This window comes from Palaemon carinicauda, chromosome 38, assembly GCF_036898095.1.
Source record: "Palaemon carinicauda isolate YSFRI2023 chromosome 38, ASM3689809v2, whole genome shotgun sequence".
In the NCBI taxonomy this organism is placed as follows: domain Eukaryota; kingdom Metazoa; phylum Arthropoda; class Malacostraca; order Decapoda; family Palaemonidae; genus Palaemon; species Palaemon carinicauda.
Genome location: NC_090762.1, coordinates 33,997,459 through 34,062,458, shown reverse-complemented (window position 1 = coordinate 34,062,458; position 65,000 = coordinate 33,997,459). Strand labels below are relative to the sequence as shown.

The following is a 65,000-nucleotide window of genomic DNA, read 5'->3' as shown; positions in this document are numbered from 1 at the left end:
ATATATATATATATATATATATATATATATTGTACGTACAATTATCGCAAAAGATGATAGAAGATTGGTATAGAGAAGGCAAATTAATGTAGGATTGAAAATGAATATTCCTTATTTGTAGGCATTGGGTTATTCGTGAATTTTTGAAATCTTGTACAAGATTACAATGTAATATACGTTTGCCTAGTTTATATTAATAATAATCCGTTTTTATAGGTGACAGGAGGAATGCTTTCGGGAAGGGTGTTTCAGATATTTTCTCTTGTAAGTTTAATTTAAAAAGAAAAAAATATTTTCTTCTAATATAAGCATTTTTTTCCTCTTTGGTAGCTTATCTTGAAATATATTACGCCATTTATTACTATTGAGAATGTTGTAATGCAGTGCCCAATGGAGTTTGGCACTTTTAGAAGCCTATTTTTTCACGCATGCGCACTACTCCAAGTCCAACGTTACGTCAGTTACATCGTTATTTGATTAGTGTTCGTTAGTGCCAAAATTGTCACTCGTTGCGTGGCAATTTTTAGTTATTTCCCATCCTATTCACATTCATGGCAATTACAAGAACAATTCCATATTTAAGTTGAAGTGTTGTAGATATGTATTATAAATTTTATTGCAATCGTTTAGGTATATTACGAAAGGGTGACCACGGAGCCGTCTTCATTCGTCTCAGGTATGAGATATTTGATACTGCATTTTGATATTTTTATATTTTAGTATTAACTATGATAACTAAGGAGTATCAAAGGGTCTAGCCTTGGGTGTAACCCCAATGCATTTCGGCGGTAAATTTTTACTATGACTTACCAGGGCCTAGGGGCCAGAAAATATGTTTTACCAGTAGATTTTGATGTGTTTTGCACGAATTTCACCTTCATTTTCGGCGGAAATCACCCGTTTTTATCCCACACCCCAAATGGTGTGTGACAAAAACTGTGTATTTTCGACAAATATGAAGGTGAAATTCCTGCAAAACACATCAAAATCAACTAGAAAAACATATTTTCTTGCCATTGATAACTAAAGAAACCAACCTAACCTGACCTATCCTAACCTAACCTAACCTAACCTGTCACTGCCCCTAACCTAGGCGGTCACTGCCCCTAACCTAGGCGGTCACTGCCCCTAACCTAGGCGGTCACTGCCCCTAACCTAAGCGGTCACTGTGCCTAACCTAGCTCGTCACAGGAAAAAATTATGTATTTACCTTATGAGTCTGAATCAGAGTCCGATACTGGGTTATCTGCTTCAGGTTGTTCAGCAATGGGTCGTGCACGGTCACCATGTGGTCTGTAAAGCTGACCAACTTGCAGCCAAAAATGATGGTAACACTGATCGTGATTGTAACGTGAAATAAATAAATATCTGGCCAAATATTGTTCCAGATATTCAGATCGATTCCCCGGTCGTTTGGACCACTCCTTGACGTCTCTCCAAAGTCTTTCAATGTTTTGCGTGTGCACACTTGGGTCTGTCCCTTGGACAAACTCCTCACTATGGTTTATCACTTTGTGGGTATATCCCTCATTTCCTACATTTCGATACGCTGCCCAACCATCACTAATTACAATAGAGCCTGGCAAGATATACTTTTTAATTAATGGGATAAGGGTCTCAGCACTTCTGTCTTGCCCTTCGTGATGTAACGGAATGATAAATTTTTTTTTGGACACACGCTCAATTCCTCCAAACAACCACACTTGATTTAATTGTCTACCACGATTATATTTTCTACGTACAATTAGTGTTTCGTCAATTTCCACGACGATGTCTTGACCACCCACCGGGGATTGTTCTGAAAACCACTTTTCGGTTACTTCCGAACAAAAGCTTCGCCAATCCACACTTGTTCTGCTCGACCAATGTAAACAGTCTATGATGATAGAGTGATCCCAATGTTTGCTTAAAAAATGATTCACAAAAAGAGCCACTTCCCAAGGTTTCACATGTGCATTATCTAAGAATGTACCCTTGAACAAAGAAACGGTGTATGTACACTGAACACTAGCTTTTTTCTTGGGAGCTTTCCTACGACGTCGACAGAAAAACAGGTGCGTATTACTGTTATAACTGCAAAGAATATCACAATGGGGGCACTTCACTGCCACAGGTAAAGCACCGTGTCCTTGTAAAAAAATTATGAATTCGCTGTTTTTCGAATAAAAGGTATTGATACACTTAAAATAGTCAAGACTACAGCCCGCACAACTGACTTCGACGGTTGCCATCGCAAACTAAAATTTGAACTGTAACGAATGTGCAGAAGATTAATGCGCGCCATACCGGAAATGTGTGTCTCGCACCCAAAATGCCTCCAAAAAGGGGAAAAAAACTAAAAAAAATTAATATAACGTTTTTCTAGGTGCTTCAATGTAAACTAGTACAGAGAAATACGCTAACCCATTTTGGTACAACAAAATATTAAGTAAAATGTTTAAAATACATGCATACAAACATGAAAAACGAGAAGAGAAAAATAAAATGCCTGAGAGGATGCACGAAAAAAATGCTTTTCAACCGCTAACGCTTGTGTCTCGGACCAAAAATGCCTTAGAAAGGGGGGGGGGGAAACCACAATAACGTTTTTCTAAGTGATTTAACGTAAACTAAATAACAAAATAATAAAATATTAATTACAATATGTAAAAGACATGCATACAAATGAAACAAATAAAAAAAATTGGCTGAGGAAAATATTAGTATATATTGGACTACTTACTTATGGGTATGCGAGGGTGCAAAGAGGCTCAGATGACAATATTTGCTGTGGAGTCAACATGTCGAATGACTTGTCCATTTTTTAACAAATATTAAAAATAAGATATTGAATAACTCGTTAATTATGCATTTCCGCCGAAAAGTGCATAGAAGAAAAAGTGACTGAAATGTGTAGCTGATGTTGTTTGTAATGGCAAATATCGCCTATGGCCTGGTAAGTGCTTGTAAAAATTTACCTGCATGGTATTTTACCTTATTTATTGTGTAATTTATCAGCCGCTTTTATGTATCATTACATATTGAATAGGTTTCTATGGTGTGTTGAATATATTAAGTCTGTCTTAGTAGGCTAGACCTATGGCAAGCCGATGGTAGGTCTGCCTAACCTAACGTAGTATAAGTAGGAAGTTTGATAGATTATTTGGAATGGGAATCTATTGAATAACTACGGGAATATTTGTAAGATATTTTCAATTAAAGTAATTTGTATTCTCAATTACAGTAGTACCGAAACCCGATCAGGCTATAGCACTATTGCATTATCATAATATAGGCCTACATGTTACAAGTTTAACATACTTTGTCAATGGTATGCCAATTTAAATTCTCGCACAATACACAATTGGATAGATATATCCATTTATTACGGTATTACTGTACTTTATTTCAGGTTAATATAACATAGGGAAAAACTACTTTTTTCTATAGAAATAGTTGAGTGTTATTTTCGAAGGGAGCGTAATTTTTCCTATAAGAAAAAGTAGTTGGTATCTTAGGTTACATTGCCATGTAATACACTACTATGAAACCCCGATATCTTCAAAAATAACACTCGTGTCTGTCGTAATTGAATAGTTTAAGAAATATATATATATATATATATATATATATATATATATATATATATATATATATATATATATATATATATATATATATATATATATATATATATATATACATATATATATATATATCTATATCTGCCGATAATGGGGGATCCCCAGTGGGAACTCAGGGTTTTGGGTGGGGGAAAACACACTGAGGAAACTGTATATAATGGTAAAACAAGCCCTGTAGACTTGTAAAACTTTACCTTAATTTCTAGCCAGTTACCTAAACCACATATTTTTCTTGTTATCTTATGTCCATCTACTAACCATGAATATTTGTGTAAACCACCCAGTAGTGAGATTTTATATCCCCTCTATGATGTAACAATTATAGGGGATCCCTTTGGGAAATGCATAATCAACACAAGGTAACCAACTGGAAAAATATATGTTTTTTGTAAGTGGCATGAGATCAAATCATCATAATTGGTTAATATATGGTACGCTAATTTGTAGCGAAACTCGAATTTTCTATAAGAAATGAACGATGGCTGGCAAGTTTGGTATTTTTCTCACTGCGTATGCTTGGTTTCTGTGCATTTACAATGACGTATCTGTCAGGTTGTATTTTAAACCAATTAACAGCTTACAAGTACTATACTTCATAAGTTCCCAGATGTTGTTCTACAACAGCTGTTTTTTTCCCACTTGCCTTCAGTTTCAACTTAACCTCCAAGAGGGAACTTAAGGGAAGCACATCAATATATATTGAGCTTTAGTGTAATTTTGTTTATGTCGGCAATTGATTATTATGGAAATGCTTTCCGTTCATTGTAAAGCCATTGTTACTCATGTGAAATTAATAAATAACAGCGAAATGATGCATCAAAGGTCAGATTCTGACTTAATTTTTGGGAAGACCAGTACATTTTCTACTGCAAAGCTTCTGTAAAGATTGCAAAAAAAAAAAAAGAGAAAAAAAAAAAAAAAGCGATGGTGTCAATCATAAGGTAAGGATTTATTTGTGATTTGCTCTTAGTTTGTGATCTGGGAAGCAGGGTCCGACTAGTGGTTGTGACCTTGGTAGGGGGGTCCAGGGGCTTGATCCCCAACTAAAGATTGTGACCTGGGAAGGGGGGTCTAGGGGTCTTGCTCCCCAGTTAGGGGTTGTGACCTGGGAACCACTAGGTTAGGTTAGGTGGGTTTGAAAGGTTCTGTATCCTTTTGCAAATCACAAAAGTGTTAAATAATCAATTGTTCCGTAACCGAAATACAAACCACGCTATTTACAAAGGGTACAGTATTACTTTTAGCGCAGCTGAAATGACGAGCCAATAGTTTTTAACGAGGGTTAATTACCCCCGCGCTAGTTAGCGGGGGGTGGGGAAGGGTAGCTTGCTACCCCTCCCCCCTCCACACACCGGTGACTTGCTTCACTTCACTTTTGGCTCGGCGGTGATCAGACGTGTCTGTTCATCGCCTTCGTGACAGCCTTTAATTTTCTGCTTTTTCTTTTCAGCTTGTGTGATTGGTTGGAAGTTGACCTTCAGTTATTTTCTTTTATTTAATATGCGTACATGCCCTGGAGTTGCTGGCCGTCCTTGTGGGACTTTCATGTCGGACGTGATTACGGATCCTCACACCCTCTGCCCTCAATGTCGGAGCCGACGGTGCGACCAGGATAACATGTGCCGTGAGTGCAGGGAGTGGTCTGCCTCCCAGTGGGAGAGGTTTGGCCGTCGGCGTAAGAAGAAGTCCAAGAGAGACCGTTCTCCTCCGGGGTTAGCCTTGAAGGAGGAAGGTTCTCGGGACTCTTCTTCCGCCGCCCAAACCTCCTCCGAAGCTCCCCCTCGTCCGCCTCCTAAGGAGATTCGTCCGAGTGGGAGCGCATGCCCTTGTTCTGTTTCCCTACCTTCGGTGGGGGGAGAGGGCGTCGCCTCCCATAGCGAGGCGGTTCCCCCTCCTCCTCCGGGGGAGGTTATTGATAATAATGCCTTATCCAGTGATGATCTTTTACAGATTTGGTCGTCCCTGGGGCTTAAGGGCTTGCCCTCCAGGGTCGCTCTTATTGACCTTGTCTCGTTGGGGGCCGCTGTTAAACAGTCGCCGGTGGTAGCGGAGGTAGACCCTCTGTCTATTGTCGACGTCGTGGTGACAGAGGCCTCCGACGTGGCTGGGCCTTCCGACGCAGGTGCTGTTGCTGGTGATGGTGCTCTAGGCTCTCCTCCTCCTTCCGTGCATCCTTCGAAGGGGGAAGTGAGGCCTTCGGTCTCGACTGCTGCCCAGCTTCCTTCTGAGGGAAGTGTTTTGACGGAGACTCCCCTTCGGAGGACCGATGGTCCCGACGATCTCCCCCGAGGCCGCCTCCGCCGTAAGGCTCACCGCCCTCTACGCCACAAGGGCCTCCCTTCCCCTTACAGGGGGACTAAGAGGTGCCTTTTTGGGTCTTCGTCCTCCGGGGGGGACTCTCCTCGTCAGCCTCAACCGACTGCTCCGCCCTCCTTGAACCTCTCTGCAGACCGCTCACCATCTCCTGCCGGATCTTCGCCCTCTGGAGAACTCGTCACCCGACGGGCAACGGTCCCTTCGGGGCTAAGGGATTCTTCCCTTACGCGAGCAGGGCTAGCGCACAAGCGCTCTCCTGCTCACCAGCGATCTCCTGCTCGCCAGCGATCTCCTGCTCGTCGACGATCTCCTGCTCGCCGACGCTCACCTGCTCGTCGGCTCTCTCCTGATGTTCGCCCCCCTCGCCAGCGCTCTCCTGCTCGTCAGCTCTCTTCCGAGCGTCAGCGCTCATTTGAGGACCATCGCCCTGCGGTCTCTGACCACCCTTTAGTTCCAGCTGAACTCCCTGCTCACCATCCACCTGGTCCTGTGGCTACGCAACATCGTGCTGCGCGTGTGTCAGAAACACATGTTCGCCAACGCGCCAGCGATCTTCCCGTTCCTGCTCGTGAACGCGCCGCACCACCTGTCCTCTCACAAGACACGCGTCGACCTTCTGCTCGCCAGCGATCACCAGCTCGCCAGCGATCACCTACACATGCTGCTCGCCATCGCACGACCCTGCATGATCGCCCGCTTACGCATGCTGCTCCTCATCGCACTACCCTGAACGATCGCCCTCCTGCGGATGCTGATCACCATCGCACCCTTTCACGCGATCATTCACCTGCGCATGCTGCTTGCCATCGCACAACCCTGCACGATCGCCCGCTTACGCATGCTGCTCCTCATCGCACAACCCTGAACGATCGCCCTCCTGCGGATGCTGATCACCATCGCACCCTTTCACGCGATCATTCACCTGCGCATGCTGCTCGCCATCGCACAACCCTGCACGATCGCCCACTTACGCATGCTGCTCCTCATCGCACAACCCTGAACGATCGCCCTCTTGCAGATGCTGATCACCATCGCACCCTATCTCGCGATTATTCACCTACACATGCTGCTCGCCATCGCTTACCATCACGCAGTCATTATCGCCAGCGATCTTCTTCACCTACGCGGCAGCACGATCCCTCGCCGTCGCGCCGTCACGCCATTGCTTGCGTTCGTCGCCTCGGACACATGTTCATTTACCTGCCCACCCTCACGCCCACTCGCCTGCGCGCCCGCGGGATCACCCGCACGACCATTCGCCTTTGCGCGACCGTTCGCCCTCGCGCGACCATAGTTCGCGGCGAATTCCACAGCCGGTGGTAGCAGCAGGGACGCGTGCTCCTAGACGGCACTCGGGATCACCTCCATCCAAGCACAGGTTGGTATTGCAGGACGAAGACAGGTCAGTACAGCATTCTTCCCCACCTTCTTTTCAGGCAGGTACCGTCATGTCCACTCCAAAGGATCGCCTGATCCCTTTCACCTTAGCGAGGATTACGGACTCTGTGTCCTTGGAGCAGCAGACTTGGTTTGGTCCGCTGGCACGGGCGTTAGTGAGGGTTATGAAACCAGCACTCGCCGGCCAGGGTAACAAACCAGCGGCTGTCTCTCCTACGCTGAAGAGAGAGGAGTGGACTTCGTGGTGACTTCCCCCAGGGCGAAGTTGGTTCCCAAGAGGTCGGTCTCGAGGGTCCCCTCTCCTGCACGAGTACTCTCTCCTTCTCCCGTGGACGAGGCCTTTCCGTCCTCAGGTGAGTCCAGTGGGGCGGTAGTCTTCCCCTCGGCACCAGGAGAGGAGACTTCGCTTCAGGCAGGAGAATCGTCTCGTGAGGAAGGGGCCCCTCGAACCTCGTTGTTGGGATCCTGTATCCCTCCCAGGAGGGAACCCAAGGATTCCAAGACCATCCCTAAATCCTCTGCAAGGATTCGTCAGGAACCCACGACTACCCAGGGGAATGTCCACGTATCACCCCAGGAAGAGATTCCTGGGTCAGGAGACTTAGTTGCCAGCCCGCAGGGAGGAGAACAGCAAGAGTCCGAACATGCCTTCTGGCAGGTCCTAAGCCTGATAAGGCAACTTAACAGTCTTACGGATCCAGTCATCCCCCCCGTGAAGGCAAAGACAGGATTCTGGATGAAGTGTTTGACGTTCGGAAGGCCCCTAAGACCAGTGCAGCTCTGCCCTGGTCTCGGGGGCTGAAGAGTGCCAGAGCTAGGGCCAATGCTCAGCTCGCACTTCTTGCCTCCTCCAGTCGTTCCACTGCCGGGAACAAACTCATCCCTCCTCCTCGCCTTCAGCAGAGGAGGTATTTCGAGATCCTGGGTGAGCACAACCTCGCTCTTCCTCTCCATCACTCTGTGGAGGAGCTGGCGAAGGGAGTTCCCTTGGAGAAACTCTCTGCCCGGCAGGTGTCGTTCTCGGCGGCAGAGATCCTTAACCACGAGAAGGTCGCTAAGTGTGCCGTGCAGGCCACTTCGTGGCTGGACTTCTGGTTAGGATCTCTGGGCATCCTATTGCGATCGGAGGACTTGTCCAGGGAGACCAATAGGAAGGCCCTAGAGACCTTCTTGCTCTCGGGCACCCGCTCCATCGAGTTTTTGGCGCACCAGGTTACCACCCTGTGGGCCAACTCGGTGTTGAAGCGTCGCGATGCTGTGTCCGAGAGATTCCATCCGAAGGTCCCCGCCGTAGATGTGTGTAGGCTCAGACATGCCTCCCTCCTGGGGGAGAGCCTGTTTGAGCCTCAAGACTTGGAGCGAACGGCTGAGAGGTGGAGGAAATCCAGCACGGACTCCCTCCTCCACAGGGCCCTTACAACTCGGCCCTATAAGCCTCCAGCCCCGCCACAACAGCAGCAACAGCCTCGTAAGGCTCCCAAACAGGCACCGGCAGCTAAGAAAGTGGTGTCTAAGCCCCAGCCCTTTCCAGCCAAGGTCAAAAGGGGCGGTAAGTCCTCCAGGGGTGGCGGCCGCGGCCGCAAGCCCTAGGGGTGGCAGTCCCCCTGCGTGTCCACCTGTGGGGGGATGCCTTCAGCGTTGCGTCCGCAGGTGGCAACATCACGGGGCCGACGCTTGGACGGTCTCAGTGATCGGCCAAGGTTATCGCGTCCCGTTCACGTCATCTCAACCTCCCCTGACAGCGAATCCAGTGTCGTTGAGCTCCTATGCCATGGGATCGGCAAAGGGGCTGGCCCTTCAGGCCGAAGTCGAGACCATGTTCGAGAAGGGTGCTCTCCAGGAGGTCGTGGACGGCTCTCCAGGCTTCTTCAGTCGACTCTTTCTTTTAAAGAAGGCTACGGGAGGCTGGAGACCCGTCATCGATCTCTCGGCTCTGAACAGGTTTGTCAAACAAACCCGGTTCAGCATGGAGACAGCAGACACGGTCAGACTTGCGGTGAGACCACAAGACTTCATGTATACACTGGATCTAAAGGATGCGTACTTCCAGATCCCAATCCATCCGTCTTCCAGGAAGTACCTGAGATTCTGCCTAGACAACAAGATCTACCAGTTCAAGGTGCTGTGTTTCGGTCTCTCCACAGCTCCTCAGGTGTTCACCAGAGTGTTCACCCTGATTTCGACTTGGGCGCACAGGAACGGCATTCGTCTCCTTCGTTACCTAGACGATTGGCTGATCCTAGCAGACTCGGAGTCGACCCTTCTTCGGCACCGAGACAGGCTTCTAGATCTTTGCCAGGATCTGGGGATCGTGGTAAACCTCGAGAAGTCCTCTCTGCAGCCGTCCCAACGACTGGTTTATCTAGGCATGCTAATACTGTAGACACCAATCTCCACAAAGCCTTTCCATCAGACGACCGGATAGCAAGGCTGAGGAGGGTGGCGGAACCTTTCCTCAGGCGAAAAGAACTCCCCGCCCAACCGTGGTTGCGTCTCTTAGGCCACCTATCCTCCCTGGCCCGTCTGGTTCCAAACAGCCGCCTCAGGATGAGATCCCTTCAATGGCGGCTCAAGTCCCGGTGGAATCAAGGATCCGATTCCCCGGACATTCTGATCCCAATGGGGTCTCTGGAACAGACGGACTCGCGGTGGTGGCTGGCCGACGAGAACCTGCGAAAGGGAGTGAGTCTTCTCGTCCTCCCCCCGGAATTGACTCTGTTTTCGGACGCGTCAAAAGAAGGGTGGGGGGCGCACGTTCTGAACCAGAGGGCCTCAGGCCTTTGGTCAGAATCAGAAAAGTGCCTACACATCAACCTGCTAGAATTGAAGGCCGTCTTTCTGGCCCTTCAACAGTTCCAACGGTTCCTGGCGGGTCACTCCGTGGTGGTGATGAGCGACAACACCACGGTAGTGGCTTATATCAACAAGCAGGGAGGCACTTTTTCGCAACAGCTATCCCATCTTACAGTAGAGACTCTGAGGTGGACCGAAACCCACTCGATAACACTATCAGCTCGCTTCATTCCTGGCAAGAGGAATGTGCTCACCGACAGTCTGAGCAGGGCTTCGCAGATAGTGAGTACCGAGTGGTCTTTGGATCCTCAGATAGCCAACAAAGTCCTGACTTTGTGGGGTTCCCCGACGGTGGACTTGTTCGCGACAGCCTTGAACTTCAAGCTGCCCCTGTACTGCTCACCAGTCCCGGACCCCAAGGCACTCTGGCAAGGTGCTTTCCAGCAACGGTGGGACAACATCGACGTGTACGCCTTCCCACCATTCTGTCTGATGAGAAGGGTGCTCAACAGGACCAGACTATCGGTCAACTGTTCCATGACTCTAGTAGCTCCGCTATGGCATCACGCGGAATGGTTTCCGGACCTTCTGCAACTCCTGACGGAACTCCCAAGGGAGGTTCCTCCACGACACGAGCTTCTCAGACAACCCCACTCCGGTGTCCCTCACAGGGCCGTAGCTTCGCTTCGGCTTCACGCCTGGACACTATCCAGCGTCTCCTCGCAGAGAGAGGCTTTTCGCAACAGGTTGCGGAGAGAATAATCTCGGCACCTGCGAAGGTCCTCTGAGGGAGTCTACCAAGCGAAGTGGAGAGTCTTTTGTGGTTGGTGTCGTGGAAGGGGTATCTCTCCACTCGATGCCACTATTCCAGCAATAGCGGACTTCCTTGTGTATCTGCGAGAAGAAATGCGCCTTTCTGTCTCGGCAGTGAAAGGCTATCGCTCAGCCTTAAGCTTGGCCTTCAGATTGAAGGGCGTGGATATTTCTTCATCGCTAGAACTCTCTTTACTCATACGTAGCTATGAGCTTACCTGCCCCCAGTCGGAAGTGAGACCCCCTCCTTGGAACGTGGTTCGAGTCCTCAGGTCTCTCAAGAGACCTCCCTTCGAGCCATTACGCCAGGCCTCCGATCGCCACCTGTCTTGGAAGACGGCTTTCCTACTCGCCTTGGCCTCGGCCAAGCGAGTTAGTGAACTTCATGGTCTCTCGTACGACATCGCCTATTCAAAGGGATGGGGGGAGGTAACGTTCAGGTTCGTCCCTGAGTTTGTGGCCAAGACTCAGAATCCTGGAGTGCCGGATCCTCGGTTTGACTCTTTCAGGATCGCGAGTCTCCGTTCTGTAACAAACGACCCAGACCAGCTGCTACTAAGCCCAGTGAGGTGTCTGAGGTACTACTTGAAGAGAACGGCTGCAGTCCGTCCTCATGTGCGAGCTTTGTTTGTGAGCACAGGCAGGACAAAGAGGAGGGTCACCAGGAACACCATCTCTGCTTGGATTCGAAGGGTTATCCACCATGCCCTGAATCCTGACCCTCCTCCGTCATGTCGCCCTCGGGCCCACGATGTCAGGGGTATTGCTACATCCCTGGCCTTCAAGAGAAACTTCTCTGTGACGCAGGTACTTCAAGCTGGGGTCTGGAAGCGACAAACGACCTTCACAGCCCACTACCTGCATGACGTGACCCACAGGAGCCTCGATACGTTCTCTATCGGCCCTGTGGTGACTGCACAACAGCTGGTCTAACCTCAGGCTCCTTTTTGGACAAGTAGCAGTAGGTTGAGGGCGTTGTTACCCGGTCTTAGTCTGTGTGAATGAAAGAGTATGTCTGACCCTTACTTCTTTCTTCATTCTCCCCTCTCTTGGGGAAGCAGCATCCTGGTCCTCGCATAGCTGACCTCGACCTCTGCAGGTAACCCATGCTTCTTTGTGCTCCTAGTATTAAGCTTAATACTGTTGCGTCTCCCATACCCTGACGAGGTGGTATGGGGAACGTCCTATCCTAGAATTCCTATCTGAAGGTCTCAAGGTCAACTTCATAGGACAAGTCACACTCTCCTCCTCACACTACTTATGTAGGCCACTCGTTCCTAGCGATACTAGGAACCTGTGAGGTACAGGGGCTCCCTCTCTCTAGTGCTGCTCACTGAGGGATCGAGCCCCCGGGCAAGCCGAAGTAAGTAAGGCTGGGGACTTTCCACCCTTCCTAAGGGGTAAATCACCCTTTGTAAATAGTGTGGTTTGTATTTCGGTTACGGAACAAATGACAAATTCGAAGATAATTTGTATTTTTCCTAACCATACAAACCTTAGCTATTAACACATATGTGCCCGCCATCCCTGACCCCCAAGTCAAGTCCTACCTCTAAGTGAAGTGAAGCAAGTCACTGGTGTGTGGAGGGGGGAGGGGTAGCAAGCTACCCTTCCCCCCCCCCCCCCCCCCCCCCCCGCTAACTAGCGCCGGGGTAATTAACCCTCGTTAAAAACTATTGGCTCGTCATTTCAGCTGCGCTAAAAGTAATACCCTTTGTAAATAGCTAAGGTTTGTATGGTTAGGAAAAATACAAATTATCTTCGAATTTGTCATTTTTTTTTTTTCTTTTTTTTTTTTTTTTTTTTTTCTTTTTTTTCTTTTTTTTTTTTTTTTTTTTTTACTGAGTGAACGTTTAATTGTAGGATTTGATATGGATATTAAAGAAAAACTGTAATTGCAAAGGAAAGGATGGAAGCTGTAACTGGTTCATAGCTAGACTATATGTAGATGCATTCACTCTACTTCTTGTCAGGAGCATGATTGTTTGCAGTCATCCTCTTTTGTTAAGTGAAGATTGTGGCCTCCTGTTTGGTGGCAGGCTTATGCTTTGAGGAAGAAAAATAGGAATAAGTCTTCTCATGTTGTCATTCTTATCAATGCCTAAAAGGATGATAAAAGACACTTTGCAGCACTTTTATTGACACATATATGATACTTTAATTTCTAGCCAAATACATGAACCATACAGTATTTGTTCTGGTACAAATAAATCGTATAGAATATCAGTTCGCTGGAGTACATGGAAGTTAAACTTGAAAACAAGGTGTAAACAGGTGGCTGGTAGTTTCTGACCGGGAGTGGTGAAGCCCCGACCTCCTGCTTGCTCACTGAGCACTCGCTATGAATTCATCGGATAGCGAGAACATATGTTCTTCTGTGGGTTAGAGCATTTAGCTTTACAGTTAGCCCTTGATATTTGCTGGTTCTTTCATTGCAGATTCGGTCATTCGCAATACAGAGAACCATATGACCTATTGAATAGAAATCACCCATTCGTAGTTCCATGATAAATACTCTTGCAGCTCGATGATTTCGAAGAGACCACACTTCTCTGCACTCAGCCTGCTTTGTGCTTTTTTCCTCTTTGTACAGCACAACACCCCATCTTGTTGACTCAGCCTCACTCTCGCATCATCGCTCCTTACGTTTGCAGCTTCTGCTTCACTCATCTTTGTATAGAATCATGTTATGATGTACAGTATAAAACCTATAGAAATCTAGTGTGTTTTTAGGCATATTACTTATAGCGAAGCTGGGAGACGAGCCATAAGACTTTTAGTGAGGGTTAACCACCCAACCGCTAGTTAGCGGAGGTTGGGGGTAGTCTGCTAGCCTGCTCACTCACACACCTGGGCTGAGTATCCACTTTTGCTTGCAGAAAGGAGTTCTAGGGAGATAGGTGCTGGCGGGCTAATCTGTATAAATAGCTGCAGGTTTGTATCGTTAGGAAAGATACACATTACAGTACTTCAAAATTTGTCATTTGTTTTGACACTAATGCAAATTATTCGCTATTTATAGGGGATGACTTACCCCTTAGGAGGATGGAAGTCTGCGCCAACTGGCTTCTTGGCATTGACGCGTGGTTTCTCAGTATGTACTTCACATGTAGCTGGTAGAAACTCTACATCTCACTAAACAATGAGCTACGCACACCCAGCAGCCTATGCAAGTGTTTGCTTGTGATACTTGCAATGTGATGGTCTAGGTAATAGTTCTCTGAGTCATAGGAATCTTTCGCGGGTACCACAGGCATCACCCAATCCCCCTTCGCTAGGGAATGGAAACGCAGCAAGTATTATTTCCATATTAGGTTACACAAGAAAAATGGTTTTACCTGCAGATAGGTGGAGCCATCTTTGGAGAGGACCCTGGTTGTTTATTCCCCAAGAGAGTGGAAGATGAAAGTAAGAAAGAACCAGTCATTTTTACGCATTCATCCCAGACTACTTGTCCATCAAGGAGTGTTAGGTGTTTAAAGCACTTGTTGTGCAGCCACCACAGGACTAATGGGGAATGTCTCCGAGTTCTTGTAGTTAGTGGGTGGGAAAGGTCATCTGACACTTCCACATGCCCGCTTGTAATACCTGTGTCACAGAGTAGTTTCTTTTGAACACTAGGGACATTACAATGCCCCTAAAGTCATGAGCTCTGGGTCGGGTTGCAGGAGGGTTGGGATTCAGAACCAGGTCAATGACTCTTCGAATCAAAGCCGAGATGATGTTCTTTGTGACCCTCCTCTTAACCTTCCCTGTGCTGATACTCGGGGGCGAGCTGCTAACGTTCTTTTAAGGTAATACCTCAAACTCCTTACCGGGCATAGTAACAGTTGATCTGGATCATCAGTTACAGTACGAAGACTCAATGTGGAAGGGCCCAAATCCAGGGCCCACTTCTCCCTGATTTTGAGTCTTAGCTATAAACTTAGGGACAAATTGAGAATTACCTTCCCCCATCCCCTTGAATGGGTGATGTCATAAAAAAGACCATGCTGTTCACTAACTCTTTTGGCCGAAGCTAATGCAATTAGGAACATGGTCTTCAAAGAGAGGTGGCAATCTGTTGCCTGGCGTCATGCTTCGTAGGGGGCATCCTTCAGAAACTGAAGCAATAGTGGTCACTCAGCCCAAGTGTGTGAGTGAGTGAGTGGGGTAGCAGACTACCCCCCACCCCCACTAACTAGCAGGTGGGTGGTTAACCCTTGCTAAAAATCTCATGGCTCATCTTTCAGCTAAGCCGAAAGTAATATCCTTTATAAATAGCGAATGGTTTGTGTTAGTGCCAGAATAAGAGACAGATTTGGAGATAATTTGTGTTTTTTCAACTATACAAACCTGAGACCTTTACATAGGAAAAATAACACCGAAGCTGGAATACATGCACATCAGTTAAAATTTTATACTGCGGTGTACATAAATGGTCTGTTTTTACTGACTGGGATTGGGGAAGCCCCACCATCCTGCTTGCTCACCGAGTAGTCACTTTGATTGCAGCTGGGACTTTCTAGGGAGTTGGTGATCACAGGAAAGTATGAGTAAAGGACTGAGGTTTGTAAAGTAATGAAAAATACGAATTATCTCCAAATTTGTCATTTGTTCTGTACAAATCCAAACCGTCCTTTACATAGTAGTCTCATCCATAGGTGGGAGGAAGTTCCTGTTCCATGTGGCTGGAAACTTATCCTGGGATGCCTAAATTCATTTTTAAATATTTAACTTAGCCGGTGAATATATAATAGCTGCAACTCTGTTGCTCGACAGACAAAAAACAGTAAAAACTCGCCAGCGATCGCTATACAGGTTGCGGGTGTGCCCACCAGCGCCAACTGTCGGCCAGATACCACTCTCGATGTAAACAAAGACTCAATTTCTTCTCTGTCGACGTGTCGACAAGACGTACTTTTACTCGCTGTAGAACCTGGAGTTTTCTCAACATATTTGGTGAAGTACTTCATTTTGGTTTGAGCTTTCGCAGTGCAGGTGTTTTATCTTCATCTTAAATCTTGAACTCGTTTTTGGATAGATTTAATTTTTGATGACAAAGAGAGTATGGACTTTCTTTGACTTTTAAATGGCCGACCCTTCCCTTAGACGGAAGTGTGTTTAGGCTTTTAGCAATTATCTTATCACGTTATAAATTAATTATAGATTTTCCTCTATATATTTTATATCTCACCGCCTTTATTAGGCCTCTTCGATTAACTTTCCATTTATAATAAACATAAAAATAAATTTTAATGATTTGTTTATATGCGACCTTTCCTGAGAGTAGGCGGTCCTAACTTGGAAACCGAAGTTAAACAACGTTGAGCCCTTTTCAATCGTAATAGCTTTTAAAGAGCTAATGATTTAAAACTTTTTAAATGAATATTTTTAATAAATATTTTATGAAAGATTTTCTTTGAATAGTCTTCGTACTGTTTTCAAAGATGAACTAACGTTTAGTTTATTTATGCTACGCAGTTTGCGCTCTATCGTTACGATAGAGAGAGAGAGTATCACGGTTTCACTTTGCAGAAAGAGTAAATTGATTCTGACGTTTTGTTCATTCTTCTTTCAAAGCTTAAATGTTTTAAATTCTATTTTAAAGGAACTTTTTAATTGAATAACCTTTCAGTTTTTTCCTTTGGTCAAATAACATGTTTTTTTGACAAAACGTAATTGGGCTCTTCTCTTAGGTGCGAAATCACGAGAGAGAGAGAGAGAGAGAGAGAGAGAGAGAGAGAGAGAGAGAGAGAGAGAGAGAGAGAGAGAGAGAGAGAGAGAGACAGAGGGAGAGAGAGGAGAGAAAACATTCCGTTCAAGCGGGTAACGTTGTTCTCGAGTTACTCTCGTCCCTAGTCTCTGTACGGGGAGAAAGGATAAAACGTTTTTAGTTTTATTCTCGTCCCCAGGCAATGTACGGTGAGAGATTGAAAACGTAGTTTTGAATGAACTAGTGTTTAGTCTCTTCCCCAGCCACTGAATTTTTTATCTTAAAAGATGTTTACTGTGTTTTGCTGGTATTAATGTGCTTGCATTATACAACTGATTTCACATTTACTACCTTTTGATGAGGGTAGAATTGCGTGCTTCAGGTAGAAATCAGTAAAAGTTTCGATTTCAGTGAAATAAGTGCAAACAGAAAATCGTAGTGATAAAGTGATATTGCGCAAAGTGTTACAGTGTTGCGTAACCGAGGGTTCGTCTGTTCGTGCCTGTCGTTCATCTAGTCCGGGACCTCTTGCAAGCTCCCAAGCCCAGGGGAGAAGTAATGTCGTACGACTTATGGGTTCGAGAGGCCTTGATCAGCGAACAGACGTTCCCTCTATGGTATCGGGTGTATCTTACCAAGATCTCCCCTACCATAAGGCGAGAGAGACAATTTTCTCCTCGTCATCCGAAGGCTTTTCGCATAAGAAACCTGAAACAAGGTTTCGAGACCCTTAAGCGAAAGTCAGTCCTTTCAGGACAGGTCCAGCGTCCTGGTTGTAGCCATTAGGACAGCTCTGACCCTATGCAGTCATCGGAAAACTGCTCGCCGCCTAACAAAAGCGTAACACAGACTCCGAGAGTCTTTTTGTTGGCAAGGTTTTGCGGTCACAGACGTTACCCTCGTCTCTTACCGCAACCATTTCCGTTGATCCTAAATGGGTTGTACGGCAAGACATGCAGAATAAGCTTGCCTCCCTTATGGAAGACTATTCTGCCGATTAGTACGTTGAGCCTAGCCATTTATCTCATCGAGATCCTGGCTTTCAGCCAACCTAACGTTCCTTTGTGCGTCCTGGTGACGTTGGCGTAGCTAATTCACGTCAGTCAGGTTGTTTAGAACCACACTCGATGCGGTCTCGTGTGGATTTTCAGCCACATTTGGACGTTAGGCCACTTGCTGATGCTCCTGTTGACGTTCAGGACGTTCGCTAACAATCGGAGTTGACTTGTTTTGACGCTGTGCGTCAACCTCCGCATTCTAGAGTTGTTTTGACTGCTCAATCTAGGCGGTCAAAGCAGTCTCGAGTGGACGCTGTGCGTCCTCACGCACCTGTTGTTGTTGACAGTTCACAGACTGTCAAGCAGTTACATGACGTTGCGTCCTGGTCTCTCTCACCTGTTGTTGTTGACAGTTCACAGACTGTCAAGCAGTTACATGACGTTGCGTCCTGGTCCGCTACTAATGCACCAGTGCGTGTGGACTCTGCTTGTAAAGCATTGCCACCACGGTAGGTCTCTCCCTTGCTTGAGACTCAGCTATTATCGAACAAGGTTCCTTTAGATGAGGAAGTTGCTGTTCCCCCTCCTACTGATATTCCCTTGAGGACTCTGTCAGACGGAGAGGAGCCTAAAGCTGCTTAGCCCTCTATGGACTTTAATTAAATCATGCTGATTTTTAAGGATCTTTGTCCGGATCTTTTTGTAACTGCTGCTCCTCGTTCGCCTAAACATCAGAGCTTACACTAGGCCTAGCTACTTCGAAGCCGTTGTTTTATAAGCTAGTGCTCTCTCGCTCTCCTAGAGAGCTTTACGTTTGCTAGGCGACTGGTTTATCACCAGGAGGAGTTTGGGGGATACAGCCTTTGCTTTCCCTTCTTTTAAACTGGCTTATAGAGCGAGAGTCTGATATGACACGAGAGAAGTTCTCGGCTTGGGAGTTCCTGCCTCTGCCCAGATAGACTTCTAAAATCTCGTAGACTCTCCCTGGCGCCTGGCCAGGAGACGCTCCAAGATTTTACAGGTCAACTTCACAGCTGTTTTCGAGCCTTTGAAGTTTTGCTGTACAATTATGTCATGCATAAACAAGGCTTTCAGGGATGGCTCCAATGATCTGACAGCCACGTTCTCTGCAGAGACAAGTCCCTCAGGGATGGCTCCATGATTTGGCAGCCATGTTCACTGCAGGAGTACGTAAGAGGCAAGTGCGCTCAATGTGTTCACTGTCAAGACAAACTTCGCGATGAAGTCTACCAGGCTGTCTTGACAGCATTTATGGAAGGCGACTGGATGGTCTCTCTCGACCTTCAGGAGGCATACTTCCACATTCCTATACACCCGGATTCCCAACCGTTTCTGAGGTTTGTTTACAGGAAGGTGGGGTACCAGTTTCGAGCTATCGGAGATCAGAGCCTCCCTGTACTTGGACGATTGGCTTCTCAGAGCCTCTTCCAGTCATCGCTGTCTGAAGGATCTCAATTGGACTCTAGATCTCGCCAAGGAATTGGGACTCCTAGTCAATTTGGAAAAGTCACAGCTGGTCCCATCCCAAACTATTCTGTATTTAGGGATGGAGATTCACAGTCAAGTTTTTCGGGCTTTTCCGTCGGCCCCCAGAATAGATCAAGCCCTGCACTCCATCCAGAAGATGCTGAAGAAAGAACGCTGCTCGGTCAGGCTGTGGATGAGTCTGGTAGGGATGCTGTCATCCCTGGAGCAATTTGTATCATTAGGAAGACTACACCTCCGTCCTCTTCAGTTCCATCTGGCTTTTCACTGGAAAAAGGACAAGACGCTAGAGGCGGTCTCGATCCCGATTTCCGAAAAGATAAAGTCTTGTCTGACTTGGTGGAAGGACAATATCAGCCTAAGAGAGGGTCTTCCCCTGGCAGTTCAGATACCCAACCACGTTCTCTTCTCGGACGCATCGGACTTGGGCTGGGGCGCGACGCTGGACGGTCGGGAATGCTCAGGTCTGTGGAACTCGAGTCAGAGGAGCATGCATATCAACTGCAAGGAGCTTTTGGCGGTTCATCTGGCCTTGAGAAGCTTCGAGTATCTCCTTCGAGGCAAAGTAGTGGAAGTAAACTCGGACAACACCACGGCCTTGGCGTACATCTCCAAACAGGGAGGTACCCACTCACTGACGTTGTACGAGATCGCAAGGGACCTGCTCATCTGGTCAAAAGATCGAGGCATCTCCCTAGTAACGAGGTTCATCCAGGGCGACTTGAACGTCCTAGCAGATTGTCTCAGTCGGAAAGGTCAAGTAATTCCAACCGAATGGACCCTCCACAAGGATGTGTGCAAGAGACTTTGGGCGACTTGGGGTCAACCCACCATAGATCTCTTTGCAACCTCGCTGACCAAGAGGCTTCCAATCTATTGCTCTCCAGTCCCGGACCCAGCAGCAATACATATAGATGCCTTCCTCCTAGATTGGTCACATCTGGATCTTTACGCATTCCCACCATTCAAGATTGTCAACAAGGTACTGCAAAAGTTCGCCTCTCACGAAGGGACAAGGTTGACGTTAGTTGCTCCCCTCTGGCCCGCGAGAGAATGGTTCACCGAGGTACTTCGATGGTTAGTAGACGTTCCCAGAAGTCTTCCTCTATGAGTAGACCTTCTACGTCAGCCACACGTAAAGAAGGTACACCAAAGCCTCCACGCTCTTCGTCTGACTGCCTTCAGACTATCGAAAGACTCTCGAGAGCTAGAGGCTTTTCGAAGGAGGCAGCCAGTGCGATTGCTAGAGCAAGGAGAGCGTCTACCATTAGAGTCTACCAATCGAAGTGGGAAGTTCTTCCGAGACTGGTGCAAGTCAGTTTCTGTATCCTCGACCAGTACCTCTGTAGCCCAAATAGCAGATTTTCTCTTATACCTGAGAAAAGGACGATCCCTTTCAGCTCCCACTATCAAGGGCTATAGAAGCATGTTGGCATCGGTCTTCCGGCATAGAGGCTTAGATCTTTCCAACAATAAAGATCTGCAAGACCTCCTTAAGTCTTTCGAGACCACTAAGGAGCGTCGTTTGGCTACTCCTGGGTGGAATTTAGACGTGGTCCTAAGATTCCTCATGTCAGACAGGTTTGAGCCTTTACAGTCAGCCTCCCTGAAAGATCTCACTCTTAAGACTCTTTTCCTGGTATGCTTAGCCTCGGCTAAAAGAGTCAGTGAGATTCATGCCTTCAGCAAGAACATCGGATTTTCGTCAGAAAAAGCTACTTGTTCTCTGCAACTTGGTTTTCTAGCCAAAAATGAGCTACCTTCTCATCCTTGGCCTAAATCTTTCGATATTCCCAGCTTATCGGAGATCGTAGGCAATGAACTAGAAAGAGTCTTATGCCCTGTTAGAGCTCTTAAGTTCTACTTAGCTCGTACTAAACCTTTACGAGGCCAATCTGAAGCGTTATGGTGTTCGGTTAAGAAACCATCCTTGCCTATGTCAAAGAATGCTTTGTCATGTTTTATCAGATTGTTAATACGAGAAGCTCATTCACACTTGAATGAGGAAGACCGATCTTTGCTTAAGGTTAAGACGCACGAGGTTAGAGCTGTAGCAACTTCCGTGGCCTTTAAGCAAAATAGATCTCAGCAAAGTATCATGAACGCAACCTATTGGAGAAGCAAGTCAGTGTTCGCGTCATTTTACTTAAAAGATGTCCAGTCTCTTTACGAGAACTGCTACACACTGGGACCATTCGTAGCAGCGAGTGCAGTAGTGGGTGAGGGCTCAACCACTACAATTCCCTAATTCCATATCCTTTTAATCTGTCTCTTGAAATGTTTTAATGTTTTTATGGGTTGTCCGGAAGGCTAAGAAGCCTTTCGCATCCTGGTTGATTTGGCGGGTGGTCAAAGTCATTTCTTGAAAGCGCCCAGATTAGGGGTTTGATGAGGTCCTGTTGTATGGGTTGCAGCCCTTGATACTTCAGCTCCTGGGGGTCTGTTAGCATCCTAAGAGGATCGCTGGGCTCCGTAAGGAAGACGTACTTACAAGGCAGAGTAATCGTCTAAGTCGACTTCCTTACCAGGTACCTATTTATTTTGGTTTTGTTATATTGATAACTGCCAAAATGAAATAAAAAAACTCTTAGCTTATACGATGTAAACATATTTAACTCTGGTCTCTACCCACCTCCTTGGGTGTGAATCAGCTATTATATATTCACCGGCTAAGTTAAATATTTAAAAATGATATTTTATTTATAAAATAAATTTTTGAATATACTTACCCGGTGAATATATAAATTAAACGACCCTCCCTTCCTCCCCAATAGAGACGCAGTGGGATGAGAAGAAATTGAGTCTTTGTTTACATCGAGAGTGGTATCTGGCCGACAGTTGGCGCTGGTGGGCACACCCGCAACCTGTATAGCGATCGCTGGCGAGTTTTTACTGTTTTTTGTCTGTCGAGCAACAGAGTTGCAGCTATTATATATTCACCGGGTAAGTATATTCAAAAATTTATTTTATAATTAAAATATCATTTTACATATCGTCCCTCAGTTTGGTGGTTATACAGTACCAGTGTATCCACAGCCTGTGCAATAAAGGAATCTGAGCAATAGTCTCATGTGTTGTAACGATGAGTTATATGTATATTGATGGGTTTGCTTTGTTTTAACCAAGTAGCATATGTATCCTAATGGGTTTGCTTGATTCACACCCTACAGCATATCGATACTAAAGGGTGTGCCTGGTTACTACACTCTCCTTCTCGTAAGGAATAAGGAATAACGCTTTTATATTACATTTATAGATCTGCAGCAGGCTGAGTGGTGGAATGAGGAATAACACTTTTATACTACATTTATAGATCTGCTGCAGGCTGAGTGGTGCAGTCAAATCAATTCCAGCTGACTGGGTTTTTGATGCTGTTCCCCATAAGAGAAGATTGAAAGGAAAAGAAATGGCGAGTCATTCTTCATCTCCATCCTAGACTAACACGTAACCACCGTCCTCGATCCAGTGGTAATGGTCCTGTGAGAGGAGCAGAGTTAGCAGTACCACCTGCTGTGTAGCTACTATGCCCTAGAGAAAAGGTGTCTAGAGACCTGTGAGTTGGTTCTCACAGTTAATGGGCAGTAAGTGTAGTTTGGTTTTCCACATGCCTGCTTATAGTAACTGCACTAAAGATAGATTCTTCCTAAATACCAGGGTTATTCTATCCACTCTGACTTGAACGCATCCTAGAGAGGAAGGTGAGGGTTGTGAAAAGGCACAGACAGTGACCTCCTTAGCCAAGAGGTTATTGTATTTCTGGTTACCTTATTGACTCATTTTACTGACAAAAGGTGTTACAGGTGTGGTTGAATGACATGCGTATGTTCAAGGTAGCGCTTCAGAGCCCTCACAGTAACTGAGCAGGATCATCGGTTACCTCTCTAAAGCTTACGATCAGAAAAGATGAAAACCTGGAGTCAGAAACTGACAATAAACTCAGACGGAGGAGAACTAGTTCTGCCTCCAATCCCCTGTATAATAGATGTTACTAAAGAGACCATGCAGCTCACTAACGTTCTTAGCGGAGGGTAGGGCGAGGAAGAAGACCATTTTGAGAGTGAGGTTCCTATCTGAAGCAACCCTCAATGGTTCATGTTTCCTCTTTAGGTATTGTAGGAACTTGAAACCATTCGCGGGTAGTGGTCTCATGTTTAACGGAGGACAGGTCTGTTCAAAACTCTGTGAGAACATGGAGAGTTCTACCAAAGAAGAAACATCAACTCTTGGGCTAAAAGACTTGGTTCAAGAAAGAGTTCTTTCCTTTTGGAGATAAAGTAAAAAATCATCTTCCATGACACAAATGACAGAATTTGGCCCACTTGCCTTGATACATTAAAGTTGAAGACTTCCAGAGGTATCCGGACATCTCTTACACAACTTTGCTCGAAAAGTTTTCCTCTGAGAGGATATACTGGATAACCTCCACGCATTAAGCCGAAGTGAATCCATAGTGCTGTGGAAGATCTGAGCGTGTGGTTGGGATAACAGGCCAGGATGAAGAGACAATTCCATCGGAGTTTCTATCAGTAGAAGTAGAAGATTCGGGTAATATTCTGCTTGGGTCATTTTGGGGCTACTAGAGTCATGTTGAGGTTGGGAGTGGCTTGAATTCAGTTTAAGACCATCCTTATTAGGCAGAACGATGGAAAAGCATATACAACGAGAGCATCCCAAGGGTGATGGAACGCGTCCTTGAATCCTGCTTCCGGATCTGGCATCGGTAAGCAGTAAACTGGGAGTTTGTGGTTCAGTGATGTTGCAAAATCAGGCTCCTGCTAGCTATATGAAGATTCAAAGACCATTCAGAGCCAATTATTTGCATTCTACTGCTCAGTTTGTCAGCAACAATATTCTTTCTGCCGTGAATGAAGCCGGCAGTCAGAGTAGTAGAGTTGAGCCCTGCCCACTTGTGGATCTCTACTACTAGCTTGCAAACCTGCAGCGACACAGTACCTTCTTGTTTACATATGCCTCTACAGTGGTGTTGTCACTCATCAAAACCACAGAATGACCAGTTAAAAGATGGCCCAAGTGTTGGAGCACAAGGGTAGTTGCTCGAAGCTCCAACATGTTGATATGGCTATGGCACGTTTGGTCAGACCATTGTCCACATGTCATATGTTGATGGAGGTATGCTCCTCAACCTTCCTTTAACACATCTGTAATTAACAGGAGCTCTGATGGAGGCATCAGAAGAGGAGATCCCTTAGAAAGTTTGTCTCATCCAGTCACTATTCCAGGTCGTGTCTGGACACTTCCCCTATTGGAACCAATGATAGAGTTGAGTCAAGATGTTGAGACCAGTGTCCCTTTAACTCCTATCGGAGCAACCGTAGGTGAAGATGACTGTTTGGAATGAGACGTTCCAGGGAGACTAGATGGCCCAGCAACTTCTGCCAGTGGTGAGCTGATGAAGGAAGGGTTATACTGAAGACCGTGTCGATGTCCATTCCAAGGTAGATGAGTCTTTGCTTTGGCACTAGAATGGACTTCTGATTCGCCATAATCCCTGGATCTTGACAAAATGAAAGAAGTCTGTATCAGCGAAGGAGAAGGCCTTCCTCCAATTGTCCAGTTATTGCAAGATACTAGTGCTGTTAGCGTGTGCCCATGCTGACACTAGCTTAAAGACTCTGGTGAACACTTTTTGTGCTACGGACACTCTGAAACAAAGCACCCCTTTATTGGCCACAACAAAGCTGATGTATTCGTCCTTGAGATCGATCTTCATCTTTTGAAGTCCAAGAACTTGATTACCCTTCCGACTGAGGCCGCAGTCTACATCTTGAACGATTATTGTAACGCAAATTCGTTCAGGGTTGACAGGTCTATGACGGGTCTCCAGCCTCCAGATGCCTTTTCTATAAAAAAAAAGTCAATTGAAGAATCCTGTGGAGCCGTCATCGACCTCTTGGAGAGCACCCTTCTTTAGCATAGTATGGACTTTTGCCCGAAGGGCAAAGTCCTTCACCGATTACTGGCATTAGGGCAATAATGTCATTACAGGGTAGTGGTCGAATTAGGGGAGGGGGAGAGCTGATAAATGGGAGGAGGTATCCGGATTGATGGACGTCTACCGTCCATCTTTCCACCCTGTGATACCATGACCACCTCCATTTGGGTTGTAGTCAAACTCCCGTAGGTGGTATCGTGGGAGGGATGCCCTCTCTGGCGGGGTTGTTGTCCTCGTCTTTTCCCCCTGTGGTGGTCTTGCCCATGACGTCCCATCCTCGGAAAAGGCTGGTTCATTCCCATCTCAAGATGGAAAGGGTGGGGGTGAGGGTCATTTCTCTGTGCAGTCTCATGTGCCTGCCTGGCTGTAGTTGAAGATCTCGCCTGATTGGAAGTGGAGGCATGACTGTGGCTGCCGGAAGGACACTGCTTGGTGCAGAAGAGTCTTGGCTGGCCTTCTTCCACTTCTCAGTTACTGCTTCAATTTCCTTTGTCAGAAACAGAGAAGGACCCTTCAAGGAGGCATTCCTGAGATTTAAAATCTTTCGCTGGCTGATCAGTTTCCCCACTGGTTGGCTGCTTGATGCCTCAAGAACTTGACTGCTCTGGCTTCCATTAGGAAGACATTCTTGAAAGTCTTCCTCTTGTCAGAGACGGGCAAGTCCTTCGTGTCTGCTAAGTAGCTTACTCCTCTTGAACAGTGGTCAATCCAGGAGGTGGCATGAAGAGTTGCTCTCCATTCTTGTAGCCTCTAGTGACAAAAACGTAATAGCTTGTGTTGCTTGGTGGTCTACAGTGACATCTGGGGACAGTGTGGCTACTGTAGGATCAAGAAGTTAGGGGGATGGAGGAACTTTGTGTGCTGTAGTAGTTCCTCTGCCTCAGGAAAGCTGGAGGAATCATCCTGAAAAATCTCCTAGCCCATAAGGAATTTTTTCTTTCATATCGACCACGTCTAGCGCTTTCAAGGCCAATATTGACCTGGAAAGCTAGTAACCCGTGGTGCGTGACACGGCCGATTGATGGAAGCTTTTCTTCCTTTGGGAGGAGAGCAAGGTTCCTCTCTGGAGTCATTAGTTCAGCAAATGCAGGTTAAGACCTGGAAAAAGGGTAGAATCTTAATTCGCCTTCCTCCATGTCCGGGACTTTAGGTCTGATTGGCTAAGGAAGAGCACCATCAGATTCGTCAGAGTCAAAAAAGAGGTCATCCCTTTCTAATCCCATACCCGACTGGTCTCGGGATGGTTTGGAAGTAAGATAATTACTGTATCTCTTTCCTCTCTCCTGAGAGGTGACTGACCGGGAGGGGTGAGGGGCTGGCAAGCACAATCCGTCTAGGATCCCTCATAGCTTACGAGTTCAAGGATCTGCCGTAGTGCTGTACTTATTCTTAGGGATACTCTTGAGGTCTTTCCATCCCCTGAGATGTGTGCCCTCTGAGAAAGGGGAGAGATTGATGGTCGGTTGACTCCTCTCATTTGCATCCTAACACTGACTGGGATCTCTTCCGATCCGGAGTGGGCTGTCGGTTTGCTTCATACCTTTTCTGACATTGAGGAGAGGGAGAGCGAGAGGTTGTGTCAAATTTGATAGGCGACAATCTATAATTGCCCGAGATTACCTCCCTGAGTGACAGAGAACCCCGATGAGTCCGAGGGGGTATCTTGGTGAAGTGTCATACCTTTGCCAGTCATTAAACCTTATGGGTACAATGTCCAGATCATGGAACTGAGGAAAGATGCATTGGGGATCGCATTTCCTAGTTCTCTGAATTGATAGGATGATCGCTGTCAGACATATGTCCTAGGTGCAAGTCTAGGATTCTGTGTCCTGTCTAGAGTTACAGTATTGGGTAATCTGTGGAAATGTATCTGGAATAAGCATGCATCTGGGGGAGGTATGTCTGGTTGAGGTGCATCTTGGTTCTGAAGAATCAGGTGAGGAGGGTGACGAGCAACCTTGCGAGTGTGATCAGGTGAGCTAGGGTGCTTAAGTGAGTGTGCTCCTCCCTTTATAGGCGTATTGGTTAGGTGATTGTCGGCTGTCTGGAGTATGCTCCGAAGAGCTGGGGCATTCAGGCGAAAGCACTCATCCTTGCTCGTGACACTTCGTATGGGGGTGATCTTCAGATGTCTGTTGGTGCGCAAGTATGCGCTCGGGTGAAGGTGAATAGGCATATCTGCTAGCATGTTGAGAGGTGCTCGCCAACACTAGGATCCATCATTGAAGCGCGTTTCTTGTACGAAGGTTGCGTAGGAGACACGTCTCTTTTGACTCCCTCCTCTGGCCCTTCAAGGGAGAAGAGCTGATGACATCTCTTGCAGGAGCAGAAACACTCCTGCAGTGCCTTTCTAGCAAGCACCTCCACTAACCACTCCTTAGAAGGAGGGCCACAACATATGTAAGGCATCATCCATCTGTAAAGAAGACTCCCATTTTGGTAGGGAAATTGGAAGGTTTCCTTACTCAGAGGTTTTAAGCATCTGACTTACCTGGTAGTTATATATATAGCTTAGTCCCTGTTGTCACGGCAGAAATTTCAAAACTCGCGGCAATCACCGATTGGGTAGCCAGGTGTACCACCAGTGCGCCCTCTACTCAGGTACCTGGAATCATTCCAGTCATTCCTCAGATCACCGTCAATGATCTTAGATGTCAGGATGCCTGAAAACTTTAAATCAATCAATCGGTCCTGGACTCTTCCGGGGACCGTTCCTGCTCACCAACGATCTCCTGCACCTGTGCGCCAGTGCTTTCCTACACGCGCCAGCATTATCATGCGCTCTTACAGTTTTCCGCGCGCCAGCACCAACAGTCTTCCACGCGTGCTAATAGTCTTCCACACGCACCCGCAGTCTTCCGCGAGCACTTGCAGTCTTTTATGTGCACGACAATAGTCTTCCACGCGTGCCAACAGTCTTCCACGCGTGCGCCAGCTATCTTACATGTGTAGGAGTTCAAAGACTCCAAGACCCTGCCAAAGTCCTCTGCCAGGACTACAAGGACGGAGACAGCTAGCCACTCGAGGAATGTCCGTGACCCACCCCGAGAAGAGCTCTTGGGGATGGAAGATGGAGACCTCTGCAAGTCCTACATCAGAAGGAGAGCAACAAAAGTCAGAACATGCATTCTGGCAGGTCCTGACTCTTATGAGGGTTCTCAATGGATTTTCAGACCCAAAGATACTCTCTCGGTAGGGCAAGGACACGGTCTTAGACCATGTCTTCGGCACTCGGAAACCCTCAAAGATCAGTGCAGCCCTACCCTGGTCTCAGGGGGTTGAAGAGTGCCAGGGCTAAGATTGCCCAACAGGTCTCCAAGTTTGCCTCCTCCAACCATTCTGGCTCTACAAACAAGCTCCTCCCACCTCCTCGTTTACAACAGAGGAGGTACTTTGAGATCCTGGAGGAGCCCAGTCCAGCTCTTCCACTTCACCACTATCGGGAAGAACTAACCAGGGGGATCTCTCTTGAGAGACTCTTTAGCCAGCAGGCCTCTTTCTCAGTGGCCGAAGTCCTTAACCAGGAAAAGGTCACAAAGTATGCGATGCAAGCTAATTCTTGGCTGGATATCTGGTTAGGGACCTTGGGAATCCTGGTACGATCCGAGGATTTCTCCAAGGAGCGTACCAGGAAGGCTATGGAGACCTTCCTCCTCTTAGGCACTCGTATGATCGAGTTTTTTGCCCAGCAAGTTTCGAACTTGTGGGAAACACCATCTTAAAACGTCGAGATGCGGTGTCTGAGAGGTTCCACCAACAGGTCCCCAGTGTCGAGGTAAATAGGCTCAGACATTCCTCTCTAGAGGGAGCCCACCTGTTTGAGCCTAAGGACGTGGAACTGGCTGCTGAGAGGTGGAGATAGTCTTATCAAGACTCCCTCCTCCATAGTGCTTACACATCCAAGCCCTACAGTATGTACCTCCAGCACCTCAGCAGTCCTATCCAACCAAGACTACAACGACGAAATCAGCAGTGAAGACAGTAGTGTCTAATAAGCCCTTTCCTTTCAAGGACAAGAAAGGCAAAAAGTCCTCTAGGAAAGGAAAATAATCCTAGAGGGAGCAGCCGAGGCCACAAACGCAAAGATAGGCACTCCCCCTGGGTCTCCACCAGTGGGGGGATGCCTACAAAGTTGCTCAGACAGGTGGAGGCAACTCGGGGCCAATCCCTGGACAATCTCCGTGATTTGTCTAGGATATCGTGTCCCGTTCATAACATCTCTCCCTCCCCTGACCAGGAATCCAGTGTCAATAGACTCCCTTGCCATGGGATTGGTAAGGGGGCAGGCTCTTCGGGCAAAAGTCGAGACCCTGTCGAAGAAGGGCACTCACAGAAGTCCTCGACGGATCCCCAGGCTTCTTCAGTCGACTTTTTCTTGTAAAAAAGGCATCTGGAGGCTGGAGACCAGTCATCGGCCTCTCAGCCCTGAACAAGTTTGTCAAACAAACTCCGTTCAGCATGGAGACGGCAGACACGGTCAGACTAGTGGTAAGACCTCAGGACTTCATGTGAACACTGGTCCTAAAGGACGCGTACTTCCAGATCCCAGTCCATCCGTCTTCAAGGAAGTACTTAAGATTCAGCCTGGACAACAGGAAGTACCAGTTCAAGGTGCTGTGCTTCGGTCTTTCCACAGTACCTCAAGTTTTTCACCAGAGTGTTTGCCCTAGTATCATCTTAGGCCCACAGGATTGGCATCTGTCTCCTTTGCTATCTGGACGACTGGCTAATCATAGCAGACTTGGTGTCAACCATTTTTAAACACCGAGACAAACTTCTGAGACTTTGCCAAGATCTGGGGATCATGGTAAATCTCGAGAAGTCATCCCTGCTTCCTACATAGAGACTGGTATACCTAGGCACAATAATAGACACCAATCTCCACAAAGCCTTCCCATCAGACGACAGGATAACAATGCTGAGAAAGGTCGCAAGACCTTTTCTCAGACGAGAAAAATTTCCAGCCCAAACGTGGTTACGTCTTCTCGGTCACCTTTCATCACTGGCCCGTCTAGTTCCCAATGGTTGCCTCAGGATGAGATCCCTCCAGTGGCGACTCGAAGTCCCGGTGGAATCAGACTCGTGATTCCCCGGACATCCGGATCCCCATGGGATCAGTGGAACTGACGAACCTCAAGTGGTGGGTGGTAGACAAGAATATACGAAAGGGAGTGGATCTTCTCGTCCTCCCCCCGGATTTCATGCTGTTCTCAGACGCTTAAAAAAAAGGGTGGGGGCCCCACGTGCTGCACCACACGACCTCAGGCCTCTGGTCAAAGTCAGAAGAGTTCCTCCACATAAATCTCCTAGAGATGAAGGTTGTCTTTCTGGCCCTTCAACTGTTCCAACAATTCCTGGCGGGCCACTCAGTGGTGGTGATGAGCGAAAACACCACAGTAGTGGCTTACATCAACAAGCAAGGCGGTACTTTTTCGCAGCACCTATCCCATCTAGCAGTAGAGATACTGAGATGGGCCGAGATCCACTCGATACCTCTATTGGCATGCTTCATTCCGGGCAAAAGGAATGTGCCCGCCATCAACCTGAGTAGAGCATCTCGGATATTAAGTACCGAGTGGTCTTTGGATCATTTAGTAGACAACAAAGTCCTGACTTTATGGGGTTCTCCAACAGTGGACCTCTTCGCAACGGCCCTGAACTTCAGGCTCCCATTGTATGGTTCCCCAGTCCCAGACCCAAGGCTCTCTGGCAAGATGCATTCCAACAACGGTGGGACAACATCAACGTTTATGCCTTTCCCTCGTTCTGTCTGATGAGAAGGGTACTCGACAAGGCCAGAACATAGGTCAATCTTCCAATGTCTCTCATAGCTCCACTATGGCATCGCGCAGAATGGTTTCGGGACCTTCTGCAACTTTTAATGGAGCCCCCAAGAGAACTCCCTCCACGACACAATCTACTCAAACAACCACATGCCAACATATTCCACAAAGCCGTAGCTTCACTACGACTTCACACCTGGAGACTATCCAGCACCTCCTCTCTCAGAGAGGATTTTCGCAACAAGTTGCGATTAGGATGTCTGGATACCTGCGAAAGTCATCAACAGCAGTCTACCAGGCAAAGTGGAAAGTCTTCTGTGGTTGGTGTCGCGGAAGGGGTATCTCTCCTCTCGAATCCACTATTCCAGCAATAGCGGAGTTGCTCGTATATTTGCATGAAGAAATGCGCCTGCCAGTCTCGGTGGTTAAAGGCTATCGCTCAGCCTTAAGCCTCGCCTTTAGACTGAAAGGAAATGGACATTTCTTCATCACTAGGACTTTCCTTACTCATACGGAGTTATGAACTTACCCGTCCTCAGTCTGAAGTGAGACCTCCCCCATGTAACGTGGTTCGAGTTCTCAGGTCTCGTAAGAGACTTCCCTATGAACCATTACACTAGGCAACAGATCGCCACCTGACTTGGAAGACGGTGTTCCTGCTAGCTTTGGCTTCGACCAAACGACTCGGTGAACTTCATGGTCTCTCGTGCGACATCGCCCATTCAAGGGGATGAGGAGAGGTAACGTTCAGCTTCGTCCCCGAGTTTATTGCTAAGACTCAGAACCCGGGAGTAGCGGATTCACGATTCGACTCCTTCCGGATTTCTAGTCTCCGTTCATTAACAGATGACCCAGACCATCTCTTACTATGCCCAGTAAGGAGTTTGAGGCTGTAGCTTAACAGAACAGCCGCAGCCCGTCCCCATGTGCCTTCACTATTCGTCAGCACAGGAAGGACCAAGAGGAGGGTCACCAAGAACACCATCTCAGCTTGGATTTGCAAGGTCATAGACCATGCATTGAATCCTTCACGTCGCCCCAGAGCTCATGATGTCAGGGGCGTAGCTACGTCCCTGGCATTCAAGAGAAACTTCTCAGTTACGCAGGTTCTTCAAGCTGGGGTGTGAAATTGTCAAACCACATTCACATCCCACTACCTGCAAAACGTGACCCACAGGAGACTCGATATGTTCTCTGTCGGTCCTGTGGTGGCTACACAACAGCTGGTTTAAAACCTCAAGCTCCTTATTGGACAAGTAGCAGAGGGTTGAGGGAACTGTTACCCGGTTTTAGTCTGCGTCATTGAAAAGGTTTGACTGGCTCTTATTCTTTTCTTCATCCTCCCCTCTCTTGGGGAAAGCAGCATCCTGGGTTCTCTGCACAGCTGACCTCAAACCACTGCAGGTAAACCATACTCCCTTGTGTACCTAGTATTAAGACTAATATGTTGCGTCCCCAAACCCTAGGGAGGTGGTATTGGGAAAGTCTTGGTTATACAGTTTTTCCTTCTAAAGACACTGAATAACTTTACCTGGACAGTCACACTTCTACAGTATATACCTCAACACACAGCTTGCGCAGGCCGCGGACCTCGCGTAGTATGGTTTTAGCTAAGTGCAGGGACTCTTTATTTTTGAGTACTGACATACTTATATAAGAAGCCCCCGGGTAAAGTAAAAAAGCTAGATTGACAGGGACGTTCACCCTTCCTAATGGGTGAGTCACCCCTATAAATAGCGTGGCTTGTATTCCAGTTACAGAACAAATGACAAATTCGTAGGATAATTTTTATTTTTCCTAACTATACAAACCTTAGCTATTTATACAAATTTGCCTGCCAGCACTATCCCCCTTGAAGTCCTGCCCCCCAAGCAAAGTGAGCTCAATCACAGGTGTGTGAGGGGGTGGGGGCAGTAGTAAGCTACCCTCCCCCTACCCCCCGCTAACTAGCGGTGTGGGTAGTTAACCCTCGCTAAATTTTAATGGCTTGTCATTTCAGGTACGCCTAAAGTAATACCCCTATAAGTAGCTAAGGTTTGTATAGTTAGGAAAAATACAAATTATCTATGAATTTGTCATGTTTTTGACCATGTGGTGGCTGTTTAAGTAGTTGTGTGATTAGGCCAGCTCCAACAAAGAACATGAGGCATCTTCTCTATGGTAATTTGTCTGTGTTATTCTGAATGACTGGCTCTTATGTTGCTTCTTTCTTTCTCACTTGGGGATAAAGTAGTTGTACCATTACACACTGCATATAACATTGACGGTGACAAGCTACATTTCGGAGAACTATTCTTATTAGACTGGATCATTAAGTAGTAGTTCTCTGCCACCCTCCCTCAATGGTTAGAGCATCCATAGCACTGACCATGGACTTCCTTGTCTATCTTCACCAAGAGAAATGGGTTTCGATCATGGCTGTGTGAGGCCACCACTCAGCCTTGAGCATAATAATGGTTAGATATTGTAACTGGATTATAGAATTTATGCTGGATATGAGTCCGAGACTGATTTTAAAATTCGCGTGCCGGCAGTCTGTAAACTCTCCACCATCCTCCCGGGGTCCCACTGGTTATCCCCCAACTCAAGATGTTAGTTACCACCATAAGATCCTACCCTCCTATTGGTCAGCATCTATTGTACTGTATCCCATCATGCATCTACGCATTGTTGTTCTTATTTCTTCAGCAGTATCGTACGCATTGACATGGGGTTTGTGATTTCAATTTTGTAACTATTGTGCTGCAATGTGTGTGATATTACGTTACGTTATTAGCCATGGGTCCCAAGAAAGTTGCTGATGTCCAGGGAAAGAAGATGATGCTTTCTATGGAGACGAAGATGTAAATAGTCAAGAAACATGAGGCTTGCATACAGTTAAGTGTGATTGCGAAGGAATATGGCTGAAATCTGTCTACAATAGGAACAATACCTTGTCATTTAATGAAAATTTTAAGAAGCTGGCAGAAAAGAGTTTCTTTGGACATTATTTTTTAAAAGAGGCCTTCGGCATTAGCAGGCCAAGCAGAAGATAAAAAATGAAAGAAAAGTGGGAGTGATGAAGAAAATACGTAATTAAACTTAAAAAATATTAAACGTAAAGTAAAAAAAAAAAGAAAAAAAAATTGAAAGAGGCAAGAAGAAAAGTAAAGTTAAGTGTTTACTTTTTCTGCCATTTATCCTCCTCTACGGTCCCGCCACTTCGCTCTTGGACATCGCCGCACTCCAAAGGCAAGGTACTGTATTTTTACTGTTTGCTTCAATTATAAATTTCATTTACAGGTATTATTGAATGATCCAAATAATTGTATAGTCATTCATCGAGTACTGTATAGTGGAGTGTATACTTTTTATAATCAAAATTAATGTGGTGTTTTTGTTGGGCCTGTAACAAATTAGGCTATTTACATGTAAAAGGAGACTCTTAAGACAAAAGAAAATCACTGTTTGAAAGCCACTTCGGAACCAATTAATTTTGTGTTGCGAGGCATTACTGTACTGTATATAAGTATGATTAAAAGGATATTCACATATCACAGCATACCATTCTTTAAAACAAGATGTCAGAAAATTGAAGGTATATCTTTTGAAATAGTCAATGGATTTATCGTTGACAGTATAGCCAAATTTCAGTTGGTAGAAAGTGGGCTATTATTAGCACCATCAAGAAAAAAGTTCCAAGGCTGCCTATTGGCAGAAAGACAGCAGTATGGCTTGGGTAAATATAATTTATTCTTGTGATCTACCACCTACCAAGTGCCATACTTTGACCTTGAACTAATAGTTTATAATTGTAAATAATTATGTATAGCATCATACTAAAAGAAAATTGGACCTGGCACTTTTAAGGTAATTTTCTCAAATTAATGAGGTACTTTAGTTATAACACGGGGTGCGGTGTTAAGCAAGTGCAAGTATCCATGTCATTCATGACCTGAGTTCACCATAGCAGAGTATTAGAGCTGATGCAAGCAGATTTTGCCTAGGGGCATCAGTGCATCTTGGGAAGTACACTTTTGGCATTAAGGTAGGTTTACATAAGATAAACAGTTATCTGAATACAGTCGGGAGTGGCAATGAGCGTAGATGACATCAGAAGCAACAACATAACGGAAAGCAACCTCGCTGGCAATTTGGGAAACGTACGACAATGGTAGCAAGCATGCTAGTCTAGAAGTTAAAAGTTTACTTTAGGACTTCTGGCTGTTAGTTTTTTATCTTGTCCGCTGTAAAATGTTGTGCCTGGTTATCAACAGTAGAGTATTGTAGTACCATCTCTGGTTACAAACAGTACAATACAGTAGTACCCTCTCTTAAAAAGAATGTAGAAAGGGTTTGGGGGTACATTCTTGTGTATTGTTACTTCTTGAGTCAGATATGCATTTCATTGTTACAAAGGTTCCTCTTGCGGTTCTTTTAGTCTAATACTGTAATTGTTTCAATATTGTTTTTGTTCTTGCTGCTTACCATGGCAATGTTGTCACACTGTACTGGACCCAAGTACCTGTACAATTAGAAACCACTAGCTACACTAGATCTGGTAGCAATGCTTGTTGTGACGTCTACATCTGATTTTTACATTGTGGTCATTGCCGCTCATCATGATCTGGTAAAATTGTGTTTGGTCTCATTGACCCCATTACTAGACTAGTGTGTTGTAGCAGTGTCACTTAGACCCAAGCTTCTCAACCTTATAACTTGCTAAACATTATCTCCATTCCAACTTTCTTCAATTGTACTGTGCCACTACTTTACCCACTGCTGCACCTTGGTGCTGAATACTGTATCTTCTTAGTCCTTATGACTCTAGTTCATATATTCAAGTAGTGTTTGGAAACTAAAATTAGTAGAACAAGTCCATCTTTTAAAGATATTTATGTTGGCAAAACAGTATTTTAAAATTCTTAGGCAAATTGGGGTACATAGGAGTAATTTCTCCCTCTTAAAGGAATCCACGAGTCTGGGTCAAGGAAATGAGATCAACCCTTAGCCTGAACTAATAAGCTTGGTTCACTCTTACTGATGCACTCTTAGTTTGATTTTATTTTCTTAGTAAGTCTAAAGTGCACAGTAATATGGGGTCAATTATTGACAATTATTAGACCAGATACCTAACCACTTTGAAATGTTATATAGTGTTTAGGTAGAGTGGGAAGCTCCAGAATCGGAAAACTCAACCAAGCACTAGAAACTATCACGCTTGGCCTTTTAAATCCGTTGCTGGGGAAAAAAAGGAAAACCTGCACATCATAAGGGTAATCTAAAGGGCAGTGATGCCCTCTACACATCTGACAATTGGCACTACAGCAAACATGATGCATGATACTGGAATCACAAACAATCCACTGTATAAGAAACAAAACATAAATGAGAACCATTCGAAGATTCAAAACAACGATCTGGTTGAGAGACGCTTTACAGTACCACAGCCAAATTGCTAAAGAATCCTACAGTTGTGACCCAGGACCTCAATTATTGTAATCTATTGTAAGTTGGCCGTACTAGCTGTTGCTAGACTCTGTAGGATGAAAGTTTGTACCACGTAGGAAGAAAATTTAATTTAGGTTTTAATTGTTAAGCACCAGAAGTCTGGGCCTTCAGCAGTATGCTAATTTTTAATGAATTGTTGGAGACAATTTAAGAAAACAACAATTCAGTACTGTCCCTGTTAAACGTTGTTAATTATTAACAAGTTCTAAGATTTGCTATGGGTTTAATGAAAAATATAAAAAAAATGGGTCCTTTTATTTAAGAGAACCTACAACTTTTTCACATTTTTTCAAGGAATTCCCTACCCATGCTATGCTTTGGTAAATTATAATTTTTGGAGGATTTAAAAAAAAAAAAATATTTACAATATGGCTGCCTCCATATAGCATTTATATTCTATGGAAATGTAAACAATACACAGGCAGTGCTTTCCTCAAACATGTTGACATTAGCTTTTAGTTATATACAACAGAGCAACCAAATTGAATACAGTCAAATAACAAACATCCCTTCAAATAGTTAAAATTAAATTAACATTAATAGTGCTTGAAAAATTTGCCACATTCAGTCATTTGGATACTCTGCCAAAATCTCAGCTTACTTTAAAAACCTTCTCTTAGAAAAATATTTATGCCTGGAAGGTAGCCAAGAAATCTGCGACAATCTTTTTAAGCTTAGCATCAGTGTCTGGGGAAATCTGTCCTTCTGAAGCAATGGTTGTGAGGATATCCTGGTGACTGGTCTTGATCATTGCCATGAATTCCTGTTCAAACTTGGTAATCTTTGATGGGTCCAACTTGTCAAGGTGACCACGTACACCACAGTAGATGACAGCTACTTGCTCTTCAATAGCCATGGGAACTGGGAAAAAAAGCCATTTTATTACTAGATAATCCTTATATACTTCTGTAGCTAGTGCTCGCCTAATAAAGACCACACTTTTTATGACCTACTGAAAACACCATATATACAGCAAAATGAAAGATTCATACAAAAGGAGAATATCGAAATATTTTTGAAAGACTACCACTCACCATATTGTCCCTGTTTCAACAATTCTGTAAGACGAACACCACGGTTCAACAACTGCTGGGTGGAGGCATCAAGATCAGAACCAAACTGGGCAAAAGCAGCCACCTCACGATACTGGGCAAGTTCAAGCTTCATGGAGCCAGCCACCTGCAAAAATAATCAAATCTCAGAAATTTATGTCATTTCATAGTCTGTCTTTGTCAGACTACAAATATCTGATAACCTTCCAGGAGACCATAAATTATAAAACAAAATTTTGACAACCTTCTCACCTGCTTCATTGCCTTTGTCTGGGCAGCAGAACCTACTCTGGATACAGACAGACCGACATTAATGGCAGGGCGGATACCCTTGTAGAACAACTCAGTCTCCAAGAAGATCTGTCCGTCAGTGATGGAAATGACATTGGTGGGAATATAAGCTGACACATCACCAGCCTGGGTTTCAATGACAGGTAAAGCAGTAAGGGAACCACCACCATTGGCGTCGCTCATCTTGGCAGCACGTTCAAGCAGACGTGAGTGAAGGTAGAACACATCACCCGGATAGGCTTCACGACCTGGAGGACGACGCAGCAGCAGAGACATCTGACGGTAGGCAACAGCCTGCTTGGACAAATCATCAAAGATGATGAGGGCGTGCTTGCCATTGTCACGGAAGTACTCTCCCATGGCGCAGCCAGAGTATGGGGCCAAGTACTGCAGAGGAGCAGCATCAGATGCAGTAGCAGATACGACAATGGTGTACTTCATGGCATCTGAAAGAAAATTTTAAGTTTAAAGAATCAAACTACTGTACTGATCTGGTGTATTAACTACGGTCACCTGTCTTTCCCCTCGTATGCTCATGAAATTATCAGTCCATAGAATTTTGAATTGAATGTTAATTGACTTATCTATTAAGAGAGTATATTATACATTAACTACTGTTAACAATATAATTACCAATACTGCCCCTTATGATGATTCAGATTTATAAAAGCCAAAGGTTGAATGAATCAAGGTCTGCTTGTAATAATTCTTAAACTTTGAGTTGTCAGCAAGATGACACTCCACATTAATAGAAGTTATATACTAACCAGTATCAGTAAGCCTCTTCACAATCTGGGCAACAGTAGATCTCTTCTGTCCAATAGCAACGTAAATACAATACAGCTTTTTCTTTTCATCGGCAGCATCATTAAATCTCTTCTGGTTGATGATGGTATCAATTGCAATGGCAGTTTTGCCAGTCTGACGATCACCAATGATCAACTCACGCTGACCACGTCCAATAGGCACAAGAGAGTCCACAGCCTTAATGCCGGTCTGCATAGGTTCCCTCACAGAGATACGGGGAATGATACCGGGAGCCTTAACACCCACACGAGCCCTACAAACAAGATGACAACCATGATTAATAAATCACTATTCCAGAAGAACACAATACTTGGTTAACTTTTTGAGTACATATTGACAAACTGAATTTGAAGTTATGTGGATCCCTATTATGTAATAATTTCATCACCATTGTTACAAATGATACAAGATATACAGTATTTTAAGAATTCAGTATACTGTAATAAGTGATTTAAGGTTCCTTTTCAATCTGCTCCAGACTAATTAGTGTTAAATTGATGACGCCCCAAACCTTCAAGACAAACAGTACACAAATAGGCATAAAGACCTTGTATAAATTTAAGCTGAAAAAAGTTGTTCCAATTAAAGTAACTTAGGACAACCAAGGTGAACTACCGTATATCTCTGCGTTGGAGTGGTAAAAAATGTGCAAAATTTAATGAATTTAGGTCACATCTGTTGTATAAAATGACTGGTGAATTACAAGTTCAGTGAATAGGATTAGATTTTGCTATATCCTTAGTAATACAAAAAATTAAATAAAGGTGACATTTTAATCCTAAGCACGCAGCCTAAAACGGTAGGATAGTTTTATTTGTTTTATTGCCAATCATAATGAACAAACAAACGCATTTACACTTTTATCGGTTAGTTTTTCCAAATAAAGATACCTTACCAGTTACAGTACTGGTTATGTAATGATACTAATTTTACTTTATCCTTGGAAATTCAAATTAATGAAACTAGGGATTTTGTATCATGTTTTTCCCAATGATACCGCCTCAACCGGAAAACGTCGTTTTGTTCAAGTTTCATCACTGAACATATCTAGCAAACAGATTTTTTCCAACTTCAGCTCCAAGTCAGTTTAATTTCAAATAACTTGTACCCATATCAGTTGTGAATCCATCACCAAAAAGAAAATACAAGGCTAATATTAACATAAAATTTACCCAAGTAGCCAGAAATTGAACTATTGTGTTGCCGCTAGAATGTTCTAGGTAACACAGGATTGGAAAAAAGTGAGGATAATTTGAATAGAGGATGACTTGAATCATGCTGGACTTCTCTTGAAAATAAATATGCTAATCCAAACTTTATTACTGCTGTCATTAACGGTACCATTAAATTTATCGAAAGGTTACAGAAAGGGAAAGATTAAGGTTTCTTAGAAAGAAACCAGAACAGTTTATGAAACGTTAGATGGCTTTCCGTTATTTATGAAGCCAATTCGTTGCCATTTTGTAGTTGCATGTAAAATTGCTTCTGTTGCAGATCTTCAAGTGTAGGCCCTATATAATTTTTTAATGTCGATTCTTAATTTTAATCTTGCAGCTCATCATGGTAATATATCAGATAGCACTAAACTAGGAATACACAGTTTCAAACTTTGCCCAGTGAACAAGTAGACACTAGGTAGCTAAGCTAGATCTTGTAGCACTGTTTATTGCAAGAGCCATGCCACACTTTCCGCACTAATGACATTACCACTCATTCCTATCACACAATATGATCTGGTAACAATGTTTACCCAATACACCCTTAGATTAGGAATTACAGTACAGTACGTCTAGGGATGTACAAGATACGGAACGAGTGTTACCGACTGTTCCCTCCCTTTTAATTGGTCAGTTACAATGCTGTTTAAAGCAACATTAATGCAACTATCTTTACTCAAGTAATTTGAGCTACCAACCTGTTAGCAGATGGGAGAGGGCCCTTGCCATCAATAGCGTTTCCCAGAGCATCAACGACACGACCAAGGATGCCCTCACCAACAGGGACATCTACGATAGCACCAGTACGCTTTACGATATCACCTTCACGAATAAGCTTGTCGTTACCAAACACTACAACACCAACATTATCAGGCTCCAAGTTCAAAGCCATACCTGTTGAGAAAATGCATGTGGTGATTATTATAGCAAAGAAAGGTGTTTTAAATGTGGACACACTAGTTATCAAATTTGCATTATCCTCATGCCAAGTATTTCACAAGTCACTAGATGCATGAAAAATTTCATTGAAGGTTATACCCTTCAGGCCAGATGAAAATTCCACCATCTCTTCTGCCTGGATGTTCTTCAAGCCATAAACACGAGCAATACCATCACCAATGCTCAGGACACGTCCAGTTTCCTCCAAATCTACCTTGGGAGCAGCACCTGGGGAAAAAAATTATATTTATGTGAACTATTGAGATTTTAATAAGAAAACTATTAATTTTTCCATTAACTAAGAAATGATCCTACTGTATCAGTTTTAACATTTCACAATTCATGCCTCAGTCTGACAAAATTTGTGGTTGAACATTTTCATTCAAATATCCAAATCTAATTTTATTAAAGCTAACCTACCCAAAATGCGCTCCTCCAAGATGGTGGAGACCTCGGCTGAACGTGAAACATTGCTCGTAGAGAATTTCTTGGCAACTAATGCTGCACCAGGAAGAACTTTGGAGACCTGAAAATATATTTAGAATTATTAATCTTGATATTTGATTCAATTTAGAGGATTCTCTTTTACTTAATTTTGAATCTTAAGGCCTGCCACTTGGGTCTAGGGGTCCACCCAGTGCTCGAGTGTAATGGGGGGGTGATTCAGTTATACTATTAAGTACAAATTAAGAGGTTGGAAAACAAGGCAGAAAATGGACGCAGGAATGGAGATAATGAAGAATATCAAGTGTGTGCTGCTAGGGGCCAAAGGGACACTCAAGCAAAGCCTACTTAGCAACAATGAGTTGCATTAATGGCACTATCCCTATATAGAGAGGAATGTTAGCAAATTTTACAATTATTGGCACTGCTGCACAAGACTGGATTATGGCTGAAATGATAGCACAAATTTTCTTCAATTATTGTACTGTAAATGGTCGTTCCAAACTTTCTTCGTTTTAGTACAGTACATAGTTGTAATACAATTCAATACTAATTATTTTGACTAAAAAGATTCGTGCATTTTCCAAATTTACAGCACCAAAATATAGCCCTCTGTGCTCGTTTTCCTAAAAGAATCATTTATTTTCGAGATCTTTGGATGTGCTTGTCTCAGTAGAAACTCCAGGGTGCTGCTACTGGTATTCGAATCCAATTTACAATTTTATCAGGGCTATTATAATTTAGTTCTGAAGCTTATTTTATCGAGACACCCCCCCCCCCTCCATTGAACTGCGCACTATACATATGTTAAGTTTTGTACAAATGTCTTACAAGGACAGACAACATTAAACTCTTAAGAAAAGACATGAGAACTGCTACATGCCATCAATGTACAGTATTAGGTTTTAAATAAAATTAAGACACTAGCAAATATACAGTACAGTATTAGATTTTTTTTTTTAAACTTTAAACCCTGTTAATAAAGTATGCTTAATACAAAAATCATGATAAAACCTATCAAATTTACAGTAACATTTGAACAATCCCAGCCCATTAGTAACACCTGCCAGGTCATCAGCAACCGTTGCTTGGCCCTTCATAGTCCTAGCTTGGGTGGAGAGAGGGCTTGGGCAATGATTCATATATGGTCAGTCTCTAGGTCACTGTTCTACTCGTTGGGAAATATCACTGTCCCTTGCCTCTGCGATTATTTATAGTTTACCCAGTATATTTTCACCACCATAAACCCACAGTTTTACCAATGGGTTGTCCATGTTGTCGGCGGATATATTAGGGTATGTCTCACTTCCTTTGCGATGAAAATGTAATTTACATAAAAAAATGGAAGTTTTCTTGTAGGAAAATCACTTTTATTAGAAAATTTTGTCTTAACGGGACCTATAACAAAACCAGATGGTCTATAATGTTGAAATGTAGGTAAGAATGCCCAACTGAATTTGTCTTATTTAATTGTATCATGGGTATGGTTTTATATTAGTTTTGGCTTATTTTGTAGTATGATTTTTGTTCAATTTATCTGCAGCACTTTCACAGTACAAAGCACAGGAAACCTTCTTTCATACATAATCATTGGGTCTTCCAAGAGCGCTAGATTGTCCTAATGTATTATAATTGCTGTTCACAAACACACACCTTTGGTATTTCAATTAGTCTATAAAAGTAGAATGCAATGGGGGTGCACTAGACCACAGGATTAATTGGATATTATCAGGCCCATGGCAGTTATGCATCTCCTGATTACAAGTAAGGTGGTGATAAAAGGCCTAACAAATATTGTTCAAAGTTTTTTAAGTGGTGTAGCATCCTGGAGATAGTGTGTAACGACCCAGTAAACAATTTTAGTAAGGATGAATCACTATTGTATGGTATATGTTTTTAATTTTAAGCTGCCCTGAAATGCCAGTTTCTTATTGCAGTCCCCAAAACATTCAATATTTTGAAAGAAGTTACTCATTTACAAAAAGTCAGAATAATTTGAAACCCAAAAAAGATAAATAAATTTTCAGCTTTGAAAACACCGTCATACTTAGTGAAAACTTCCTCAGCGGGCAAAACTTTTGCTATCCGTACCCGAAAGGACCTTGATCTATTCTACAGTAGTACAGGGCTCAGTGCCCCTGAGTGATTTCAAAATATGTGCTAAATACTCCATTGTTTTCAGTTTCTGTAACCATTTTTTCTAACCTCATTAGTTTTTTCACATTTAAATTTTTGAATTTACACTCACAATTTTTTCTTTTTTTCAAATTGCATTATTTTACTTTTAACACTGCCATTTCCACTATTGTTAGTAATATCATTACTATTATCAAATTTACCATTTTTACTTTTACTGATATTAATATCATTATTATTTTTTTTTTCTCCTTTTTTATTACTACTATTTTTGTTAATATTATTTTTATTATTCCTATTTCTGTATTGTAATTACAACAATTATTTCCTTGTTTATATTTTTTACAACTATTTCCAGTTTTCATCGTAACGAAATATTTTCATTTTTTGTATTTCTAAGCATATTGTTACTAAACTATTAATTACTAATTTTAACTGTGGTTACGTCTCATGAACACAAATCCTGTATATCACATTGATCCTGATGAAAACTTTATTTGATTTTGTGAACACATCTGATCTGTTTTCCTGTAAATATTACACTACTGACACATTTAATGATTCTCTCCCTAATCATATGCAGCAATGCCTTTCATTAATAAGTTTTAATATTCGAAGTTTCAAGAAAAACCATGACGAATTTATTGGCTACTTAAATAACTGCAACCATGAATTTGATATCATTGTATTGACCGAAACATGGGCTAAGGAAGAAACTCACTGCATGAATTATCTTCCTAGGTATAATGCGTGTCACAATTATCGGGAAGGTCGGAGGGGCGGCGGTGTGAGCATTTTCGTTAAAGACTCTATTGATTTTCAACCTCTTGATGACTTTTTCAACATTTCTAATGATAATTTTGAAAGTGTCGGTGTAACGGTTTCTATACCAAACTCGCCTCATAAAACAGTAATCTTAGGTATCTACAGACGTCCAGGAGGTAACGGAAATATGTTTTTCGACTCGTTAGAGGAGGTGCTAAGAAATCCAGGTATCTCCCCTATGAATACAATTGTCACTGGGGACTTAAACATCTGCTTAATGAGGGAAGGGGAGAGCGAGACCACCCGCAGACTGATTAACACAATGCGATCTTTTGACTTTCGCCCGTCAATAACTAGACCAACAAGAGTCGGCTCGAATGACTCGCTGTCTTGTATCGACCATATTTGGGCAAATAATAATCTTGTTGGTAATAGTGGGATATTCTTAGCAGATATCACAGATCATTTCCCAATTTTCTGTAGTCTATTAATGCCTATATTAAACAACGTAGACAACAAAATAAAAATTCAATTCAGAGATATGAGCGAAGTGAATGACAGGAAATTCACGGAACTCCTGAGGGGGAAAGACTGGACCGAACATGGTCAAGCCTCATTAGATCCTCACCTGGGGGCGGCCTCTTTTACGGATGAAATAGACAGCTTTTTCAATGAATGCTTTCCTTTAAAAACAAAATATGTAAGTGTTAAAAGATTGGTGAATAAGTGGCTCTCCAAAGGGCTACTGAAATCAATTAACATTAAACAATTTATATCGAAGAATGAAATTGGGTGCTTATAGTGCCCAACGCTATAGAAACTATTGTAATATGTTGCTTACATTAATTCGCGTGGCAAAGAAAAAATATTTTGATAGTACTTTTGATCAACTCCGAAATGATGCTAAAAAATCCTGGGATCTCATAAATTCGTCCCTTAGGCCTGGAAAGAAAAACCGCACTTCGCTAAGAAAACTCATTGGTCGTAACGGCGAAACTATTACTGACAGCCAACAGATTGCAAATGCTTTTAATCTTCATTTCTCTACAATTGGCATTACTCTCCGAGATGCCCTGCCTCAAAATAATCAGTTAGATTTTCATTCCTATTTGCCTCCTTCAAATCAGCACTCTATTTATTTGACCCCATCTTCTCCACTTGAAGTAATCAACATTATAAAAAAACTAAAGAACAAAAAAGCAAATATTCATTCTCCCCCTACTAAACTATATAAGAATAATGCTAGTTTACTTGCCTTTCCTATATCCTTATTGTTCAACCGTTGTATTGCCTCTGGCATTTATCCTGACATTTTAAAAATAGCATGCGTTACTGTGCTACATAAGTCTGGTGATAAATCGGATGTCAATAACTATAGACCAATAAGTTGCCTTCCCTTATTGAATAAAATTTTTGAAAAATTATTGTACAATCGACTCTACTCTTTCTTTACTAGATGTAATATCTTTTCTTCCTGTCAGTATGGCTTTCTGCGTGGCGTTAGTACAAGTGATGCTGTAAATGACCTTCTTGAAAATATCTACAATGCGATGAATAAAAATGAATACCTTGGTGCGGTCTTTTTAGATTTGAGTAAAGCCTTTGACACAGTGTCTCATGATGTGCTGCTTAAAAAGCTCGAACATTATGGAATACGTGGAAATGCATTACTCTTACTAAAATCCTACTTAACGAGTCGTAAACAATTTGTGACCCTCGATGGCCATCTCTCAGAGGTTATGGATGTCAAAATAGGTGTTCCCCAGGGATCAGTCCTAGGACCGTTATTTTTCCTCGCCTATATCAATGATCTACCTCGATCAGTAGGTAGGTTAAGCTCCATACTCTTTGCCGATGACACTACGCTTCACTTTAGACATAAAAATATCTACTCCCTCTGTGATACACTAACCAATGATTTAACTCATGTAAAAAACTGGCTACTAGCAAATAAGTTAACCTTAAATGAAAGAAAGACATACTTCATAATCTTTTCTCTACGAAGAGTTCCTGATAACATAAGGGTTTCTATAGGAAATCACACTCTGGATCAGAAGTCCAGTGGTAAATTTTTAGGGATAATTCTTGATAATAAACTAACTTTCTGTGAGCATGTAAATATGACAGTTAATAAAATTGCCAAAGTAATGGGTATCATATATAGATTAAAAGAGTATTTCCCCTTATATATTATAAAACAATTGTATCACTTGTTAGTATCTCCTCACCTAAATTACTGCAATACGGCGTGGGGGAGTAGTAGTAGAAATGTCTTGCAACCATTAATTGTAATTCAAAAAAGAGTGGTAAGAATCATAAGCTCCAGTGATTACTTAGCTCATACATCGCCACTTTTCCGGTCTCTCTCGATATTGAAGCTGGAAGACAATTATAAGCTCTCCTTAATGAATATGATGTTCCAAACACTTATTTTGAACAAATTTCCAGATTTAAGACGAAAAATAATTCAGGAACAATCAGTTCATCCATATGGAACAAGAAATTCAAACTTAACTCTCCCTTTCATACGTATTAATAGATGCGAGCAATCGTATCTATACCAAGGTATTAAACTTTGGAATACTCTGCCCGCTTATCTAAAGGCACTGCTTAGCGTTCGGTCTTTTAAGAAATCATATACAAATCTCCTGTTATCTGGGTATTAAGCTTTATTAATAAATATTTATACTTGCCTACCTAACCACAGCGCAAGTATGTTTCATTGTTTAGAATATTTTTTTATTTGTAAAACTAGTTCTTTTACTGAGTTTTTTGCTTAATATCTACAATTTTTTCAATGTATATACCATTAGCTTTCATATACCATCTTTCCTTATCATATAAATATGCATTTCCATTTGTTTTTAGGCTAAGATTCTCATTTATATGTATCTATTTGTATACATATGATTATGTATATGTATGCGTACATTTTGTATATCTATATCCATATTTACTTTATTTTTTATTTTACTTAATTGATGATATTATTTTGTTGTATTATTGCCCGAAGAGCTCTGCTCCACATGGGCTTGGACTGAGTCTTTTTTTCTTTTTGTAAATCTTTGAATGTAAATATTTTTTGTCCAATAAACATTATTATTATTATTATTATTATTATTATTATTATTATTATTATTTTACCTATTATTAAACTACTGCAATGTGGAATGTTTTCCAACACCACCTGAAATACTAAGGTGACAAATTATGAACTGCATCAGGTAGAGCACTTTCAATGATTTACTTCTTGCCCAGTCTAGTGTATCAAATCAAGTATAGGCAAAAGACAGAGGGTACTTATAACCAAGATAGCCCTTAACTGTTAAATGAGGGAGGGGGGGATTGTGGATATATATGGAATTGGGATACACAACCCAGTCAGAGGTACTACGAGGCAATTCAGGCTCCCAGGTAGCATGTTGTGTGGGAGGGAGGGGGGGGGGGGGACATCAAAATTCCTCTACAAAGTGAAAGTTGATAGGTTGGACTGCAAGATGAAGGAACTAGACCACCATAGAGGAACGGGTTACTTGCACCGACAAAACTGTCCTGTCCAGATATGAATAAAACCTTAAATTCACAATTGGATAGATACATTTTATATGTACTATGTGAGAAATTAAGTAGTATCATAACACCAGTTAACAATAATAATGTATTTACAGATAGAATGGAATCAACAGTAATTTTATTGCTTTATATAAAAATAAATTATATTTATACACATTGCTAACAGATGATGTCTTAATACTTTTAACTAGATAAAATAGGTAATACTGTACTACTTTTAAACATTTAATTTTGTCATTCACAATACAAAAACCATACTGTGCTTAAATCTATCAGAAATAATGGATTAACCAGTCATTGCTGGTGTATAATGTCAGTCACAAATTTTTCGTAGGTCCAATGAGAAGAATCGGGGTGTATGTATGACGGCAGTGTAAGGGGGTAGCTGGGGGGGGGGGGGGTGTTAGTCCCTCCGTTAGATAGGTAAGGACACGGCTTGAAGGTTAAGTTATGGGGGGAAAGTTTAGGTTAGTTGTTCATTTTTAATGCATGCGGGAGGAACTGGCCACTGATATACAAAGGCTCCAAGAATGGGGTCTCGTAACATGGTCATGATAGAATTGCATTTTAGGGGTGTGCATATGATAGCGGCCAACCGTATGTATTATTATGGCTAACTTAGAATACCGCAGTGTAAGGGAGGGTCGCAAGGGGCGTTAGTCCCCATGTTAGGTAAGTAGGTAAGGACACGGCTTGTGGGTTAGGTTAGGGAGGAAAGTTTAGGTTAGTTGATGCCCATTTTTAATCCACACGGGAGGAACTGGCCACTGATATACAAAAGCCCTGCATTTTATATTTATGAATTGAGGGTAAGAAATACCGACTCACAATATAACCATCATCACACCTTTGACTACCTCAAGGTTTAATAACGAAATTTACAAAGTACTGGATGTTAAGCTAGGTTTAGGCTACCCTACCATACTTATAGGCTTTGGAGTAATTCAAGCATTCATATTAGTTATAAAGGTGTGGAAACTTACCAAAGCACCTGCTGGTATTGTATTCAACCACCCCAGCCATAATCTTTTAAAAGGATTACACAAATAACGTTATTTAATGTTGGCAACCGGTATATTTCTTTGTTTGCTTACTGATTCAGGCTACACCTCTGACTAATAGTAATTTTCAAGATTTAATGAGACTGCGACTACCGAACCGGTAGGTATCGGAAGCTACCGGTAGATTTCACTAGTTGGGTTACCGGCTGAGGTTGTTCCTCAGCATCCAACTGCTTAAACTTAATTTCAACTTGGTGACATAACATCATATGTATAACAGAAGGTAAGATGGGATGAATATGAATTTATGAAAAAAAAGGTATAACCGGGACCGACATAGTATAAGACGGTCACCGAAATTGAAATGGCTTAAAAGTACTTAAATCCGATTAAGCAGTCTTTTAATTATATGATATGCATATAACAATGCACAAATATTGCGCGATTCATATTTATTCAATACAATTAACCACCCAAGAGCCACAATGTACTATCAACTTAAGAAAATGGTCGGTGCAATCAGCTGATCGGCCAACACAGAACCGGCCACTGTAGTCTATGTTGATTTTAAAATTTTGCTTTACATCTCTCCACACATTTTAGAAACGACCACAACAACGCTAACACACAGCAATATCACCACTCACCTGTACACTACTTCTTGGAAGTTGCCTAGCCAAAGAGGCGGCAAGTCGTACGGATATTTGCGCCATCCTTATTCTCTGTGAACACCCCGGCAACTCAACAAGATGGAAGAATCGGCTGCTCTCCCGATAGAATTTGGCAGTCGCAGGCCGGCACCTGGGAACCCAACCCCAAAATGGTTTTGTGGAATTTCGTAATATTATATCCTAATTTGGCTAAATTTTAGCGATTTATATATTTTAAATACGTATGTTTATGTATTTTAGTTTAATTAGTAATTATTTGTTCATAAATTTTACGGAAATTACAAAAACGATTTTAGAGCAGCGAAATCAATGCGGTACTCTTCTTTACGATGATAGAGTTTATTTCGCGGGATAAATTACATTGATCAAATTTGAATGATACAAAAATTAAAAAATATATTAATTATAAAAGATAATTAAAAACTATAAAACATCTATGTCAGCACAAACTTTTAAAAATACCGTCTGAAGCAGACACAAACGGGGACGTTATGAACAACTCCGATACACATGATGGTAGTTGGGTAATATTCTCTGCGGCCCGCAGCGGCCGGTTTAGAATCGAGACAAACAGACTAAGCAGAGCATTATGATGGCCGTGTTGCTTAGGGCTTCGATGTCTGGTGTCTTATGTAATCAATCTAATTCGTTTATTTTTCTTTATTATACCCTAAGATGGTTGTTATTTGTTTTAATTCGAAGCACTATGCAGGTAAGCGTATAACAAATCGGTAAATGGTTTTATGGTATCCGTTGAAAGTTTGATAATAGGTGTGTAGGCTAATCTGCAGGTGTGACCTATATATATATATATATATATATATATATATATATATATATATATATATATATATATATATATATAATATATATATATATATATATATATATATATATATATATATATATATAAAATATATATATATATATATATATATATATATATATATATATATATATATAAATATATATATATATATAAAATAATATATATATATATATATATATATATATATATATATATATATATATATATATATATATATATATCTATATATATCTATATATATATATATATATATATATATATATATATCTATATATATCTATATATATATATATATATATATATATATATATATATCTATATATATTTATATATATATATATATATATATATATATATATATATCTATATATATATATATATATATATATATATATATATATATCTATATATATATATATATATATATATATATATATATATATATCTATATATATATATATATATATATATATATATATATATATATATATATATATCTATATATATATATATATATATATATATATATATATATATATATATATCTATATATATATATATATATATATATATATATATATCTATATATATATATATATATATATATATATATATATATATATATATATATATATCTATATATATATATATATATATATATATATATATATATATATATATATATATATATATATATATATATATATATATATATATATATATATATATATATATATATATATATTGTGAGTATGCCAATTATAGTATCTTTTCAACATAAAAGGTTAACATTCTCTATCCTGAAAATTTTAGCAGTATAAGTTTCTTAATTATTATCTATAAATCGATTGCTCATCAGTAAGACGAAAGACTTATTTTGATGCTTTTTAATAAATTACGAGAATAAAATTAGTAGTATTCTTTTTGCAGCAATTGCAGTTATTAGTATTTTTAACAAAGTTACCAATGTAATTATCCAAATTTAACCGTGTTTAATCATGGGTTGGAATTATTTTCATGTACAAAATGCAAGTTGATTTGTCATGAAAAATGTGGGTAAGTTATTTCAAGCCAATACGTACCGGATATTAATTGATTCTGTTGTATCATCATTGTTAGTTATAGTAATGAATGCAGATGATATGACAACTATGCATATCATAATTGACTAATTTTACTCGGCATGTCTATTTTGAAATTAAGAACGTCAAACCAGATTATGATTGTATTTACTAAAGTTCTCATAACTAACTCGTTATTACTAAATTAAACTAGATAAAAATATGAGTAGATATACTAGTTTGACAAAGAAATATGATTGTTCGATTTGGTTAGGATGCTTTATTTAATGCCACCCTAATACTTCTGTGCATTCTTGGCTAATTTTTTATCCTCAAATACATTTTATTTATTTATTTTTAGTTAAAAAATTGTCTATTTAGTCATCGTTGAAGCAGGACTCTGTTTTCCAAATTGATAATGATTTCATCACGTAGTATATTATTGTATAAAGCCCATTATTTAGTGTAAGATGTTTCTCCCACTTGTAACAATGAAAACAACCTGTGGGATTGGGGAAGCCAACTCATTTAGACTTTCCATTTCCCAGCCTGAGCCAGAGATCAGCCTTGCACCAATGGCAACGTTAGAAGTATGTTATGTCCTTAGGGTTGGATTATTAATTGGCCTCCCAGGCTCGAACACAGGACTGTGGCCAAAAATTGTAACTCCATCTTCATCATCTCTAAATAGAGTTAATTTTAGCCGGAATTTTTGGGGTTTTTATTTAATCGACTAATATGTATGTCGCCGTCATCTGATATGGTAATACTTGATTTGTACCTTATCTATTTATTCACGATAGCCATGTACTGACACATGATGTATTAGCAGCCTGTCCCGGATTTGACAAACTCATGTAAGATTTATGTAAAATCTCAAGCAGACTGGAATGGCTTTTTGAGTGATATTTTGGACTTCAATTGGCCACAATTGTATAATAGTATTGAGCCTGTTGTTCATTTGAGTGATAATCTAGTTGACATAATTGCTAGGCGTATCCCTTCTCGTGTGATAAGGTACCGAGGGAAGGAAAAAACCTTGTACAATGCTGATTGTAGACGTGCCTATTTGGAGAAGCAGGAGGCTTATCGTTTTTGGAAGGGCAACCTATTAGATTTGACTTGGAATAACTGTTACTCTGCTTAGAGTTTGTGCTTAGGGAGTTTATGCTTCAGCTGAAAAGAAATACAATTTAACCATAAAAGAAACCCTTTCTGGTACGACCCAGGAGCGTAAGTGGTGGGTTACCCTTAAATCTGCACTCTCTGGTGTAGACGGACAGTTCTTCCTTTACTTAAACCAGATGGTTCTGTCACTCACTGTCCAAAGGAAAAGGCAACCCCTTTGGCTGATGTGTTTGGTAGTAAGCTGAGTAATGAGAAACTTGATCTTCCTCATTCCTGTTTTCCTGAGGCTAAACTAAGTAGTTTAGTTCTTCTAATATCGGGAAATTAAAGCTCTCTTGATGGAACTTGGATGATTATGGTGTTGACCCAAATGGCATTTTTTTTTTATAAAGACCAGATTTCTTAGCTCCAAAGTCATTTGTTATTTTGCACAAGTTAACAAGAAGAGGTTCTTTAAGCACTAGTTGTAGAATTGGTATTGTTACTCGATTATGTAAATGCATTTGTGGTAGCTCAAGTCAGCTGATTATTGCCAAATTTCCATAACTCGCCTATTATCTAAAGTTTTTGAGTGTCTTCTGGCAAAACGTCTAGATAGGTTTGCTGAAGGTAATCATCTTCCCTAGTTTGCAATTTGGCTTTCGTAAAGGCTCTAGAGCATATGATGCCCTTCATACAGTCTCCAATGCGGTATAAATATCCCTTGATTGTGGTCAGGAAGTTCTTATGGTTGGCTTTGATTTTAGTGCTGCCTTTGACCGTGCTAACCACGATGCTCTTGTTTTCAAACTCAAACAGTTGGGAGTAGGTGGGTCTTTTCTTAACATCGTTATTGAATTTGTAAGTAATAGATCGCAAAGAGATATTTTTGATGGGCACCATAGTGAGTATAGGAATGTGTTATCTGGTGTTCCTCAGGGTAGTGTTCTTGGCCCATTACTTTTCATACTAAATATACATGATACATGGTTTGGTCTAAAAAACTAGCTTGTTGTGTATGCAGATGGTGCTACTCTTTGCATCAATTCCGTCTCCTGAATGCAAATCTGGGGTTACTGAATTCCTTAATAGAGATTTAGCTAGTATTAGTGCATGGTGAAAATTATGGGGCATGAAGTTGAATCCTAACAAAACTCAAAGTATGATTATAAATAGGTCGAGGACATTGGTTCCTCAACTTCTGGATCTCAGCAATGATAATTCTTTCACCCTGAACGGCTCTTTTAAAATTTTAGGTATGATTCTCGACAGCAAATTTACTTTTGAGAAACACATTAGGTCTGCGTCTTCAATTACACACAAGAATTGGGTTATTGAGAAAGTCTTGCGAGGTCTTTGGTGATCATTCTATTCTTAAGTGTTTTAATTATTTAATTCTACCTTGTTTCAAGTATTGTTCACTATGGTTTTCAGCAGCTGAATCTCATCCTAATTTGTTGGACAGGAACATACGGTCTATTATTTTTCTTATTCCTGATCCAGATATTAATCTCTAGCACCATCATTCAATTAGTTTGTTATGCATGTTGCATAAGATTTTTCATAATTCTAGCCATCCCTTATATTCAGATCTTCCAACAGTACCATCCTGTTCGTAACACAAGGTATGCAGTTCATTCTAATAGTCATGCCTTTTCCATCATAAGGCTCAATACTACACTGTATTCTAGAAGTTTTATTTCAGCTGTGACCAAGTTGTGGAATGATCTTCCTAATCGGGTAGTTGAATCAGTAGAGCTTCAGAAGTTCAAAGTTGGAGCAAATGTTTTTATGTTGACCAGGCTGACATGAGTCTTTTAATTGTTTATATATGACATATCTGTTTTTGGCATTGTTAATAGTTTATATAGGACATATCTGTTTTGACGCTGTTACTGTTTTTAGAATGATTTATTGTTAATTTATTCTCATCATTTATTTATTTCCTTTCCTCACTGGGCTATTTTTCCCTGTTGGAGCCCTTGGTCTTGTAGCATCCTGCTTTTCCAACTAGGGTTGTAGTTTGGCTAGTAATAATAATGATAATAATAATAATAATAGAAGATGAAGAAAGGCTACGTTGGATGGAACACTAGTGATGTCATGAATAGGAGATATGAAGGGAATAATTTGATTGATATACCTGAAGCTGAGGAAGACCTTGATGTGCCCATGAATGAATTCAGTGTATTTGAAGTCGAAGGAAAGCCCCGGCATATGATGGAATAACTGCTGAGATGATTTTGGCCGGAAATGAAGTGGCTCCCATGATACTAGATTATTTTGTAGAATGTGGCATGCAAAGGCAAAACATGATGAATGGGAGCTAGGAATGTTGTTGAAAATGGCAAAAAAAAAAGGGAGATCTGACTGATTGTAATAATTACAGAGGCATCGCACTTACGTTAGTTGTCATGAAAATAGATAGGATGCTTATTCTGAAGAGACTAGAGAGAAAGATTTATGAATAGCTGAGAGATGAACAATCAGGATTTCGAGAAGGTAGAAGTTTTACTGACTAAATTTTTATTTTAAAACAGGTTCAACTGCAAAGCATGGAGTATAGAAATCCACTTTTGATGGCAAGTGTGGACTATGAAAAAGCCTTTGATTGTGTGCACTGGCCAATGTTGTGGAGAGTGCTGCGTTATTATGGCGTTCCTCTTAGGTAATTTTGATTAAGTCTGTTCATGAGGATAGCATGGGCAAAGTTAAGGTTAATGAAGTCCTATCAAATGAATTTTTAGTGAACAGTGGAGTACTCTATGGGAATGTGTTGTCACCTATGTTGTTTATCCTCCTCATGGATTTTGTAATGCATAGAACAGTTGGTGATGACGGAGAAGGATTGGACTGGTTTGGTAACAGGAAATTAGCAGACATAGAGTATGCTGATGACGCTGTCCTTATTAGCAAAATGCCACAGGACTTGCAAAGCTTGCTTACCAGAATGCATGAAATAATACAGGATGTTGGGCTCAAGATATATCAAAGAAAGAGAGGTGATGAGAATGGAATATGCAATGGAAGATCAAATATCATTGGAAGGAGAAAGGATTAATGAGGTGGAATCATTTAAATGTTTAGGAACTGATCTCTAATACATGGTCTGTAGAATTTGAGTTGAATGAATAATTAAAAAAAAGCAATTCAGACAAAGGTTAGGTTAAGTAAAATTTGCAAATCAAATCGTCTGACATTGCATATGATAATCAGACTATATATCAGTTTAGTGAGATCGGTGTTACTGTATGGATACAAGTTGTCGTATGACAATGAAACAATATCCAATGGATTTTGTAGATTTGAGAATAAAGCACTCGGAAGAATATTGGGTGTTAAATGGCAAGACAGGATTAGAAATGAAACTATAAGAGAGGACTCAAGTGCCATATGTGGATGAGATTATGTCGAGCGGTAGATGGTTTGTGCATGCTCTTCGCACTCCCCATGGTCGAGGACTATGATGCGTGAAGTAGGAGATGATGTATGGAGAAGTATTGATTTAAAAGCTCAAGATAGAGACGACTGACAAAATCTAACCAAGGCCCTTTGTGTCAATAGGCATAAGAGGAGATTATGATGATGATGAATATATAAAATATTTATAAAGATCATATTAGGCCGAATATAAGGAAAGCTAGACTTCAATCAACCAAGAGTGCAGGCAGGCTTTAGAAGCCACTATTGTATTTAAAGACTGTGGGAAAGCTTTTGATTCTGTCAAAACTTCAGCAGTAGTGTAATGAAAACCCTTCAAAGACAAGGAATAGAAGAACCTTATGTTATAACACTTGAAGTAAGTGGGGAGTACAACAATCTTGAAACTACATGAAGATAGTGAGAAAAGTCTGATCGAGAAAGGAGTTAGACAGGGAGACCCCATCTCTCCTAAATTATGAACAGTGTGCCTAGAATTTTTGAAGAATTTAGATTAAGAAGTTGTAAGAATTCATATTAATGTTGAATACTTCAACAGCTTAAGATTTGGGAATGACAGCTCGGTTTAGTGAATCATTGGAGGAATTGCAAAAGATGATAGATTTTAATATAGAATGCAGAAATGTAGGGCTGAAAATAAATATGAAAATGCTGAGAGACAACAAATAAGGGTGATGTAGGAACCTTTGGAGATTCTTGATGAACATACGTACTTAAGACAGACAGTAAATGTTTCCCCAGGACATTAGGCCGAAATTAAAAGAAGGATAAGCTTGGGACAGAGTGCTTTTGATGAACAAAATGCGACTGAAAAGTAAAATGCCACTTTAACTAAAAAGAAAACTGTTTAATCAGATGGTTCTACCAGTAATAATAACTTATGCATCGAAAACTTAGTCTTTCTAAAACCTTAGAACATAAGCTAGTTACAAGTCAAGGAGCTATGGAGAGATTAATGATGGGAATAATACTAGAGACAGAAAAGGAGCAATGTAGATACGAGAGCAAAGTAGAGCATATTTTAACCTGTAAGAAAGAGAAATGGACATATGCAGGGCATATGTTGAGTATGGCAGATAATAGATGGACATTAAGAACAACAGAATGGGTCCCTAGAGATTACAAAAGAAGCAGGGTAGGAAGAGAAGACAATGGATTGCCAAGCTAAGAAAATTTTCGTGTATAGCCTTTTACAGAGGAAATAATGCCTAAAAACTGGGAGGAGAGAGTAATGGTATCTATATTTAAGCAGAAAGGTGATGTCATGGATTTTGGTAACTATAGGGGAATTAAACTAACAGAACATGGTTTGAAAGTTTTGGAGAGGGTACTAGATGAGAGATTGTGAAAATTAGGAAACAGCCGTATGGATTCATAAGGGGGAGATCCACTGTGGATGTCATCTTTATAGTAAGGCAGCTACAGGAAAAGAGGTTAGAGGAAAACCTGGAGCTCTTCTGTGTTTTTATTGATCTAGAGAAGGTTTATGATAGATTACTTAGAGAAGTGATGTTTTGGTGCTTGAGGAAGAAGAAAGTCCCGGAGAAGTTGGTTAGAATGGTAGATATTATGTACAAAAGAACAAGACAAAAGTAGTAACAGCTGTTGGGGAGTAAAAGAAACTCAATTTAGTGTTAGATTGCCCCAGAAGTCAATCTTAACCCCATTTTTATTTGTGCTGGTCGTGGATGTGTGAAGTGAAGAGGTCAGAAACGGTGAGTTGTGGAAGTTGCTATATGCAGATGATTTGGTGCTTACTGCTGAAGATGATGAAGACTTGCAGATAGTGGATGTAGAGTGACAAGAGACTGGAACAGGGTGGCTTGATAATAAATGTGGATAAGACTGAAACTATGGTGAGCAGTAGGGAAGGTAGGGACAGGATAGCTATGCATGAAAGTAGAGGCTCATTTGTAAAACAGGTGGAAACACTTTACATACTTGGGATCTAGTATAAGTCGGGAAGGAGGATGTGAGGCTGAAAGTTGAGAATAGGATAAAAGAATCTTGGGAGAAGTGGAGGGAGGTAGCAGGAGTGGTATGTGATAAGAAATGCTAATCAACCTAAAAGTCAAGATCTATATCACTGAAATAAGACCAGTGTTAATGTTTGGATCGGAAACGTGTGCTCCAAGACGAAAAGAATAAGCAAAGCTTGAGAGAATGGAGATGATAATGCTGAGGTTTATTATGGGAATAGCACTGCTTGTTAGCTATAAAAATGATGAAATAAGAATGGCATATGTAAAAATTACAGAGGTGATAAGTGTGTCACGACTGAGATGGTGTGGGCATATGATGAGGATGGATGGTGGGGAAGAAATGAGAAGGTCTTGGGAGGAATATAATGGGGTGAGAAGATTGAGAGGCAGGCAGAAATTAGGTGAAGGATGATATGGAGAGAAGAGGTTTGTTGGGAGCGGATGCCTTTAATAGAAGGCACTGGAGAAGGCGCATCAAGCAACCGACAATAGTTATTGCTGATGATGATAAATAATATATATATATATATATATATATATATATATATATATATATATATATATATGTGTGTGTGTGTATATATATATATATATATATATATATATATATATATATATATATATATATATATATATATATATATATATATATATATTCCTTATTGATGATTGTATGTCCGTTGAAGTCACTAATAAGACGAAAGTACTAATCCCCTTAATTATTTTCAACTTTTTCTTTCGTACTTTTAAACACGCACCTATATCTGTCTCTGGTTACGGCTCATTTTTTCATTTGCTGACATACACACCGAATAGTCTGGCCTATTCTTTTCACATTCTCCTATGTCCTCATACACATGACAACACTGAGATTACCAAACAATTATTCTTCATTCAGGTGGTTAACTACTGCACTGTTATTGTTCAGTGGCTAATTTCTTCTTGGTAACGGTAAAGGAAGCAACTCTTCTGGAAGGACACTTCAAAATCAAACCATTATTTTCTAGTCTTGGGTAGTGCCATAGCCTCTGTACCATTTTTTTTCTGGGGGTAGAGTTCTTTTGCTTGAGGGTTCACTCGGGCACACTATTCTATCTTATTTCTTTTCCTATTGTTACTGTGAAGTATTTATAATTTATATATGAAAGATCGATTATAATGTTGATTATAATGTTACTGTTCTTAGGATATTTTGTTTTGTTGTTCGTTACTTCTCTTGTAGTTTATTTGTTTCCTTGTTTCCTATCCATACTGAGCTGTTTTTCCCTGCTCGAACCCATATATTTATACAGTAGCATCCTGCTTTTCCAATTAGGGTTGTAGCTTAGCTAATAATAATAGTAATAATAATTATAATAATAATAGTATGTGTTTATATATAACTGTACACTGCATGGTATAAGGAACTGGGCTGTAAGATATTTCATATTAAAACACGTTTACTAGCTAACGGAGTGAACCGTGTGAAATGTAAGATGTTAAATTATTTATTGACAGATTTAGTTTCATAAGAAAGTAACAGCATGACCTTAAATTGTTTTACTTCTATATTTACAGGAGACGTTTGTTCCCGTCCGGTTACGTGAATGGGCCGGCTACTGAGCTGCCAGCCAGTTCTGCTGCAGTCACATGACGTCTAGTATTCATAAGGTAAGCCAGAAGAATTGGCAACCATCTCTCTCTCTCTCTCTCTCTCTCTCTCTCTCTCTCTCTCTCTCTCTCTCTCTCTCTCTCTCTCTCTATATATATATATATATATATATATATATATATATATATATATATATATATATATATATTTATCATCGACCGTTACTAGTCCAATGCAAAATAAAGGCCTTAGATGTTCTTCCACTTGCTTGCTTCTGTTTATGGTCTTTCTATGCCAGTTCACACCCGCAAACTTTCATAGTTCGTCAATCCATCGTCTTCTCTTCCTTCGCTTCTTTATATATATGTATATGTATATATATATATATATATATATATATATATATATATATATATATATATATATATATATATATATATATATATATATATATATATATATATATGATATATCATTTTCTGAGAGGGGATACCTTAACGAGGTGAAAGGGTTTGTGTATTACCATGATCAACAAAGCTGTATTATTCAGGGTCACCCATACTAGGTTGGTTTGTTGTGAGCGACCAATCGAAAATCTCCCACCATCACCAATCTGCTCTGGCCAGCATGGTGATGAAAACTGGCCAAACCCCAGACATGAATTGACATTCCTGAGGCCTTTGTCCTGCAGAGTACTAGAAATGGCTGCATTTGCTATTGTAGTTGTATACATACATATAAACAATTTAGTTGGATAGTACATATTTCGTTAGTGATATATGCGTGATCTATGTCATATAAGATACGAAAAAGATAAATAAATGGAGTATCTTCCGCCAATGGCATATATGAAAAGACAGAGTAACGACTTGGAATGAAATGAGAGAAAGGAAAAATTTCTCATCATTAAACAAAGCATCACTTTGTGCGCTACCAGTTTATATCCAGGGGATTGGCAAATAGAGTTTTAACTGGCGTTTAACCTGGAATTAGGGAGAGCAGTAAGCTTTGCGGTATTTTCGTGCAACAAGATCCATTTGTATTCGGGACAGTGCTCTCTCTCTCTCTCTCTCTCTCTCTCTCTCTCTCTCTCTCTCTCTCTCTCTCTCTCTCTCTCTCTCTCTCTCTAATGTTAAATGAGGCATGTGGATAACTATATCGGTATTGTGTTATATGAAACTTTAGATGCCGATATTCGTAAAACCAAAATAACAAATAAATTCCCTTATTTTTTTTGCTGAGAGAGAGAGAGAGAGAGAGAGAGAGAGAGAGAGAGAGAGAGAGAGAGAGAGAGAGAGAGAGAGAGAGAGAGTTCTAGTCCGCTTGTGTTCAACGCACTGTTAAACCTCAAAATATGGTATTTTTTCCACTGAAAAATGAACGTCTTCAAAACAACCCGACATTAAGTTGTAAACACGATCTAATTAGTGTTTCAACGAGAGGTAAAGGCTTTGGGTTTCCGTGAGCACGGAGCATGTTTACAGGCAAAAGCTGCAAAATTAAACGGTGTTTACGATGGAAAATAAATGTCAGTTGTGGCAGGGAAACCTGACCACTTGCTTCGCCCTGAGCTTTCCTCTTGTTCAAGGGGACTCGGCGGCTCCACGTGTCCAGGCGTTGCCTTAACAACAGTTAACATTGAAAGAACAACAGCAGTATTATTATATTTGATTATATCTTTTGATACAGTGAAGGTGAACGCTACTTAACTACCAAATGTGTTATTTACTGGCTACCTTTCGTTTGGTTCGTGTTTAATTTCTGTGATCTGTGTGTCTGGTCTTTTCATGATTAGTTTTTATTGTAAGAGGTGGTAGTAATCATTAAGTATATTTTATGACCGATAATTTGGACTGTCGCTTATATATTCTGATTTATTCCATAGTATACAAACGTTTAGAGAGAATAAACTGTTTTTACAAGGTTAGCCTTCATATTTGTAAATTGTGTATTGCTAGAACAAAAATACAGACTCCACAACTAATTTGATTAACTGATTTATATCTATAAAATATTATAATATTGAACTACGTGCGCGATGTTATCTTCCAATTAGATATGTTTACTACTACTAGAGTCAATAATGTGTTTGATAGCCAGCTCTTAGACTTCAGATAACTTTAGACTTTTATCTCCGAGCTGAAATCAGACTCCCAGAGTCGTATTTTAGTGGATTGAGTTTGTCAGTATAAATGCTCTATTATTTGCCTTCTGGATTTTACTTACATTAAGTAGTCCTCTGTGAAGGAAAAATAAGGGTATACAACCAATGAGGTACGAGCAAATTACACGTGGAAACGATAGTTCCATAGTTAGCTATAGGTAATTTTTGGATAACTTTTATTCCTAGAAAAATTATTACATTAAATTGACATTTAGAAGAATCTAAAATTGACAGAACTAATTTTCTGCTTTTCTGTTAAGACGTTCCTGCTTCCTTTATTCTATTCTGCAGTTAAATTTCTTTTTTATCTTTAATTCATAGTGTGACGTCTGGGTTTTTCCATATTTTCACTTTAGGACGGAATTATTTTAAAAGCCCACCCCTCGGCTATAAAGTCCGAAAAGCCTCAACTCGGGGCTACAACGTCTTAATTAATAAATCCAATCCAATGTGTCAAATAAGATGAAAGTAAGGGTTGGAAGGAAAATATTTAAGTTACCCATTAAAGTAAAATAATCGTTTTCTTTAACAGAGAGTTTGCGTCCGTTTTTTTTGATGTCCAATCTCTAGGATTCGTGTTTAAGTGAAGTATTAAAAAGAGAGGCTATGGAAAAGAACGATATTAATTGTCATCTTCGTGATAATTTTATGTTATGTGCATTGTGATCTGGATTGACCGAGTGTGTCAACTTCAGGCCTCTGTATCTTTTTATATTTTAGATACATAAGACTTGCAAATTTTACTCGAGATTACTCCGGGGCGTTATGGAGGCCATGACTGTATTTTTGAGTGCTTGTATATTTTCCATACAATTTCTTGGTGTTTTGATGATCTTATTTTGATTTGCATGCTAATTTTATGGGGTATGGGTATTGGACAGGCAATATTCTCTCTCTCTCTCTCTCTCTCTCTCTCTCTCTCTCTCTCTCTCTCTCTCTCTCTCTCTCTCTCTCTCTCTCTCTTTTACAGCGATCTTCAACAAATATTTATGAGGTTCTCTCGTCAAATTCAAGTGGAAGGACTTGAAATTGAGCTCACGGAATTTATAATTCACACAAGCAAACACTTCTCTTTACGTATGCGTGTGTTTTTGCGGTGCATATATTATTATTATTATTATTATTATTATTATTATTATTATTATTATTATTATTATTATTATTAGTACTTGCTAAGCTACAACCCTAGTTGGAAAAGCAGGATGCTATAAGCCCAGGGGCTTATACTCCAATAAAATATTTAATACTTACTATTTTTCTTTCATTTGAGAAATAGTTTTCTCCGATTCCATTTTCATAATGCTTTGATAAAGTAAAAGGAAGGGAGGGGGAATTTGCTATCGCCTAACAGTAATTTGTGATGCAATTTCTCCTACATAGTGATATGGCTAAACATGAAAGTAATAGGTAATGGTATTCTATTGGACAGTTTGTAGTATTGTAACGATCATGTTAATTTTTTTCTAAAATTATTTCGCTGCAAATTTTAGGTATTCCTGTTACTTATTGAGCAGTTCAATTTTTTCTCTATTGCCATTTAACACCGTTCTACGAAATTGAAAATTCCGGGAAAACTAAATTTGAAGAAAAAAACACGCATCTAAACTTATTGTTCTCATTAAAAATGTGATCATAACTGAAGTAATGCGAGACAAAATATAGGTTTTTGTTTATGTCAATATAGTTTAAATTCACTTTTCAATTTCGGTAAAAGTGTATTAAGAGTGTTCCCTCGCGGAAAGTGTTAGACCACCTGGAGGACGAACTGAATATATTTTTCCTCCCTGTTCTTTTAGCCGTAGCACTTACGTCTGCAAACAGGTGAGAGAAAAGAGCTTTGGTGGTTCCCATGTTTTCTTTGAGTGAGGAAGACTCCTATTGTATGTTTGTCTTTGTTTTATGTCTTACAAATGACTAAACTTTCATGTCTAGATGGCGTTGTTATTAATGGAACATTTTCTTAGCGTGAATATTAAATAAATTGTTTCTACTTTCAAATGAGAAAAATGAATGGTTGGCCGTGACTCTGTCTTCGTACGAACTTTCGCTAATTTCCGTGTAGATGGCGTTACTTGTAGTTAAGAGAGATGCAATTGCAATATTTGGGACATCTTGAGATATGGAGAAATGTTATCTGATCATTTGGTAATTTAAAAAGTAGATATAAAGGCTTTGGATGAGTATATTAATACTCGCGTCTCTTTTTTTATACAGATAAATAGAACTTCTCTCTCTCTCTCTCTCTCTCTCTCTCTCTCTCTCTCTCTCTCTCTCTCTCTCTCTCTCTCTCTCTCTCGTTAATCTTAATGAGTACTTTACCGTAGTTCGGTTTCCAATAAACGTTAATAAGAGGTATTTTCTTGATTAATTGAACACGAAGCAAATCTCATTGGCGCAGCCTTTTGATTGCACAGAAAATGCATTATAAAACTAACAGTACTTTGTAAACAGCAAACCCCATTGAAAGATAGGTTGAAACTTCCAGTCTATTTCAAGAGAGAGAGAGAGAGAGAGAGAGAGAGAGAGAGAGAGAGAGAGAGAGAGAGAGAGAGAGAGAGAGAGAGAGTTTCTCAGTAGGTGAGGTTCTACGCGGTAGGTCTTTTCGGATAACTCGTTAGGTAGAGGAGTAATGATTTCAAATTTATATTTTCAAAGGCCATGCGAGTTGGTGAAACTGCTGCTTTTCCTGTCATAAGTTATATTTATGATAGGTTTTGACATCATGATATTCTCTTTAAGGATTATGTTACATTCATATTGTTTTATGAAATGAATGGACGAATGGTGTAGAAAGTTTTCTTATTTATGCAGAACAATCCGGAAAAAGTCATTCACTTTCCACCAAACTGTGTGAAGAATAGAAAAAAAGTATACACAATACTTTTTTTTCTAACGTTAGGCTGTTTTTTCTCACAGGAAATTGACCAGAGAAAAACCAACAGAATCTTCATTTATACATTTTGTTTCCTCTAAATAAGGGATGGTTTCATACAAAGGCGAGTCCGCCTTCTCTGACACATTCCACATATTAAGGTTCATCGGATGAAGGCTCATCATTAGTACGTTAAGCCTCTTTTCTACATGCCACGCCCTTCACATCAGGCCTGCTCCTCTGCATACTCCCCAGGTCTCCGTATTACGCAAACTTCATAAGCCCGTCGTCATCCATAATACTCATTTCCTCAGAAGAGTGATTTATCGCTTAGCATCACCATCATGCATCCCATCTCCAGAATTTGTAAATTCAATTCAATTGTTATAAACCTTGCTGTTGAGGTACTGTTGTCTTCCTTGCTTCAAACAGTACTGTACGTGATTGACCTTACTACAGTACTCTTTCCATCATCTGTTTACTCTGGTTGGAGACGTGAGAAGAAATCTATTACGCCTCTTTTCCTCTGTACATTATAAAAATCAAAACCAAAATATTTGTTTTTTATGAGATGTTACTGAGGTGTGACAACTTAAATATCGATCTGATATCAGATAAATAAAACGAAGTTTCAAGGCATGATTACAGATATTTCAAGCAATGATAATTTGTCAGGATTTATGTAGCGT

The 65,000-nt window shown here is 41.2% G+C and overlaps 1 protein-coding gene across 1 annotated transcript; it reads right to left on the bottom strand.

Annotated features, from left to right (window-relative positions):
- Positions 1 to 36,608: 36,608 nt before the first annotated feature.
- Positions 36,609 to 49,397, bottom strand: blw (ATP synthase subunit alpha blw, mitochondrial). The gene is made up of 8 exons (XM_068362047.1): positions 49,241 to 49,397; positions 41,095 to 41,200; positions 40,774 to 40,902; positions 40,434 to 40,629; positions 38,479 to 38,771; positions 37,673 to 38,157; positions 37,403 to 37,547; positions 36,609 to 37,229 (listed from the first exon to the last, which is right to left on the bottom strand). The coding sequence occupies exons 1-8, from the start codon at positions 49,304 to 49,306 to the stop codon at positions 36,997 to 36,999; spliced, it is 1,653 nt and encodes a 550-aa protein (XP_068218148.1). The 5' UTR covers positions 49,307 to 49,397; the 3' UTR covers positions 36,609 to 36,996.
- Positions 49,398 to 65,000: the final 15,603 nt, after the last annotated feature.

Bases quoted from the DNA above. Each gene is read 5' to 3' on its own strand.
- blw (XM_068362047.1), bottom strand. From the start codon at position 49,306: ATGGCGCAAATATCCGTACGACTTGCCGCCTCTTTGGCTAGGCAACTT. The intron at 40,630-40,773 runs GTATAACCTTCA...TTTTCTCAACAG, and splicing joins ATTTTCATCTGGCCTGAAGG to GTATGGCTTTGAACTTGGAG. The intron at 38,772-40,433 runs GTTGGTAGCTCA...TCTTGTTTGTAG, and splicing joins CCTCTCCCATCTGCTAACAG to GGCTCGTGTGGGTGTTAAGG.